This window comes from Maniola jurtina, chromosome Z (genome assembly GCF_905333055.1).
Source record: "Maniola jurtina chromosome Z, ilManJurt1.1, whole genome shotgun sequence".
Lineage (NCBI taxonomy): Eukaryota > Metazoa > Arthropoda > Insecta > Lepidoptera > Nymphalidae > Maniola > Maniola jurtina.
In genome coordinates this window covers 14,295,254-14,348,248 of record NC_060058.1, presented here as the reverse complement: position 1 = coordinate 14,348,248, position 52,995 = coordinate 14,295,254, and the positions used below count along the sequence as shown (strand labels likewise).

Below are 52,995 nucleotides of genomic sequence, written 5' to 3'. Positions count from 1 at the left end.
AATGAGAGCGAGCTGAGTAGATACCGGCCGGCGTAACCTAAAATTTGAGTTTTGCTATCGAATCTATCGATCTCTTTGCTGAGACCAAGGTAAGTAGTTAGGTACCTACCTAGTATTGTTCAGTTAACAAAACGAATTTGAAATTCCCGCGTAATTTTCTTCACTGCGTACCTACTTAGTGCGTTTTTTTTATTCTCTCGTCTGGCTTTACAAAGATTAGCCAATGTCAAGTTTGTAGATATTTTTAAGTTAGGGAAACTATATAAGTAAAGACATCGTCTGTGCCGGCGCTCGCCGACATACGCACGGCGCCCCTTTAGAGCGCTTCCCAGTTAGTTCCAGCATGGTTCTAGAACCAAAAACGCCAGTGAAACACAAAAACCAGCCACTTTTAACAAAAAAAAAAACGCTCCAAAAAGGCACCACACGCGCGCCGTCAAACGCTACACAGACAAAGTCCACCTAGTGCGTAGCCTCTCAAACTCAAACAGTCCTGTGTTGCCAGATCGCCCGATATAAGACGATTTTAATCTTTTTAACCCCCGATCCAAAAAGAGGGGTGTTATAAGTTTGACGTGTGTATCTGTGTATGGCATCGTAGCTCTCAAACTAATGAACCGATTTTAATTTAGTTTTTTTGTTTGAAAGGTGGCTTGATGGAGAGTGTTCTTAGCTATAATCGAAGAAAATCGGTTCAGCCGTTTGAAAGTTATCAGCTCTTTTCTAGTTAATGTAACCTTCACTTGTTGGGGTGATATAAATTTTTAATTTACACGTGTATTATAAATTGATTAACAAAATAAGTTATAGCTATTCAAAGACATTTCTAAATCCGTTGGTATATATTATTTTTCATATTGATTTGTTTTTCTTTTTCAGGATCAGCAGTCAATTTATTCAATCAACAATTATTATTACGATTCTTTTTAAGCTTAACTAATGGGACAAGAAAACTGTTTAAATTTTTGTATAATAAAGTGCCATATTAACCTGTGTACCTTATTACTTTTATTTTCCACGAAAAATAAGGAAATGTTACTTTTCTCGTGAAAATGTTACATTTTGAGATGTCTCGTGTTACAATTGACTATCTGCCACTGGCAACACTGCTCTTTTTGTCTTCTTCTAGTCTAGCTGCCTTTCACGTTTGCTCTTTTCATAATAGATAGATGGGCGTAGAATTTATAAGAATTTGAGCCTTAGAAATCATAGAAATAATAATAATTAAATAATTTTACAGTGAACTTCTACGGGCGGACATAAAATATCATAAAAATCGTGTTGAGTTGCATCCATTGACTTGATATATGAGGTTGGGCCACTGTCGTATAATATCATGGCGTGCCCCGAATGTAGTCGTGTCGTGTCGTGACTGGTGAGTAGTGACGCAAGCGCAACACAACGGGGTAATGTGTTATGTGACTTAAAGTACGGTGTGGTACAACCATTATTTAAGTATAAAACTATGGTCGCAAGGTACGCGCAGGGATTGATTTTAGTAATTTATATGAACAATTAGGTTGGTTGATTGTGAAACGAGTCACAAGTCACAACCTAGTTACTTATCACAACTATGGTAGTTAGTTATTTTAAGTCACAACATAAAGAGCTACTCATTTAATTACAGGTCAAAAGACTTAGAACCCAGAGCCGTAAAAATTATTGTCTTTGACTTTTTTGTGATATTGTCTGTTGTTTAACTTTTGGTTAGTACTCGGTGTTGTGTTTTGTTGTCTTTAGTCTGTGGTTATCTGTCACGGTGCGAGTCAGCCGCAATAATAATTTTACAAAAATTAAGATCCTTTCATCGTAGTATCCATGTTCCATAAAATTAATCTTTCTTTTCGTATTGATGCATAATCACAAAGTACTCATCTTGAATTTATAGTTTTAGTTACATCATCCATCGACTGACTACTAACATGCGAATCTAAATAGAAGTAATAGACTTGGTAATAGATTGATTAATTCTTCATGAGTTAATGTGTACATAGTCTTAATTTGATTAGTTTATATTTGAGTAGGTATATTTTGATTATTTAGTTAACAAAATATTATATCTATTATCCGTATAACTTTATCATCACAAAGAAGTCTAATATTTGTTTATAATTAGTTATTTAATCTAGTTGAATGACAGGATGGTTTAAATTGTTATTTATTATTATTTTATCAACATCCCCTTTTTCTTATCAATAATAATTACCATTAACAGGATATTTGCCTTACAGTTACACTAGTTATTAATACATGATGTGTGAAAAGTCATGTTATTGATTTGAATTCAGTGTGATTAAGTATGTGCCATAATAACTACAGACAGAAATGCCACGGGATATTTTGAGCGATAGTTTGGCTGTGCTTAGGATTGTTGAGGTATTTATAGATCTTATTATCAATCACCCCATAGCATTACTGTGTTTCACCTAAGAAGATTGATAGATAGTAAAGTACTTGTACTACTGACATGTTCAAGAAAACCTACAAAAATAATACAGTATAATAATAACAATATATGTAAACAACAATTATATGTTCCCAATTAGTGGTATAAATCCCAATTACAAGTGTGCCTAAAATTTTATTTAAAACACAGTTATTTAGCTCACAACATTTGTTTGTTAGAAGACACCAATTTAAAAAAGCACTGAATTGATTTACAGTCAAGTTCATATTAGCATTTAGAATCAGTGCTTTCAGATTAACTGCAACTGTGTAGATAGATTTTTAATGATTCAAAACAACTTCTTTGAACCTATTATAAAATCTGTTATCAAAACACATAACAAAATCCTGCATCATGAATCTTAGGTTTCTAGGCAAAGTAGTGTGTGTCACTTTCATCATCATGTCAGTCAATTTATCTATTTATTGATGCATTTAAAATTTGTTGATGAGTTAATTTGGCGGATCTCTAGATATAATGAATAATGTTCACAGCATGAAGATGAGGAAAACTGGCCATTAGAAGATAAAGCGCCCTGCAAACAGAACAATAAAAAAGTTACAAATTCCACCTCTACAGAAAATGGACAAAAGTATCCCAAAGATGATTGCGCTTGCTATTACAATTATGCGTAAGTATCAAGTAATTTAATGGTGCTAATTTGTTTGTACCTATAAGAATTAATCACACTATTACACTAATATTATAAAGGTGAAAGTTTGTGTGTATGTGTGTGTGTGTGTGTATGTATGTTTGTTACTCCTTCACGCAAAAACTACTGGACAGATTTGGCTGAAATTTGGCATGGAGTTAGATAATATCTTGGATTAGCACAAAGGCTACTTTTTATCCCAGAAAATCAAAGAGTTCCCACGGGATTTCTAAAAACCTAAATCCACGCGGGCGAAGCTGCGGGCATCAGCTAGTAATCTAAAAATAAAAAAAAGGACTAAAAATAAGCATATTTTTATTACATAACAACAAGAAGAAAACTATATCAAGTATCTTGATTTAGTTTTCTCTTTGTTTTGTGTGCAACCAAATCATACTGAAGATTTTATTATAAATCAATTTTACTTAACCATATTTGACCTTTGAGTCTTTAATTATGTCACCATCATCTCAGCCTACACGTTTCAACATAGGCTCTCCATATAGAACACCACCTCACTGTTCTGTTTTTTAACCCCCGACCCAAAAAGAGGGGTGTTATAAGTTTGACGTGTGTATCTGTGTGTCTGTGTATCTGTGTATCTGTGTATCTGTCTGTGGCATCGTAGCGCCTAAACGAATGAACCGATTTTAATTTACTTTTTTTTGTTTGAAAGGTGGCTTGATCGAGAGTGTTCTTAGCTATAATCCAAAAAAATTGGTTCAGACGTTTAAAAGTTATCAGCTATTTTCTAGTTTTCTTGTAGAAAAGAAGGTTAGATAACCCTTAGGTTCATAATATTCAAGTGTCAATTGACAAATGTCAAGCTGTCAAGATGGACGTTGCCTAGATATACATAATTATTTATTTGAAAATGATTTGTCGGGGGTGTTGAAAATTTTTAATTTACACTTGTTATTAAATTAAACTTTTACAAATACTTTTGAATTGTCAAGTGCATCTATCACCATCACTGCATGCACTCATCCTCTTGTTGCCACCCTCTTTCCACCACCATCTTTAAACCATCAGTTAATCATACCAAAAGGCGCCTCACGCTGACTTTTCGACTCCTTTCTGATAGTTTGGGCTAGATTGTCAGTAATTCTGTTTCTTTTGTGGATTTCGTCATTTTCAGAGTTTCGATTAAAGGGGCAAAATGAAGCCCTAATAATGTCACGCTGCTATCTATTTGTCAGCCTGTCCCTGCACCTGTATGTCACAGATATCTGGCTCATAGATAGAATGAGAGATTGAAAATTTTAATATAATTATGGTATAAGATGTTGATCATAAACAAATGTTAATATCGAAATCAATCAAATTATTTTTCTTGGGTATCAATAGTAAAATATCTGGTAAGTTTGAGTCAAGCTCGAACACAAAGGGTGAAAACAAACATACAACATTTTACTTGGTTTTAAATTTTCATGGAGGCCCTATTGAAATTTTTATTATTTGTTATAGTGCCAATAGAAATTCACATTCTGTGAAAATTTTAACTCTATGTACCTATTATGGCTAACGAGATACAGCCCGCTGACAGACGGATGGACAGAAGAGACTTAGTAATACGATTCCGTTCGCAGCCTTCGGTACAGAACGCTAAAAAATGATACAGAAAACAAACAAATAGTTAAATATATATTAATAGTTGAATATAAATTGTTAGTAAGCTTGTTTGTAGCCACTTCTAAGAAAAATATAATCTTGCTTCTATTTGATCTACCTCAAAAGTTCCCAAACTTTAAAAATCACAGCATCCTCAATCAAACTCATATTTTATACAACCACAAATCAATGATTTATAAGGATACCTACTGCAGTTTTATATGAGTAAATATTTCTACATTATATTATAAGTATAACTAGTAAAAATTATATTAAAAACGAACAGAACATATTGAATATGTAAAGAGACCTTAAACTGGAATAAAAGCACGAGCGAAGCGAAGCGAGCGTGAAATTTTACTTTACTATAAAAACGGCATATCCTAATAATCATCCTTAATCATTCCTCACTATCATCCTTTCCTTCCAATCCTTCCCTAGGTAATCATTTGCTTTTTCACTCAATTTTTAAATTTTTATCAGACTTCTCGTCCACATTGGCTCTTATTTACTGGACGTATTTGACATTCGTCCGCGTGGATTTAGGTTTCTAAAAACCTCGCATAAAAGTAATCTGTGTCACTCTCTAGGTTTTTAAGTACAGCAAGCAAAATATTGCGTCAATTCGTTGCTCGATTGCGACGTGATTGAAGGACAAACCAACAAACTGACAAACAAACACACTCTCGCATTTATAATATGAGTAATGATTTCACGGGACTCGCGGAACCCTTATAACCGTTCCACGGAACCCTTAAGTGCTGTGGAACCTACTTGGTCACTTGCGGTACTACTTCCATCAAATGTGCAAGGAAGCAGTTTTTGATATACATATACTAAGTTACAAGTGCTTCTTAAATTAAATGTTGTTGTTCACTACTTGAATCGCCTTTGTGACGCACGGTTGGGTGCAGTTACCTATTTCATAGAATAAATAGATCCCAGTAAACGGATTGACTTTAGTATCTATATTTCACTGGATATAACTCTGAAGAAGTATTAAGCTTTCATCAAAATAAGATGAATAATTTTTCGAAATTTCAACTGTAAGTATACCTAACTTTCTTAACATATTTTTCTATTACTTATAGTTATACTATGTGATGCCTGCGACTTCGTCCGCATGAGTTTCGGTTTTTTTTTTAAATCTCGTGGGAACTTTTTGAATTTCCGGGATAAAAATTTTCTGAGATGCATAGCAATCTCTGTACCACAAATAACAATAAAAAAGCTAGCAGACAGACAGATAGTGAAGTAAACAGACACTTTCGCATTTATAATATTACTAGATGATTTCCGCGTCTTTGTCCGCGTGGATATGGGGATTTCAACGGGAACTTCCATGGAAACTCTTTGGCTTTCTGGGATAAAAAGTAGCCTGTGTATTTATTCAGATTATAAGCTACCTCCATTTCAAATTTCAGCCAAATCGCTTGTCACTGTGGCGTAAAGGAGTAAAAATGTAAAATATTCAAAACGATTAGTACTGAAAATACATAAATACTTATATTAAGAAATTGTAAACTATTATGCTTGTATCCAACGTTTTCATCAAAACATTCCTTAACTGAATAAATGTAGTTTTTACTGCATTAATGAATCTGATCGCTTTCAACTGATATATGTACTAAGATACGAGTATGTCTATTCTGCAAGTTCTCAAATGAGTTATGCTCGTTATGCTTATGGTAAGGGAAATGAAATAAGATAGCGTTAAGAATTAATATGTTTATCGAATAATCAAAATAATGATGTGTATATGAGTTTATTTGTCTTTATACCTCAATAACTAGTCCGCGCCTTCGTCCGCGAACATTTAGATTTTTGAACATTCCGTGGGAATTCTTTGATTTTCCAGGAAAAATTGTAGTCTATGTTCATCACCGGAATGCGTGCTACGTTTGTACCAAATTCCGTCAAAATCCGTATAAACGGATGGACCTTTAACAATACTGTGGTAACTCGTTGATTTTCCGGAATAAAAAGTAGCATTTTTCAGAATGCAAAGTTTACTGTCTTTGTACCCCGTCAAAATCGGTTAAACGGATGGGCCGTGTAAAGTCGACAGACAGACAGACATATTTTTGCATTTATTGTATTCGTATGGATATGGATTTAAAGCAACTTTATGTATTTTGGTGTGGTATATGTATTTCAAATTGAAAGCGGGAACTTAAAATACATAATGAATACACGTAAATATATTCTCGTATGTATCTATAATCTATATACAATTCTTATTCACTGCCAATATACCATTTTGAAGTTGATCCAACATTTTTAGTAATGAATTTTAGCCAAGTCATTGATAAACTAAATTTTGTATCTTTCTCTTTAAAGCCGTATTCCTCATTACTGAGGGTCTTTACTCGTTGCCATTAAAAACTAATGATAGGAGTTCTCTTGGGATAGTAATGCGATGGATTTCCAGATGCTTATGCATACAACTCGACCAAGAGAACGATAGATTTCGACTTGTGGTTAAAGAATTTATTCGCAAAATCAGACTTGACCGATTGATATGCGTTGTCACCACTCACATCCTTCATTATTTATACGAGCTCATGCCTGCGACTTCGTACGCGTGGAATACACAAATTTAGAACCCCTATTTTACCCCCTTAGGGGTTGACGATTTAAGAATTCTTGCTTAGCGGATGTCTTCGTCTCAAAAGTTATCTACATGCCAAAATTCAGCCCGCTGCGTCATTTCGACTAGAGGATGCCCGCGACTTCGTCCGCGTGGATTTAGGTTTCTAAAGATCCCGTGGGAACTGTTTGATTTTCCGAGAAAAAGCCTATGCGTATAATCGTAAGCAGTTAATCGTTAACACGTAAGCATTAGGTACATCGTATTTTAAGCGAACGGACAGGTAGGTAATTCCTGAGAAGCTAAAAACATCCGGCGTCTAGTTTCATTTCGTTTGCAGTTTGTACTTTGTTTTACAATGTTAACTACGTAATGTAATGTACCTAACATTGAACGTTCAATCAGAACTTTGCTGATATGCGTCGCGATAATTGCACTATGTTGACACAATAAGTAAGAACGTCATTGTATCTTTTATATACCTAAATTCTTAAATAATCCCATAAAACTAGTTACTTGCTACTAACCCTTGTTAGTTGTTACCAAATTCCAAAATGAAAATACATATGTTGATAATCTCCAAAGAGATTAACCAACTGCGCGGGATATGATGCTCAAGTGTTTGCGCAATCTCTATTCCCTCCCTCTCATAGTGCGATGGGACGGAAATCCAACACGTGCTCTCCTAGACACGGAGGTTACACTGACAACTTCCTAACTCTGGGATAGTACTGCGCATTTCTTATAGAAAACCCACATTTTTTAGCCCGACCCGGGAATTGCACCCAGGCCCTCGTCATCTGCAATCAAATGTTGGTTGCCTGGAAGAGATCGCTAGGTAGCGATAAGGCCGCCAAATTGTACCTATATTTTGTTGAGCTTTGTATGTGTTTTTCTGTACTAATTTTGTGGTGTACAATAAAAGTATATTCATTCATTCATTCATTCATTCATTCAAATATGCTACCCAGTTAGATCAACGAGGCAGTTCGCCTGGTTTACTTAATATATACATCGTGTTGTTTCAGTCTCGGTGATGGCACCACAAACCGGCAAAACGATCCCATATATCAGTACAAAACAAGCAGTCTGCCCGCTGCGTCATCCATCATCCAATCCTGGGATGACATTGTTTGCTCGCCCTTGCGGATAACACCAGAAGATATTGCCAATCAGTTGTCGCTACTAGACTTGCCATGTTTCAAGTCCATTCGACCAGAGGAACTCTCGACTTGTGGATGGACGAAAGCTAACAAATTGACTGTCGCACCCAACGTGGTCGCCTTTACTAAAAGATTTAACAGGGTATGCTTCTTATAATTAAACACCATCTGTAGTTTATTGTAACTTAATTATAATTTTCTTATTCTTAAGGTTGCCTGGTAGAGATTGCTAATAAGCGGTGAGGCCATGGGCCACCCGTTTCTGTACTTTTGCTGTTATTTTTCTTCTTGTTTTGGTACAAATAAAGTGTCTAATAATAAATAATAGGAAGTACTATAGGACGCCGGGCGAGTTTCCATCCTTTTGTCGTCGAAATTCCAAATAGACGCACGAAACGTTTTCATACACTAAGGTTGGGAATACTCTTTCGCGATCTGTGTTTCCTACTAATTACAAAACGGGTATCTAATCCGGGAAGTTTTAATTGAAAAGTATAATAAGCATTTCTATGCCGTATTTAAAATTTGTATCTTTTTTTTAGGTGAGCTTTTGGACAGTACAAGAAATACTCAATGGCCAGTCGCCAAAAGCGAGAGCTGAAACTTTAGCCCACTTTATAAAAGTGGCTAAGAAGTTATATGACCTTAACAATCTCCACTCACTTTTCGCAGTTATCTCAGCTTTACACAGTGCCAGTATATATAGGTAAGTAATACATTACCGGCTCACTACTGAGCACGGATCTCTTCTCAGAATGAGAAGGCTTCGGCTATAGTACTACGCTGGCTAGGTTTGGATTAGCAGACTTCACACAAATTTGAGAACTATATCGAGAATTCTCAGTCATGCCGGTTTTTTCACGATGTTTTCCTTCACTATGAACGTATAATATTTAATTGTTTAAAACGCATGTAGCTCCGAAAAGTTAGAAGTGCGTGGATTGAACTTTCAATCCCCCGAATAAGATGCCTACAATCCCTGGGATGCAAGCGCCGATTTTGCCGAAATTTTGTACAGAGATATCTGTACAAAATTTCGGCAAAATCGGTTAAAGGACACATCCTTTTAGACATCCCTGAGAAGTATGGATTAGTATTCAGTATGAATATGAATATTTTTTTAAGTAGTATATTCAACAACTTAATGTCAACTTGTATGAAACAGGCTGTCAAAAACTTGGGCCTGCCTATCGAAGAAGGACAAGCAGCAATTCGATAAGCTGGCAGAATTGTTTGGTGAGAAGGACAACTGGACAGCTCTTCGCGAATACATGCGGTCTATCTCTCTTCCTTGTATACCTTACCTTGGTAAGTACTGTCACATCTTACGGGGCATGAGACGGGTCTGCCCGCGAAATTCAAATTTAATTTGGTTTTTCGCAATTTGTAAACTAATACGACAAAGTAGGCTTTGGCACTTTAATTGCGCCAATGGCAGTATCATCCTCACATGTTTATATAAAAATCTTTACTTGAAAGGGTCCAGTTTAATTAGCCCTAGTATCGACAAATTTGTGAGTTATAGTCGATACTAGAGCTAATTTCTTAACGTCATGTTAAAATAAAGCTTAATAATATGAGTTGTTATAATATCTGTAACATCAAAAATGCTGCGCTTCTGCACCACTCTGCCCTGCCGGTATGTGTTATGCCTAGGAATCGTTTAAACCTAAACCTGTGAAGTTAAAACCTAAGCCCTATTGGGGTTAGATTTAAACTTCGAAATTGTCTGATTACAGGTATATTCCTCACAGACTTAGTTTACATAGACATGGCGCACCCAGCCGGTTCTCCACACCGCGTATCCAAGATGGCTGTTGTACTGAAAACCTTAGAACGTTATCAGACCTCAGAGTACGAGATCGCGCCTGTTCCCCATGTGGCCAACTATCTCAACAGCGTGCGGTACATTGAAGAGCTCCAGAAGTTTCTGGAAGACGATCAGTACAAGTAAGTCAAACTATTTCAAACTACAGACATACATACATAGACTGCTAAAATCATAACCCTTCCTTTTGACTTTGCCGCAGTCGGGTAAAAGACCACGCGGATCCGTTGCTCTTTTGCGTTAAATAATATGTGCTATATTTATTTAAGGTTGTCACTAAAATTGGAGCCCCCATCACCGATAGGCAGCTGTGCAGGGTCCAAGGAGTCTGTCAAAGAGGTCGCAGTACCGGGCACTTGCACATCGTTCTCGCTGTCTCCATCGCACCGCTTGGGTTCGGGCTCCCTACGACTCCAAGGCACTTACACACAAACTAAATTCATACCCACCCACCGAAAATGTCGTTCACTTGGCTCCAAGTAAGTGTTCTAATCATAATTTCTAAAAAAAAACATTATTCGTATTTCTTTATTGATATTTCAGGCCGATTAACAAAATTTTTTGAGATGCTTTAGAAGCCACCAAATATTTGATTATAACTCTCCCGTAAGTGTGGAATTTGCCTTACGTTTTAAGTCGATCTTGTACGATTAAAGTAGGTACATCTACCGCCAGGTACAGGTATAACGCCAAAAAAGTTTAGGAATATAATTACTAAAAAAGTTTAGGAATATAATTAATACATAGTAAAATAGTATTCCATAAATATAGTACATAATAAATTATGTACTATATTTATGGAATACTATTTTACTATGTATATTTATGGAATATTATTTTGCACAATAAAACAAAACACCAAAAAATGGTTTCTTAAATATCATAAATACATATGTATAATGTTTTTTTCTCTAAAAACAATGCGGCTTAATATGAAAGCTCGTTTTCATGACATAAAAGAAATACATGTTCCCAATTTTAGTAGATATCGGTTCAAAACAACTTAATTATTATTTCTGGTATACAAATCACGAAATATCCGAAATTTGTAGAGTTCCGTACCTCAAAAGGAAAAAGGAACCCTTATAGGATTTCTTTGTTATCTGTCTGTCCGCCTGTCTCTCTGATTCGCACTTGACCTGTTTTTTTACTTTATAAATTCACTTTTTTAACATATGCGATTAGGAGAAAAATATTAATCGAACAATTTGAAATGTTTAAGGTCATTTACCTACGGAATAAATATATTTAGAGATAAAGTAGATTCAATTAGGTACTTGTTTAAATATTAATTGCTGACTCAAATGGCCTAGTTCTAGTTTTAACCGATATCTATAATATTCCATACAAAATGACTTCTCACGCGCCATTTTAACTCTATGGGTCAACTGTCATATCAAAAGTACGGCTCACCTTTAAAATAAGGACTAAAATCGTACTTTTGACATGATGTTTGACACAAAGTTAAAATAGCGCGTAAGAACTCATTTTTTACGCATTAAACTCGTGTTGTATGCTCAGTGACAAAAGTCAAAACATTTAATAAAACACCATTTTAACTCCCTTTTCAAAGCCAGCAAAATATATGCCATTTGTGATCATTTATAGGGTTCTGTACCGCAAAAGGAAAAACGGAACCCTTATAGGATCACTTTGTTGTCTGTCTATCCGTGTCTGTCAAGAAAACCTATGGGGTACTTCCCCTTGACCTAGAATCATGAAATTCGGCAGGTAGGTCTTATAGTACAAGTAAAGGAAACAATCTAAAAACTAATTGAAAAAAAAAATTAAAATGTGTACATTAACAAATAATTAGTATTTTCAAAGTAACATAACTATACCAAATGGGGTATCATATAAAAAAGCCTTTACCTGTATATTCTAAAACAGATTATTATTTATTTTTAAGCAAATTTTTGTTTCATTTTTCGTGCTAAATGTCAGAATAAATACGACTGTCGTACGGAACCCTTGATGCACGAGTCTGACTTGCACTTGGCTAATTTTTAATACACACTATCTTTTGTGCATACTCTTTTTAAGTAACTTTAATTAAATAAGTACTTTATATTATACTATGCTAATTGAAGTTTGACTTTTGACAGTGAAATTACCTATTATATCGTCAATGATCATTGGTGTTAGTCTTTCTTGATATCTTCATACAGTAGACTATTTAATGTTTCGTCATGTGATTGCGTACTATTTATTGTCAATATTCACCTAAATGTATAAAAATACCTTTGAATTCATCTTAACGTTTTAGATAATTTCGATAGATAAATTAAAAAAAAAATGGAAGTCTTTTAAAGGAAAACTGCGTAAATTAATACCACTTTTATAAGTCGCATCGGTAAAATTCGTTTGCGCAGAAAAGCGCACCTAATGCCGGTTAAAACCGAGTGTACGCCAATAAAATATCCCTCCTCCTCTCTTGTCTGGCTTTTACAATGATTAGCCAATGTCAAGTTTGTAATTATTTGTAACAAGTTAGCTAAACGATACAAGTATTGACCCCGTCTGTACCGGCGCTCGCCGACATACGCACGGCACCCCCTTAGAGCGCTTTCCAGTCAGTTTTAACAAAAAAAAAAAAACACTCCAAAAAGTCACAACACGCGCGCCAGCAAACGCCACCACAGACGAAGTCCCAATAAAATATAGACCTTATTGCTTGACGTTAAGATTTTAAACTCAAAAACAACAGAGTCTCGTGCTATCTCGCTCATAATTCGCGCTTACAAAACATGGCGCGTAAGCAACAACCAATAGCGGTCGAACGCGCGTTATGATTGGCTGAGATATTTTTGCGTCATCCAAAAGTAAGGTTTCTGCGCAGGTATATCGGCGTAACTTATAAAAGTGGTAGTATTGGACTAAATTGAATAACTAAATTGTTCATTAAGCGGTCTACTGCATTTAAACTCCACTTATTAAACTCTTTACCTCATTTCAAGTGTCTGTCTTCCATGGGTTCATTCGATGATGTTGTCGCCAGATTTTGCTTGATCTCCTTTCATTTTATGTCAACGCATGTACTGGTACTTACAATACCGTGGTCATTAAGACCGAGACATAATCATAACTAAGTTTTCGATAGCAGTGAGGGTGAATAATACTAACTTTTAATAACTAACAGTAACAGGCACATAGTGTAATTTATTGTTGAAACGTTTTAGCTTTAATAGTGTGTGCGTTTTTGAATATAATACACAAAGAATGTCCTTCTATCCATGTCTATAATATTACAATCAAAAATTAGTACTTGCAACACTTTTTTTGACATAAACTAAGTTTTGGATAGGCGAGCATGAAAACCTTAAGTACTATAAAATTATCAAAACTATTCAGATTGGTTTTGGTAATAGTATTCCCTGACTAGGTATCCCACAGTGATACAATGATGATAAAATACACAAGATGAGTTGAACTTTCTTATCAATACAAACCTGGCTTCTTCACTCTTGATTACGTTTTAGTAATAATCCATTTTCTTTCTAGGGTCTGTAACTAATTGCCTCATTACTAGAATATTCCGTTCTAAATAGGAACAGAATTGCAATTATTTTTCTGTCGTGTGACTCAGGACACATTATTACCAAGTATCAGACTTACTCGGATATCTTGAATCATTAACTTTGCATACATTGACAATGCCCCTTGCAGTGTCGGCTTATTAGCCTTTAGTGTTATGTAGAACAAGAAAATGATTTTTTAAGATACATCGGCATAACTTATAAAAGTGATAGTACAGTTCTAATCATCAACATTCATCCATTATTAAGTCTTATCACAGTCGCAATTCGTCAATAAACAAACTTGATCATATAGCCAAGTAATTAAAATACATAGAGATAACGCTTGAATGTAACCCAGTCGTTTATCCTGGACAAAATGCGTACTGGACGAAAAAAGACTTGAAATCAATTTATTATACATTGACCAACAGCTAATAAATCGAACTGTCAATGAGCATGGTCTATGGCGGCAATTACACCTGTAAGTTTTACTCATGTAAGTAGCTTACATGATTAACTTACGACAAATTTACTAATGTAAACGCTTTTAAGTATCGTTTGCCTTAGCAAATTTGCTGTCAATTAATTAGATAACTTACTTACGTGAGCAAAACTTACAGATGTAATCGCGGCCTATGTGAGAAAATGTCATATTTTTCTCACAAGTCCCTAAGGTTTTCATTTAACAGGGCTCTCTCCGTCACTCGCTTCATACAATCGTAGTTCCAATTTCATTTGAATATTACGCAACCAAAGTCCATCAAATTTTGCAGACATATTCTAGAAACTAATATCTGTGTCTGTGGTGTTTTAGATTTTTCTAAAACTAAAAATATGTAGTATTAAAATTACAGGGGCTCAAAGATTTATATGTAAATTTTTAAGACCGCCTAACTTTGAAACCGAATATTTTAACAGAAATCTGGAAAACCACAGACATAGATATTAGTTTCTAGAATATGTCTGCAAAATTTCATGGACTTTGGTTGTTTAATATTCAAATGAAATTGGAACTACGTTTGTATGAAGCGAGTGAGGGAGAGACCCCTCTTAATCTATAACGTAATGTAAATCCCTGATAGACTGGCATTCTTCTCATTAAAATCGCACACATATATATAGAGATTTTACACACTGGCAATCGGATCGTAGGTTTCGAAGCGCGAGCTTGCCAAGAAATTTTCACAAGGTCAATTTCGGTGTGGGGTGAGTGAACAAAATTAATAGCGGTTAATTGGATGAAGGCTTGCATTTTGGTGTATTGTAGATACAGAGTACTAAGTGAATGCATGCTTAAATCGCGTATCTTCAGGCCGTGATTACAGCAGTAATAGCTTACGTAATTTATTGTCAACAAATTTACTAAGGTAAATTGACACTTATAAAAGTTTATACTAATAAATTTTTTCGTAAGTTAATCATGTAAGTTACTTACGTGAGTAAAACTTACAGATGTAATTGCGGTCTTATTGGTAGGCATTTCTATAAAAGAAATTGTAGCTCTTGCATGGCAAATCCCTTTGAAATATGAAGAAAGAACCGGGTATTGCAATAAATTAAAAATTGAGTAAATATATAGTTTTAAAATTAAGTTTAAACAACATTTTTCTACTTTGTATTCTAGCAATTATTTTAAATTAAAAACACAACATTTTGCAAGCTTGGTTGCAAATACAATAAAAAAAACAACTGTAATATACTCGTATTCAGCTATATCCATATCCATACTAATATTATAAATGCGAAAGTGTCTGTCTGTCTGCTACCTTTTTATAGCCGATCCGTTTAACCTTATATGATGAAATTTGGTACAGAGATAGCTTGCATCCCATAGATATGGAGATAGTCCCGAAATTCAAAGAGTTCTCAAGGGATTTTTAAAAAAAAACAAAAATTCACTTAGAAGAAGATACGAGCATTATCAATTCGGTACAGAGACACCTTGCATTCCGGAGATGGATGTAGGCTTAGATACCGAGAAAAGGAAAATCAAAGAGTTCCCTCGGGATAAAAAAAAAACAAAATCTATGCAAACGAAGTCACGGGCATCATCTAGTTTAAAATAACTATTAAAATTACCTAGTGTTTTACTAACCCGGGTCTTTCTCATCGCTTATTTAATTGCATAAAAGCGTGTATCTCTTATTCCGATAAATGAAGTAATTAGATTTTTTTAATATATATGAAATAAAATAATACATTTATGTTCGTCTGTCTTTTATATTACTTATTGTGTAAATTGTCTCTTTAATTATATTATAAACAAGAAATATAAATATTTATTTATTTTTAAAATAAATTTTGTTTTAATATGTTTGCCCATAGAGCTCATAGTTTTCAGCATGTATCATGTAAATGTTTCCTCGTTCACTGTTACATATACGTACTCGATAAATTTTAATGTCACTTGAATTAATATTTCTTTATTTACCAATATGTGAATAAAGTATGTGATTATGTCTTGTGAAAAAGACCACCATAAAACACAAGTTTGCCTGCATGACATGGTTACTTACGGTATTACGTTATTGCATTTAAATATTACTTGATATTCATATACTTTTTAATCTCAATAAAGCGCTGAAAATAAAATGGTCATATATCGTCATATAATGGCAATACTCGTGCATAAAATGTCAATTTTAGTTTTGTATTTATGTAACGGACTTATATGATTTATTATAATATTTAAATTATACATCATTTGAGTTTACTTCTATACATATATTGATTTTTATGTAAACGTGCTTACCCATTGAAATGCTTAGTGTTCGAATAATATTGCACTTTTCACTGTTGTTTAATTATATTAGTTAGAATTTCTATTCACATAATAGTCTGTAGTAAATTGTTGTATGTGTAGTATTCTCATAAAATCTATACTTATGATAAAACTGTATCTGAAAAATTTCTGTACACTAAGCATTTTCAAAATTTTATTCGTATTGTTATCTATAATATGAGCCCAAAACAGTATTAGCCTGCGCAGCCGGGGCAGGTCAAATAGTGTGCGTTTCTTGCTGGTTCTTCTCGGTAGGAACGGCCTTCCGAACCAGTGGTAAATTATTTTGACGATTCAAAAGCACTTGTAAAAGTCTACTTGAATAAAAATCTATTCTATTCTATTGTAATTTGATTTCAATATTAAAAAGAATTAAAATATATTTTTTTCGTAGTTATTATTTCTGCAGCACAAATTATGCTTATTTCACTATTAATCGTACGCATGCCTTGAGTAGTTAATTCACTATTTAAAATACATAGCTAAAAGTTTACATGTAAGTGTGTTTTTCGTAACTTGGTAGATGTCGATAAGAAGGTTCCATCATATTCATTTTACAACAAGTGTAAATTAAAAATTTAAAACACCCCCGACAAGTGAAGGTTACAGTTACTAGAAAAGAGCTGATAACTTTCAAACGGCTGAACCGATTTTCTTGGATTATAGCTAAGAACACTCTCGATCAAGCCACCTTTCAAACAAAAAAAACTAAATTAAAATCGGTTCATTAGTTTAGGCGCTACGGTGCCACAGACAGATACACAGATACACAGACACACAGATACACAGATACACACGTCAAACTTATAACACCCCTCTTTTTGGGTCGGGGGTTAAAAAAAATGTCCAGCATTATGTGATCGTAACAGAAGTTAGATCTCGATCTATGGTTTAATATACTCGTAGATGTTTCAGTAAACAAAAAGATTACCATCAAATACTCCCATTAACGAAGTAAATGAAGATTTCAGTATTGGATCCTTACCCTTTCATTTTAACGAAACAATCCTTTAATTTCAAGTAGAAGGGAATAAGTTCTATGAGAAATGAATAAAATTGCAAACTATGCTTTGCATGCCATATTACTAGGTCAGTCGGAAAGCAAATTGTAACCCAAAAGCGGGTCTTCATAATATTATGAGCAATTCGTACTCAAACCTTAAAGTGCAAGAAAAAACCTGGTCAAACACTGCCGAGTGATATTGATGTTGTTGCATGGCCGTAATTACACCTGTAAGTTTACTCACGTAAGTAACTTACATGAGTATCTTACGACTTTAGTAATGTAAACACTCTTACGTTCCATTTACCTTAGTACTTACCTTAGTTTTGTTGTCAATTAAATATGTAAACTACTTATGTGACTAAAACTTACAGGTGTAATTATAGCTGGAACAGTTGATTTTATTTACGCAACTTAAGGGTTGGTCTCAGTAAAAATTGTTTATAACGAGTACAGTGACCTCTTTTGGGTTAGGATCTTCTTTCCGAGTGATCTTGTATAATATCACAAAAGCTATTCGGTGTGTCCAACAGTATATTTGGAAAATGTCACAGCGAGGATAAGGATGAAAGGACACCGGCTGGTTCGGTGAATTTGTTGGATGATACATTACTGGAGTCACCTATGTCGGTGGCGGGTGCTAAGATGTCTCAGACACTTCCTTACAGGTATTTTTTGGGACTAAAGTTCTTTTTTTGGGATCCGTACTCGAAGGGTGCCAACGAGACCCTATTACTAAGCCTCCACCGTCCGTTCATCTGTCTGTCAGCGGGCTGTACCACGTGATTTTGAAATTTTCGTGTGTTGAAATTTTGTTTGTAAATGTGTATTTGTATTTCTATTGCCGCTGTTAACACTGTTACAATAAATGATAAAAATTACAAAATGGCTTCTATGAAAATTGATAAAAAATAAAAAAGTATAATTTCTTGTATAACTAACTGTACGGCATTACTTGCTTTTGACCGATTTTTTTACACAAATAGCGCGCAAACGCTCTGAACTACATCGCCTGCATACACTTAGCCTCAATCTCTTTCAGTGACGTGTTATCAGTTTTGGATCCAGCCGAGTGCGATTTCCAAGGCTATGTGAGAAGGAAGACTATAATAAAAGACGGAAGAAAGATATCGCTTTCTTCTTGGCAGCGCTACTGGTTGCAGATGTCCGGGAATATCATTTTGTTCTACGGATCGAAGACTTTCAAAGGGTACGTCAATAATTTTTAAATAGATATCAAAAATTGTAGGACTGGCAGGATTCATACCTACGTTATCCTGGGAATCGTGCCCGAATTGCCTTAGGCCACGGTTCACTTGCTGCCAGTGCTGAAACTTGAGATATATGTATTTTCATTTAGTACTGATGCGACTGTATATGCCGATTTCGATGAATGAGGGGTCAATCGATTGTTATTATGGTCCGAGTGACATAGGCTACCATTTATACGAACAAAATCAGTATGACAGATGTTACATCCAAAAGAGTGGGGAAGTGGATTTTTTTTGCTATCGCATCGAGTGAGGTATCAAATGAAAGAGGGGAAAATTCTGAGTTCATAAATATACATGTAGTACGATATTAAAATACCCCGAGCGACAAAAAAAAGCTATTTTACGATATTCAATTAGCGCTATCTATTGACAGTTCTCGTGTAGTAGTCGGGTTTTAGTGTTGTTTAATTTTAAACTGTATATCCGGAGTAGTTAAGATTAATTTCCCATGACCAAAAATTGGCATGTCCATCATTCAATAAATAATTATTGATTTCATAATCATTCTATACTAGTTGATGCCCGCGACTTCGTTCGCGTGGATATAGGTTCTTAAAAATCCCGTGGAAACTTATTGATTTTCCGGGATAAAAAGTAGCCCATGTGTTAATCCAGTGTGTAATCTATCTCCATTCCAAATTTCAGCACAAATCTGTCCAGTAGTTTTTGCGTGAAAGAGTAACAAACGTACACACACATACACACACACAAAGTTTCGCCTTTATAATATTAGTGTGATTTGGTATAGGACGTGCCGAAGTGACTTCAGCAAGGAGCGCTGCAAGGTGCTGCGTCTGCACGACGGTTGGCGCGCCGTGTGGCTCGGGGCGGAGGCCCCCGACGCCTTCCAGATGATCGACCACAGCTGTGGGACCGTCTACAAGTTCAAGTGAGGATCCTCATACTTCCTTTGAAAATGAAATTAAAAACATATCTTGTAACGCAACAAAAAATTACAACTTGAAATGAATTATTCTATCGTCATCATGAACATCGTCATCGTCAACTTTGGGATCCCAAAGTCTATTGGTTTTTCGAACTGTGTGCCCTGCCCATTGCCACTTCAGCTTAGCAACCCATTGAGCTAAGGCTGAGATCTATAGAGGGCGCTTTGACTTTGCTCAGACTTAAGACACTGTTAAAACGAGACAGCGTTATACCGCTGGGATAAATCTGTCTCGTTTTAACTGAAACTTAAGTCTAAGCAAAGTCAAAGTGCGCTCTATAGATTTCAACCTTAGTCTCAGTGGACGTTAACCTTTTTGAGACACCAACCAATCACAAACAAAACTATGTTTTCCAATTGAATTTCGAATTTTTTTGGATAACGTTTTCGAATTGCATTCCGAATGTTTTTGTAAACATGTTTGTGATTGGTCGGTGACTTAAAATGGTTAACGCGCACTGAGATTATCGTCTTTACCGTATGTATGGGATTACGTAACCGAAGGAGCCATACACTAACTTTTTTCCGTGGTTAGAGTTTAATAGGTTCCTTTTCTTCCAGAACCGGATGTGAGGCCACAGCGAAGCAATGGGTTGAGATGATTAATGACGTCACAGATAAGATGATCAAACCTCTTCCCGCCAATCTCATGTCTTTCGAATAACTCGATGAATCTTATACACTATGTAGTATGTATGTACGTAATGAGTGGACTCCGATTCCTTTTCGCTTTGACTGAGGGTATGGGACAAGATGGCATATGCCATACAAGTTGGATTATATAGTATTTAGGAATACAATTTTTTTAAATTTAAATATCGGTCTTGCCCGTCGGTCTCACTTTCTACGACCCGTTATTTTTATATAGCTACCATACACTGTCGTATTACAACTATCTATATTTATATTGCACTAACTAAACAGTTTTCGAATTTACAGCTGTTTAAAGTTCACACAAATAGTAAATAACTTCAATACAGCTTAGCATCTAATCACAAACTCTCGATCAGATGTGAAACTGTACAGAAATGATCTATTATTTATGTGCTAGTCATATTATCTGAACTTGAAACGGATCTCTAGTGAAATCGATAATTGTGTACCTAGTTAGTCCATTTGTGAAGTAGCCATCGATATTGTACGATTTTTATATTCTAAAGTTTATCTTGTTATACAATATTCCTAAAGTTTATAAGTGTGCCATCTTATCCCTTGCCTACTCAATCAATATTGACGTATGTCAATGCGACTAGGTAAAGGAGTCTAGTAATGAGTGATCTGATTTATGTAAACTCCGTCGGAAATGTCAGTGCACTTGTGACGTCACGTGAGCGAACAAAGTATCGAAATACTATAGTTAAATTAACACGCAAAACTGCATATCGATTTTTTTCATTGATTTTGCGATATTTTGCGATTGCGTACACTAAATTGTTAGTAATAATCTTTCGATACAAAAAAGGTAGGGAATAACTATAATGACGTTGGGGATATCATTCCTATAATTTTTTGGTTAGAATTATGTGTTGGCGCTAAGAGTGCAAGAAGCACAGATATTTCCGACAGATTCTATGCGTATGGCAACTTTAGTAACTAAACTACATTTTAGTAGATTATCAAGTTACATTTATATAATTATTATATGCTTAATTTTTGCCGAAGAGGCTTTTGTGCTATTATATTTCTTTGGAAATGTGGATATTAAATGTGATCATTATTATTATTGTCAAATAAACGCCTTATTAATATAATGCTTGGACCACATTAAGGTTACCTAACGCTCATCACCGCTATAGTAAGGCGCATATAAAACGTCCATACTAACAAAGGGAAAACGTTTACGCCATGTTGTGATGTCTTAACTAGAAATATATTTTTACTCAATATATTTGTCAATGGATTTCGTAGGACTGAGCCTTATTATAGAATACATCAATAATAATAATTAAGCAAAATATTTTCCGTGATAACTGTAATTTCAGTAATTCTCAAATGAAAGTTGACAAAGACAGGACAATATGGTTTTCTCTTTGTTAGTTTGTACGTATTATAAATAATTCAAAATGTTGTAAACATTGCATTTGACTATACACTTCATTTAGTGTTAATTGCCAATAAATTACAAGACCGCTCGAAAAGGACTCGAAATACAGTCAAACCTGGATAAGTGAGAAAACTCTAGTGCGAGTAATAGCCAGGACCCGTCATTTTAAGCTCCCAAAACCTCTATTAATATATTAAATAACCTCGAAACTTCATCCGATTGGCAGAGAGCTGAAAAAAAATTCTAAATGGCGGATTTAAGATGGCGGCCATACCGATTTCGTCGGTGTCTATCTCGGAGGCTATAAAAGATGGAAGAATGGTTTCTTGGCAAAAGATGATCAGGATTCGAAGGTCTACTCGATGAATAGAAAAAAATTCAAAATGGCGGAATTTATATTTCCATAGAAAATGTATGGCGAATATTGAAGAGACTAAAGATTTGACGACCAAAAAGACAAGGTCCGCATTTTGAAAAACCAACTCTGCATGCTCGCGGACCACTTCAGTGGTCCGCGCACCCACGCGCCCTACTAGTTACAAAAATAGCGCGTCAAGACTAAACCAATGTTCATGTGTTCAATAAGGCGATAATAATTGAGGAGCTGATGAAAAACGGTGTAATTGCATGATATAAAATTTTTCAGGAGGAGGAAAAAGGTGAATGATGGTAGTTGAGACTTTCCTGCAATTGTACCGTATAAATGCAATGTTTAATTCGTCTGCTTCCAAATATTAACAGCGTCAAACCTTAGTGTGGTCCCACCATAAAAGTGACATGTACCAGACAGTTATGTTCAATTAAATAATTTGTTGTTTTGACTCGTGGGCGCTGTTCAATGTGACTATTCATTAACCCTTCCACTTATATCTTTTAAAAGTAAGCAACTTCCACTCCTATTTTTCTTGCCAACTAACGAAAACAGTAATACTCAGTTGATAAAATTAAAATAGTCCATGTACTTTGGATGATCTCGGTGTCTGTTTCAAATATAGCTAAGTCACTATAGTGTAATTAATTGTTTAAGCTTTCATATTCATGTTTTTTTTTATATGTGACTATATTAATATAGTCGTAACTCGAATGACCCTATTTCAATTGTTACTTTTGTTTGTTTTACGACTGAAATTATAATCAATTCTATCTATTATCAGCAGATTATCGACAGATAGGATTGATTTTATTAATTTCGACCATTATTAGCACTGTGGTTGCTATCATTCAAATACTTTAAATAAATACTTTAATTTGAAAGAAAAATGTTGATCCGTTTAGGTTTTTGACACCATGACGTGTCCGGGTTACTTTACTTTAATTTTGAATACGTATTCTTTAGTTCTAAGTTTAAAGCTCGAATCCACCGACAAACTAACAGGATTGATATAAATTTTTATATCGTTATAATTAAGCTCATTCTGTTGTATCCATGTACCTACGTATCTATAGGTTATTTTGTGGTAAAGAAGTCTGTTATTTTTATTATTAAGTGATACAAACTATACTCAATAAATATCTTTTGAACAATACTCGGGTGTTTTCTTTTACTGATGTTTAAAGAAAGGCCAAATTAGTGTTTTGAAAATAAACATAAAACATAGAAGTGTAAAATAATAAACAGGTAATGGTAAATGTAAAATTTTGGTCAGTCAAAAGATTTTGAACGAAAAAAAGAGAGATTATTTTCTCCATTGTCCATTGTTCCTGAAAGAAGAATTAATCTATATGCACACGCATCGTGCAAAAAGTTCCGAACTAAAATCTTATGGGATCCTTTTTTACCGGATCAGCAAAGAGCCTTAATTTTAGTTTTAGGGCCATGCCTCTAGTTTTTGTCAAAATAAAGTCTAAGCAATCGAAATAAGTATATGCTCTATAAATCTAAGTGTTAGTGCTAAGCAATTCATCATTTCGAGAAACGAGACCTAAGGAACCCCAAGCTTAATTGGTTAAATCCGTCGAAACACAAATCTCCACAATTATTGCAAAATCACTGCAATTATGCATTATGGAGTTTACATATCTGGAGGATGCTTTGATTTGTGTGGTGTTGTGTATTGCTTGCTTTTCCTGCTGCTTTAGTTCTAAAACCTTAGGCACAATGTGCAACAAGTGTAAATTAAAAATTTATAAAACCCCCGACAAGTGAAATTACAGTAACAAGAAAAAAGCTGATAACTTTCAAACGGCTGAACCGATTTTCTTGGATGATAGCTAAGAACACTCTAGATCAAGCCACCTTTCAAACAAAAAAAACTAAATTAAAATCGGTTCATTCGTTTAGGCGCTACGATGCCACAGACAGATACACAGATACACACGTCAAACTTATAACACCCCTATTTTTGGGTCGGGGGTTAAAAATACTTTTGACGCTTTATTAATTCAAGCATGGTTCAAACAAATTCCCAAAAAGATCGTCTTCGCGATAGAGTCCGGTTGCTAGCTTCATGCTCTTCCCTCTACCAACCTGGGCACAAAAATTCATCATTTCGAGAAACGAGACCTAAGGAACCCCAAACTTATTTGGTTGTCTGTATGTCTGTCTGTCTATCTGTCTGTCTATCTGTCTGTCTGTCTGTCTGTCTGTCCGTCCGTCCGTCCGTCCGTCCGTCCAGACAGACAGATAGACAGACAGACAGATAGACAGACATACAGACAACCAAATAAGTTTGGGGTTCCTTAGGTCTCGTTTCTCGAAATGATGAATTTTTGTGCCCAGGTTGGTAGAGGGAAGAGCATGAAGCTAGCAACCGGACTCTATCGCGAAGACGATCTTTCTGCGAGTGCGCGACTCTGACTCGAGTTTGGCCTTTTTTTTTAAATCTATAGAAATCGTCGAGTTACAGTTTTATTATAAGTACAGTTTGTTGTACCTACTCTCGCAATATCCTTAACAAGACTTTAATGCAATAGCTGTACGATATAAACTCGTTGTTGGATTTAGAAATGGCGTAGTAGGATTCGGAAATGGAAACTTTTAGTGCCGGAATTGGCAAAGTGGACTCGACACTTTCCAATCTTACTCTCTCCTACAAGTTGTAATCGGGACTTCAAACTTCATTCTTTAAACTCTATTCGGGCAAAGTCCGATTTGCAGGAAGGAATGCTCGTTTTTGCTAGATTGATTCTCTAGATAATTATTGGAATTCACCTTTCGATGGTTATAAAATGAAGCAAATTCTTTTAAAAAATTTATCACACTTCACACTAATATTATAAAGGCGAAAGTTTGTATGTGTGTGTGTGTGGGTGTGTGTGTGTGTGTGTGTGTATGTTTGTTACTCCTTCACGCAAAAACTACTGGACGGATTTGGCTGAAATTTGGAATGAAGATAGATAATATCCTGGATTAGCACATAGTTAGGCTACTTTTAATCCCGGAAAATCAAAGTGTTCCCACGGGATTTCAAAAAACCTTAATCCACGCGGGAGAAGTCGCGGGCATCGGCTAGTCTTTTTATAAATATGATAAAGAAGATAAATAAGTTAATTACCTTATAAATGTGCAGTAACGACGCGGTGCAAATGTTAAGTTTTTAGTTAGTCAGCCTATAATAGCCTATAATACGAAAATTTTATTATTTACGGTCTTTAAATTCATTTTCCTAATTTTGTAATCAACATAGTAGTAACTAGCCGTTGCCCGCGACTTCGCCCGCGTGGATTTAGATTTTTTTGAAATCCCGTGGGAACTCTTTGATTTCCCGGGATAAAAAGTAGCCTATGTGCTAATCCAGTATATTATCTATCTCCATTCTAAATTTCAGCCAAATCTGTCTAGTAGTTTTTGCGTGAAGGAGTAACAAACATACACACACACACACACACACACACACACACACATACAAACTTTCGCCTTTATAATATTAGTGTGATATTTCAGGGAATTCCACCTGTGTTATTGAAAATGTGAGATATACGGTTGAAAATAATTTAAAGCTCCGAGTAGGAGCTTAGAACACGTGGGAATATAAAAAAAGAAGCAGCAATAAGCTTGTTACAAGTGCAGAATTTCCACTTCGGTGAAATTCTTAACGTTCATTTTCAAACCAACATACAATAATTTATCTCTGTTAAAATAAAAGTCTTTTTATTTTTTTGCGGAAAATTGAAAATTCCATTTTATTTGTTTACGGCGGAGAATCCAGCCACTTTCATGTCAAGGCTTTGATGGTTGCATGGCTAACAGTTGACCCGATTTGTGAAATGGACAGTAGTTTAAGTCATAAGAAGCAGCTAAACGGTGAATCGATGGCGAGAGCAGTATAGGATGGTTGCGACGAACGCGGGGTGCGCGCGCTGCTGCCACTGCCTTCGCTCTCTGCAGTGAACCAGTAGTTACCGCCAGACCGATTGCGCGCTTGCTACCCCTCAGCAGGACACTGCGTCACGAGATCAAGTGCGTCACGCTACGGCGACCATAGGTAAGTCGCACTATTCTCTGAACTAAGTTGAAACTTTTTTTTTAAGTTTTCCTCAAGTTTAAAAACATTTTTTTTAATTTAAGGAAACCTTTAGCGAATTTTCTGTATATTTTATAAAGTAAAACAAACCTATATCTTCTTTACTTATATAAGTTATATGCTTACTCGCGATGATTAACAAGCTTAGTTTAAAAACCTTAGTTGGAAAACTTTAGAAAGCTGCATTTCAAAGTTTTCTTACATTTAATTAATATATAATAGTCAGTGTTGCATAAGTTTTTCTGTTGAGTGATTTTATTTAATACATAGTAATTTATGTATTGTGTGTTATTTTAGAACATCAAAGTTTTGTGTGCGTTTATGTTTTTAGTACTCACGTATTTATAGGAGAATTCAATAAAATAGTAGAAATTCCTATTTACTCGACTAAGCAAAGCCAAAAGGAAGGTTATTATTTTGGCAGTCTATGAATGTTTGTAATTTATTTTTGTTTACTGCTCCATTACGTAAAATGTTAACTACGCGGACTTCGATGAAATTTTCACAAAAACTCGTCAAGACTCAGATATCGTAGCCGCCATATTATGTCGTCCTAGCTAGAAATACGAGTAAATTTTGATTCAATATGTTTTAAATAAGCATTTTGAATTTAAAATATAATAACAAAAATATATTTGTTGTTAAGACGTCACCACATATCAAAAACGATTTTGCTTTCTTAGTTTGTACGCGTTATTCGTACGGTGTATTATGTATTGTTGCGTACTATGCGATAAAAATAAACACTACTTAATTTTTTTTTATATATTTATAATTTTATCTTTTTTTTTTTTTAATTGAAAATATTACAATAAAACTTAAAGCTAGCCTTATCTAATTACTATACAAATCATGCCCGCGTGGAATGGTGCCAAGAATACTGGCTGCATTTCCGCGTTGGACAGCCAGGCTGATCCGTTGCGCAAAAAATGAGATTTTATTTACCAAATTAACCAAATTACTTAAATTTACCAAACACGTTCAGTAAGAACACAATCAATTGAATAAATATTATTTAACGGACAATTTTTTTTATCACGATAAAATTCAACGAGGAACGGTAAAGAAAAAAGCAAGCGTCTATAACGCCATAGCTAACACCAGAATAACATTACGTCTTGATTTCTTCCGTTCCATATATGCGTTTCCTATATAGGTACATACTTTTTTATAAAATCACATTCAGTAGCTGCACGCCCGGTGTCTTTCTAAGCGGATAAAGAAAATTCACTTAAGAAAAAATTGCTTGCTAAAACCCCTGCAGGTTATTCAATTTTTCTTCGAAGTTAAGGCCGTGAAAATATCATTATGTTGTATAAAAACATAGGTACCAATGGTGATACTTACCTGGTGATATTTATTAAACTACAATTATACCTATATTATATGCAAACTTACAATTTATCTTGTAAAGTTTGACATCATGTGAAATCTCGAGTAGGTTAGTATTGGGTAACTATGACTTTATCAATACTTCGACATGAAATTTTATTAGCAAACTAGCTGATGCCCATTGCCCACACATCCACGTGTTTTTTAGGTTTTAAAATTGCATGGGAACTCTTTGATTTTCCGGGTTAAGAAGTAGTCTGTGTCACTCCATGCAAAAAATCAGGTCGATCGACGTGAAACTTTCCTTTCTTTCATTTGTCTTTACAACTTACTTTTCCATTCGCCATACACTTGACACTTTTTTATCGCAGTTCAAGTGAGTGGCTTGATCCCATTTGTCCGAGCTTGAGTAAAATATAATATATAGAATGCTACAATAGTATGTATAACTTTGGTTTAAGCTGAACGGATTACACCGAGGTTAAAGGGATTAATTATACAATAGTTATAGGTAGAGCTGTACCGTACCGTTTGTTGTAGCGCGTTCGACCTTTAGATTTTCAGTAATAAAGGATAAAAAATATTTTAAGTATATAACTTTCTCGACTATCTTAAACCACTTCAGTTTGAAGATAGACTGATTTCCACTTAAGCCTAAAAGCTACAAGTAAGTTTTCTCAGAAGAGCTGCTCATCCCCCTATCTATGAACTTACTATAGCGCTCTCTCTGTTTGGCTCTATCATTTGTATGGGATAACGTAACAGAGAGAGAGAGAGAGAGCAATACTAAGTTTATTCCGCGGATAGGGTATAAAGTATTCACTAAGTATTTTTCTTCTATACAACGGGACTGACCTTACAATCACGTGTTGTATGTAATGTGAAAATGCGATCATATTCTTTACGTGAACATTGGCTCCGCAGACATTCCTGTTTGTGGTTTTTCTGCTATAATTGTTCTTATTTATTATTAAATAATTATTTATTATTAAATTTTAATGACTTTTAACTGAACTATTAACATCTTAACGCATACCGTATAATGTAGCCTCCGCATACCGTATATCCATAGTTTTTTTATCAACTTGACGTTTAACTGGACGGGAAACCCGGAGCAACCCGTACAATCGTAGTTCCAATTTCATTTGAATATTAAGCAACCAAAGTCCATAAAATTTTGCAGACATATTCTAGAAACTAATATCTGTGTCTGTGGTGTTTTAGATTTTTCTAAAAATATGTAGTTTTAAAATTACAGGGGCTCAAAGATTTGTATGAAAATTTTTAAGACCGCGTAACTTTGAAACCGAATATTGCTTAATATTCAAATGAAATTGGAACTACATTTGTATGAAGCGAGTGACGGAGAGACCCCTATTAACTGGACGGGAAACCCGGAGCAACCCGTACAATCATTATTATTGAAATAAAATCAACTTTCTGCTCCTCAGTTTAAGTTAGTCATTATAGAAGTAATGATATCCGGTTTTCAACCAAGAATAAATAATATTCAGTACATTATTGGCAAACGTGTAATGCATTCCAATAGTGAACCTGAAATTGGGGGCACTAGGGAAAGATTGGATGGTCGACAAAAAAAGTATTCAGTAATATTTTAACATTTTAACTCGTGTTCATTGTCCATAATATTTTTTTAAATAAAATTTACAGTTATAAACCAATAATTTTAAGCTTATTTCGTGGTTTAGCGACATCCCGTCCCGTGCAGTCCCGTTGTGACCACGAATCATGCAACTGAGTTGAAATATCGGCAGTTAGACAATACAAATTAATCGTGGTACCCGTGATTTATAATAAAAAAGTACAGTATCTACCACACTTTGGCGCAGTTTAAAAGGAGGGTTATGTTTTAATACATAGGGAGGGATATGCCCTTTTCTACATTCTCTCCTACATACTTTATAAGCCAACTGATTTTAATAATTAATTAAAGGGATATATTATGAGGTGTGAAAATGATGACAAAGGTCAAAGGCTAATCAAGTAATTAATAAAACACAATAGCAAAATGAAGCCTCAATAGCTCAACCGGTAAAGGAGTGGACTGAAAACCGAAAGGTCGACGGATCAAACCCCGCCCGTTGCACTATTGTCGTACCTACTCCTAGCACAAGCCTGACGCTTAGTTGGAGAGGAAAGGGGAATATTAGACATTTAACATGGCTAATATTCTTTAAAAAAAATATATATATGTATAATTAAATATCCAAAACTCAAAATAACAACGGGAATAATAACAAAAATCAAGAGTTTTGTTATTATGAAAATCCTGACAACTTAATAATTTTTTTTGCATGCAGTACTCAGATACATGTGAGCATAAATAGCTATAGTGTGCAATTGAGAGAAAATGATTAGTGTCCCACTCTTCGTTTCTTTGATGGGACGCGTTAAACAGTTGTTAAGGACATTGCCCTTTAATTTTAAATGGTATCGATTTGTTTAGTACCGGTTAGAAAAGGGTGCAGCTCTGGACATTAACAGACAGGATGGTAGGGAGTGTGTGTTGGTAATGTGGTATCGATCGGGGTGCAGGGGCGCGGGGTCGACCTTGGAGCGCGCGGTCGCCATCGGAGGCGCTGAGGTCGACCTTGACTCCTGGACGTACGGCGCGCGCTTCCCCCCGCAGAATAACAACCTACCCTTACTAGAGGCCACCTCGCCTCTTTTACCCGCTTTCAAACGACGCGACGTGGTACGTCATTTTTCCAAGCGATCCTAAGCTTTCGCTATCTTACTGCGAGTGTTCGGTGTGTTGTACTCATAATGCTTTTTGCGTTAATTTATTAATTATCTTCTTAGGAATATGTGTGGTAATTGTAGAATATATTTAATTACTATGCCCATATTATAAAGGTAGAAGTGTGGTACTGTGTTGATTTGTCCTCCAATCACGCCGCACCAGAGCAAGTGATTTTTTGCATGGATATTTTAAAAGACCTGGAGAGTCACTCGCCAGGCTTTTATAGGTTACCTTCATTCCATAAAATGAAAAAGTTCCCAAGGAATTTTAAAAATCCGTGCATAAGTTAGTGCCTAGTTTAGAAGATTAGAAAATATTTAATAGGTACTTAACTAGTACTTAAATTTTGTCTATTACTAAGATTTATGGGTATTTTCGAGTAAACACTAAATAGGAAAGTTTTAGATGATAATTAGAACTAGGATAAGTCAAAATACACATACCTTTTTAGACCTCTACTATAAAAATTTAGTATAAACAACGCATTAAGTTTATTTGCAATGTTGAAACTTTCCTGTTCTCCCTCCGATAGAAGGTACAGGCGTAATAGGTATATTAAAGGCGTGAAATCATAATAGGTATCATTTCCTTAAGAAAGAGATCACGTACGCCTATTAAATTGTAAAACATTCTTAGAAATCACACTTAAAATCCCTCGTGGACGGAATAGCTACGTTGAACGTTTATCGCGTTCTTGAGAACAAAATGTGTCAGAGTTCAAATGTACTAGTAACCATGGTGCACTGAGTAAGGACATGATAGTACTGAATAGGTTACCTATAACGCCTGGCTCCAAATTTACGCTAGAAAAGTGGCATAAAAATATTTCGCTCGCTTTTTAGGTCATGTTTTTAAAACGGTGCGAGGTGAATTCTTGTTTAAAAATATAAAAACATTTTCACCTGCTCTTTTCGCAGGCGTGTGATTTTTTCCGCACATATTTTTTTTTTGTAAAAACGTATTTCCGAGCCTTTCTTTTGCACCATCATTATTGTTGGCTTGCCTTTCAATCATTCATCAGAGCAATAGAGCAACCTGATTTTTTCCATGGATGTAGTTAATTAAAGACTTGGAGAGTGGCATAGGCTACTTATTCTGGAACTTCAAAGAATTCTGACTGGATTTTAAAAAACCTAATCCACGTGGACAATTTCGCGGGCACCAGCTAGTAAACGATATGTATCATTATATAATATACTAGCGACCCGCCCCGGCTTCGTACGGGTGGACACTACCACGAAAAATCCTATTTTCCGGGATAAAATATAGTAAGTAATGGTTAAAGAAATTTTGAAATCGGTCCAGTAGTTTTTGAGCCTATTCAATACAAACATACAAAAATACAAAGGTTTCCTCTTTATAATATAAATATAGATTTGAGTTTTGAATTTTCTTTCGTCTTATATTGATTGAGTCACCTTACACATCCCTCCAGGTCCTGATGTGGCAAATTGTTAGTCAACCTTATAATACTGAAATTATTCTGGTTCATTACATAAAGAAATTAAAAATTTAAACACTATTTAATCAGGTAAAATAATTCCAAGTCATTTTAGTAACAAAAGGTACTTTTATTCACATCAACATAGGAGTTTTTTATAGGATAAACTTAGGTAGGTACATGTAAATAAAAATTAAAAAATTGTTGTAGATGGTCGATATTACTATGATACATTGTATTCATTTGGCCTTGGGTCACCGGTACTTGCGCAGATTTACCTCAAACCAAGCAAAATGGCGGCAGAACAGTGAGTGAGACATTTTCAGTCTCTTTTACGCCTGTGTAAAACAAGCAAAAACAAGAATTTGACCAGTATTTTCAAGGATGACCATTTTGCAGTCGGGGCTGGCAAGATATGAGCAAACACTTTAGAAACTTAGCTCAACTCTCGTAGATATATTATTTGTTAAAAATGTTTGATTTTACTGAAATCTAATTACCGATGAAGAAAAATCGGATTCCCATAGAATTTCGCAGTTCAAACTTGTCAATTTTTATGTTAGGTGAGATATTACTGAATAGAATTTTTAAAATCATATTTACATTTAAGAGGGCTCTCTCCGTCACTCGTTTGATACAATCGTAGTTCCAATTTCATTTGAATATTAAGCAACCAAAGTCCATGAAATTTCGCAGACATATTCTAGAAACTAATATCTATGTCTGTGGTTTTCCAGATTTCTGTTAAAATATTCGGTTTCAAAGTTACGCGGTCTTAAAAATTTTCATACAAATCTTTGAACCCCTGTAATTTTAAAACTACATATTTTTAGAAAAATCTAAAACACCACAGACACAGATATTAGTTTCTAGAATTTGTCTGCAAAATTTCATGGACTTTGGTTGCAGGCTATCGTTGTCAACGATCCCCCGTCGATTTCCTACGTATGATATTATTGTTCTTATCTCTATCTGCCCTGGTTCGTGCATTCTCGGTTCCTAGATCGGTACATTTGTGATGACCAATTCAAATTGCTGTGATTGGCTGAATTTACCATGTTCTTGCTGCGACAGTGAGTTTGAGCCACTAGCGGAACAATGTTAGCCGGTCAGAAGTGATTGCAATTAGTCAACCTGTTTGACGTCCGTGTTCTGTCTTCGATTACAAAAAAGAAAAAATTGTTGTTGCAATCATCAATTTTAGCAAATAGTGAAAGAGAGTCGGCCAATCAGAGGTCAAAACTACCGTCACACTTTCTGTCACACTATGGCAGTAGGCATACCGAGTAATGAAAACAATTTTTCATTCTGTCTAGGAAGTAGTAGGGTTGCCACCTGCCTCTTTTTGATTTACAGGCTACCACCATCAAAAATACGGGGTTTATATTTGAAGATATTTGAAAATTTGAAGTATTTGAAGAAATAGGCGGTGGTTCTCTCTGAAATGCATGGAAAGCCTATTTAGATATTTCAGTTTATTTGTAATTTGTTTGTTTTGTATTTTTTCTCTGTATGTTGCCGTGTCTTGATTGGTGAACCGTGTTTGCAATGTGGTTTTAAATAAAAGATTTATTTATTTAAATAGCTGTTAAAAATTCTTAGTTTTGTAAAGCAAAATGTTATACATTTCATGCATACAATCTTTTCAATTTAACTTAAAATTACATTTAATTTGTAATTCCACCTTCACAGTATCAATACTATGGCCGTAGCCAGGAATCGATTGCGGGAGAGGTTTTATCAGGGCCGGAAATGAATCCTGTCATGAGGAAAAAAACATTCGCTCAACTTTATGGGCTAATTACCTGGTTAGTGGAATTTCGCCTTTCAATTTGACAGTGAGATAAAATACAACAATAAAAAAGCGCGAGCGCAGTGAGCGTAAGTGTTTTTGGTTCAATACAGAAAAAATTAAAGTGAAAGGGAAACGAGTTTAGCCATAGCAAGATTTTATTTTTAAAGCTTCCTATCCATACTAATATTACGAATACGACAGTATATCTTTTTGCCTATCTATTTGTTACCCTTTCACGGCCCATCTTCTTTACAAAAATTTTGGTACTTACTATTCAGAGGTAACTTGCATTCCAGACATTTTTTTTTGGCGGCTTTTTAGCCCGGAAAATCCCCCACGGAATTTTTAAAAATCTAAATTCATGCAAACGAAATTGCGAGGTTTACACCAAGTAATAGAAATTCAAAGCGCGAGTGAAGTGAGCGCGAAATGTTTGATATATTTCCAAAAAAAAAAATTGGTAAGCAAATGCAAGAAATATAGTGTAAGTATTATTTTAGGCTTAGGTTTTTGACGGCTTCCCAGGCGCAGTCGCCATTTCTAAATTTCTGGTCTGGTGGGAGGCTTCGGTCATGGCTAGTTATATGGTTAGTATGGCCCTAACGGGCAAGAAATTAGACTGCATCATCACTTACCACTAGAAAAGATTAAAGTCACGGGCTAACTTGTATTAAAAAAAGCTTATATCCTCAAACCAAGCCCCGCCGCCTTGGCTACGACCATGATCAATATCGAGTGGGTTTCGGCTACGCATTGCCGCAAAAGGAAAATATTCTTTCTACTGGAAATAACGTCAGTGTTTGATTTCGCCAGCCAGCTCCTGCTGAATTTGTAAAAAACTGGCCAAGTTCGAGTCAGACCCACGCACCGAGGGTTCCGTATTCGGGTATTTTTTCCGACATTTTACTCAAGAAATCAAAAACTGTTATGCATTAAAAAAATATGTATAAAATAAATAAAAATCTGTTTTAGAATGAACAGGTAAAGCCCTTTCTTATGATAACCCACTTGATATATGTAGTTATCTTACTTTGAAAATTGAAAATACTAATATTTGTTCATGAACACATGACAGACGGATAGAAGGACAGATGGACAGACGGACAGACGGAAAGACTGACAGACTGACAGACAACGAAGTGATCCTATAAGAGTTCTTTTTTGCTTTTGAGTTACGGAACCCTAAAAATATTTAATTTTATTTGCCCCGTATTTTATTTTCATAATTACAGGTTTCTGTATCCTGAAATACGGGGTAACCAGTAAAATACGGGGCCTCTGGCAACCCTATTCGGAAAACACTGTCACATTCAAGTTAATGTCAAATATTTTGTTTTCAATTACAGAAAGCTGCATCAATCATTATTACAATATTTTCTTTGTTGTGATTGGCTGAATTTTTGAGTTTCAGCCAATAAACAGACTGTTTGCCAATTAAACGTCATAACAATATAAATGCCAGAAAGTTTAACCAAATAAAACAAACTTAATGAGAACCTAGTGAGAATGCAAACGGCACACAATTTATAATACATATTATGTTAGTCGTATATAATAGATATTATAGTAGTCGTTCACTTTGGTAATAGTCAGATTGTCATCAGTAAAATTGATATTGGTTGATGTATCGTAAATTATTGTTTCGGTGACAAATATTTTTATTATCTATTTATCTTTGAACAGAATGGAATAGAATGGAATGGAATGGAATGGAATACAATGATAAATTTTTATTCCTGTAAACTTTTAGATAAACTTCAAAGTGTTTTTGGATGGTCAGAAAAATTTACCACTGGTTCGGAATGCCGTTCCTACGTTTTCTAGGGTTCCGTACCTCAAAATGAAAAACGGAACTCTTATAGGATCACTTTGTTGTCTATCTGTCTGTCTGTCGTGTGTGTCAAGAAAACCTCTAGGGTACTTCCCGTTGACTCAAAACCATGAAATTTGGCAGGTAACCTAACTGCGTAATTTTAGGTAGTTTTTTAATCGATAAAGAAAGTTTGCGACATTGTTCAATAAAAAATTTGGATTCCAATTCCTCAATCCTGATGTTGCAGGGGACCTAACTACTAAAGCTAATGGGATTTAAAAAGTGTCGATTATTAATTGATATTGAAGGTATCTATACCAAGTAAACGTTCCATAGAAGCTTTGCATCTAACGTTATACCGAGAAACACGGGGTTCTCCTTTATTTTCAACATATGATTATTTATCAATGAATTTATGTCATTTAAGGTCCTGGTATTGCGCAGTGTGAATTCAACACACTTAGATTTCTTTGCATTTGGAATTGATTTGGAAGTAAATTGTTAGCAATAAATCAGAGAGTGACCTGTGATATGGCATTACATATAGTATACATTGTCAAAAATTATAATATTAAAGCTGTGCGTATTGCGTGAGGAATAGGTTGCAAGAGAGTTGCAACTTGCAGGGTTTGATGCATGCGCTATTGCCAGCAAACATGAGACATATTTTTATCTACAGGCAACGTCTGAGTAGGTAACGCATACGTCTAACGCAAGTTGAAATGTACCAGTGTATTTAGTTAGACCTATCGACAAGTTTGGAGTCGGGTGCAGTCTAAATGTGGCCCGTGTGTTTAGACTGTCAGTTTCTGTCAGTTTCACGTGTCGTCCCCCGCACTTCACCACCCCGCTTGCACAAATCGAGACAGCACAAAATTTTCAAGATTTCTGGGTGTAATTTCTGGTTTTCGTAGTTCCCACATAATTATAACAATATAAAATATATAACGATAATTTTTTTACTACATAATATTCATTAAATTTTCTAGGTCTGTGGTTTTTCCAAATTTCATTAAATTGCTTCGTTGTCTAGAAAAACGAGCACAAAGTTGGGCCTTTTTTTAACGAAAAATACAAATCTTTGAGCCCCTGTAATTTTAAAACTACATATTTTTAGAAAAATCTAAAACACCACAGACACAGATATTAGTTTCTAGACTATGTCTGCAAAATTTCATGGACTTTGGTTGCTTAATATTCAAATGAAATGGGAACTACGATTGTATGGAGTAAGTGACGGAGAGAGCCCTGTTAATATTCAAATGAAATTGGAACTACGATTGTATGAAACGAGTGACGGAGAGTGCCCTGTTAAAATCAACTTTCATTTTTAACATTATGATTATAAAGGTTCAAAGTCAGCTCCTCTCAATTTTTCCCTGTTTTTAATTATTGTAGCCAAAGTAGCTTTGGATTTAAAATCGCTTGTTGTACTTAATTAACTAATGGCGAAAATGAAATCGTATCCTATCCTATTATATCAGTGTGTTACAGTATCATTGTTGTTTGTCCAAAAAGATAATTTGATTACTTATAGAAATAAAAACATAGAGTAGGAAACTTAGCGAGAGATTACAGATAGGATTGGTTAATATTATTATTCACTTCGACCGTAAGTGTATATTTAGTTCCTAAAGCGAATGTATATGGATATTTTAGCTATGCGAATGTTCAGTTTTATATTTATTTGCACATTAATTTAATTTTGTGGTGCACATAACAAAAATACGACAATGCCAATAAGTGAGCGCTTTTCAAATAAATATCTGTCTATCTATCTGTATAATAAATATCGGCATTATCCGACTTGATTTCAAAAACAATAATAAGTAATAATTACTAATAAAATATTAATTATTGATTGATTATAAAGTTGGTCACAGATTGCTTGCGCTAGGCCTAACCTAAAAAGTGTAGTTTATTACTTGCTAGCATATCTATGCTTGCTAGATAATGACCACGAGTTAGGTTTAGGGTACGAAGTATAATAAGTAAGTTTAAATTTATATAATAATAATAGATTTTAATCGCTTGTATGTATGTTATGCATTAATTACTTAGCAAATTTAAGGTTTACCTATAGATTGTATGTAGTTTAACGATAAACAATAATAAAAAAATAATAGTAAAGTATTAAAAGAATACGTTGGATCGAGCCATTCTTCGGTTTATGGTACATCTTTCGGTTTATTCTTGTAAAAGTTTAATTGAATAAAAATAATTTGAATTTGAATTTGAATTTATGAGATTATCGCGTACATAGACAAAGTTGGAGGGACTTTGTTTTGTAACATTTTAACAAGAATGTAGCAAACATGTTACATAATCGACAAATTCGTAGCCCTTCTACGACGCGTAGCACACTGTAGAGCTCACACAGGCTTTTCAGTTTTTTCATTATTTGTAATCGCATGGTGGCATGGTTTTGCTGGTAGGGTGGTAACAAGCCACCGAAGCCGCTCATTAGACTAGACCAGAGACGATCTAAAATAACAGTGTAATTGCAGGAAATAAAATTTTAGAGGATGAGCCAAAAACTGAATGAAAGCTGTTGAAACTTTACTGTAATTGTACCATTATGATCAAAAACATAAATTTTAGACTCAGTCTCATGTGCGAAGTAAATTAAGTAGGCAATATATGTACACGTATCTATGTAGTACTGTGTACTGTGTTGAATAATGAAAACGTTCCAGGAGAGATACGATGTACTCCCAACCACAGCGCACTTTGAATAAAACGCTCTGGAGCTTTGCAGGCTCTCTTTATATTTTAATGCTAGCTCACCCGCCCCGATTTCTTTCAGTGAAATTTTAAAAATCCTTTCATATAGGATGGATATAATAATAATGTGAGTTACTTATTAATGTTACGATGATGTCAAATCTCATTTTTGTAAACCAAGCTTATTGAGCTGAACTGGAGCTATTAATCTTGATTAGATGATCAGTTTTTCTTTCTGTACAGACATTTTGATGTAGAAAACGAATATAAGTCTGTATTATACATAACATTTCTAGTAAAAACTGTAATATTACTTTTTCAAGCATAATACTTGTTAGCAATCTCTGTACTGTTAAGCGATTTGTGTACATTAAATAGGTATCGCACTTGGAAGGCATCAATTCAATGTTAACAATATATATACAATATACATATATAAATAAAGTATATGAATTTTGCAAATTTTGTCTCTTGTGATGATTGTAGTCCTTCAGAAAGAGTTATTAAATCCGGAAAATAATGCTAAAATTTATGGTTAAACTTTATAACAATCAGATCACTCGGTAAGAGCGAAGATGTTCTTCCACACAGGAAGATAAAATTAGGAATTTCAAAAGTTTAATTTTTTTTAAATTATATGCGTACGCCTACTTTGCTGTATGTGTAGGTAATACGAATAGGTACTCGTACTTTCTCTTTATTGGGAACTAGCTGACGCCCGCGACTTCGCCCGCGTGGATTTAGGTTTTTCGAAATCCCGTGGGAACTCTTTGATTTTCCGGGATAAAAAGTAGCCTATGTGCTAATCCAGGATATTATCTATCTCCATTCCGAATTTCAGCCAAATCCGTCAAGTGGTTTTTGCGTGAAGGAGTAACAAACATACACACACACACTCACACACACACACACACACATACAAACTTTCGCCTTTATAATAACTAAATGATTAAATGATTGACCGTGGCTTCGTGCATCAGGCTTATGAAAATAAAACCAAAGTACTACCTGTTCTTATGATGTTCTTTAAAAAATGTGAATGATTAATTTTTTAATACCTTAAAAAAATTGCTTAGTCATAATAATTCGTTACTTGATACATTAGTGTAGTTATCCCTAAATATAGCAATAATTGGCCAAAAAATCACGTTGACCCATTGCTCTGTTGTGACGTTATTGAAGGACAAACTAACAAACAAACAATTTCGCATTTATAAAAATATGCTGGATTCTTTAAATACTGTAAATCATGAAAAATAAAAAGTTTAGCAGCTATATTCATGAATATGTTTAAACAGAATACTGATTACGACTTTATTTTGTACAGTAATTTTTCTCTGCGAATAAGGGTTGAATTGAAATGTTTTCGAGTCACGAAATTTCCTTTCCCCGTGTTGGATCAATATCATTATGGGAGGGCCGCGACTACCGACGAAAATGTAGACTACGAATATAATGTACCTGTGCCCGCCCTGTAACATTCACTTACGAATATTTTCATTTAGTTTTCAATACCAATAATCCATCCATCAGCCTGTATGCGTCCACTGCTGGACATAGGCCTTTCCAAGAGCGCGCCACCAAACACGGTCCTCCGCCTTCCTCATCCACCCGCTCCCCGCCACCTTCTTCAGGTCATCGGTCCAGCGGGCAGGAGGTCGTCCCACACTGCGCTTACCGGTACGCGGTCTCCACTCCAGAACACGTCTGCCCCAACGGCCGTCGGTTCTGCGACAGACATGGCCTGCCCATTGCCACTTCAGCTTGCTAATCCTTTGAGCTATGTCGGTCGCTTTTGTTCTTCTGCGAATTTCCTCGTTCCGGATTTTATCCCTGAGTGTGATACCCAACATAGCTCGCTCCATAGCGCGCTGAGCGACCTTTAGTTTAATACCAATAATGTAGCTTCTAAATCTATACAAGTGTAAATAAAAAATTTATAACACAAAACAAGAAAAGGTTAATGTAACTAGAAAAGAGCTGGTAACTTTCAAACGGCTGAACCGATTTTCTTGTATTATAGCTCAGAACACTCTCGATCAAGCAAACTTTCAAACAAGAAAACTAAATTAAAATCGGTTCATTGGTTTAGGAGCTACGATGCCACAGACAGATACACACGTCTAACTTATAACTTCCCTCTTTTTGGGTCGGGGGTTAAAAACTTTATTTTAACTAAATATATAAAACGAAAATATAATAAAAGGACTAATTTCTCAACGCACAGGTAAAACTACTAGACGGATCGCGCTTAAATTTCACCTACATACAGCTATTATGACGTAGACATCAACCCCCTAGGGGGTTGAATTTTCAATTTGCAACCCCTAGGGGGGAAATTTGTGTAGTCCACGCAGACAAAGCCGCGGATATTAGCTAGTTCATTTCATAAATCAAGAAATGCTCTATCAAAGAATGCCAACTATTTCCCTATAATCTGATATACATCACGATTGTAGACCTGAAACTCGAAGTTTAATGATAAAAGCTATACTTGGTAAGACAATCAATATACCCTAAGCTCTCACATTTAAGTGGGCATCGGGAACTCTGCAGCATTATGCTTGAGTAATTGTAAACCCGTAATTCACATTCATGTAATACTAGGATGTAGGATACGCGTGGATGTAGGTTTTTAAAAAAGGTGGGAACTCTTTGATTTTCCGGTACTAATCCAGGGTATAAACTATCTCCATTCTAAATTTCAGGCCAATCCGTCCAGTAGTTTTTGCGTGAAGGAGTAACAAACATACACACACACACACACACACACACACACACACACACACACACACACACACACACACACACACACACATACAAACGTTCTCCTTTATAATATTATAGTGTGATAGTCATGGGAACAAAATTCGTGTGCAATAGATATAAGAAGCGACAGGTCGAGATGATGATGATGGTCGAGGGGACGCCCAGCACACCCGCACAGCCCCCGCGCTGGTGCGGGATAGCGCGGGTGACGTGCGGGTATGCGGAGCTCACACCTCGTCTCATACTCCGATTGCCATCTCAACCTAGTCGCGTACTACATCTATGTCTGTGGTTTCCCACATTTCCATTAAAATCAGCGTTCAGTTTTAAAATTACACGGTTTCAATAATTTACATACAAGTCCAATGTAACTACCAGTAGCTATTTTTACGGAAATCTAGCAAACCACAGATATTGATACGATATAGATTTAAGTTCTACTAGTAGCTTAGTTTCTGAAACATGTCTACAAATTACATCGAGTTTGATTGTTAACAGGGCTCTCTCCGTCACTCGTTTCATACAATCGTAGTTCCAATTTCATTTGAATATTAAGCAACCAAAGTCCATGAAATTTTGCAGACATATTCTAGAAACTAATATCTGTGTCTGTGGTGTTTTAGATTTTTCTAAAAATATGTAGTTTTAAAATTACAGGGGCTCAAAGATTTGTATGAAAATTTTTAAGACCGCGTAACTTTGAAACCGAATATTTTAACAGAAATCTGAAAAACCACAGACATAGATATTAGTTTCTAGAATATGTGTGCAAAATTTCATGGACTTTGGTTGCTTAATATTCAAATGAAATTGGAACTACGATTGTATGAAACGAGTGACGGAGAGAGCCCTCTTAATATGCAAATGAGAACCAAACAATGTTTGTTAGCAGCGAGTGTCGGAGCAGCTAATAGCTATGAAACGTTGAGTTAATTAGTTTGCTGCACGTACAGCGACGTCTAAAGTAGGCCAATTGAGGAAAAGCTGTCTTCTCTACACACATGACCTAGTTAAAAACTAAATATTCCCACTACGCTATGTAATGAGTTTTGCACAGAAGATTTAAAGAGCAGCGAAGTATTTGTGAAAATATAATGCAGTTTTCAAAAAAACCGGCCAAGTGCGAGTCAGACTCGCGCACTGAGGGTTCTGTACTAGGGTATTTTTTCCATTTTGCGCGATAAATCAAAAGCTTTTATACATAAAAATAAATGAAAATCCGTTTTCGGATGTACAGGTAAAGCTATTTCATATGATATCCCACTTGGTATAGTTATCTTATCACATAAACACATTTTAATTTTTTTAAAATGGTGTGACCACAAATTCGCGGTTTTTAGATATATTCCTGTACTTGTGCTATAAGACCTACCTACCTACCAAATTTCATGATTCTAGGTCGACGGGAAGTACCCGTTGACCTAGAATGTATAGTTTCCCTAACTTGTAAATAACTCAAACTTGACATTGGCTAATCAGTGTAAAGCCAGACGTGTAGCTCGGACAATATATTGAGCATTTTCATTATTTCGCAGGTACAGTATGGCGAAGCTGTTATGAGATGGACGAGCACAATTCCTTCGTAGCATTTTCCGAAAATTAACGGTAAGTAAATTTATATTCAAATTAAACAAGTGTAAATTAAAAATGTATAACACCCCCGACAAGTGAAGATTACAGTAACTAGAAAAGAGCTGATAACTCTCAAACGGCTGAACCGATTTTCTTGGATTATAGCTAAGAACACTCTCGATCAATCCACCTTTCAAACAAAAAAAACTAAATTAAAATCGGTTTATTAGTTTAGGAGCTACGATGCCACAGACAGATACACACGTCAAACTTATAACAGCCCTCTTTTTGGGTCGGGGGTTAAAAATAGCCTATATCAGTCTCCGTAATGAAAGCTATTTCTACCAAATTTCATAAAAAAACATTAGAGTTAAATAAACTTGTTTATAATTCAAAATTTTCATCCAAAATTTTCTTTTTCCCGAAATGCTCGAAGAACTAGTCTGTGCTTACATTAGCCATTGTTTGTGTTATTACAAATATCGGGAATTCTTTGTGAATATTAAGCAAATATTCGACAAATTACATAATTTCACGACGTTCTACCCATTGACCTAAATAGCTAAGAGGCCATAGGTCAAGTACACGTCTCTACTGAAATATAACGCTGCATTCTACGAAGGGGCGATGAGTAGGTACAGCTGAAGCATTAAACATAATATGTATTTGTAATATTTTGTATATATTTTTAAATATACTATGTGTTTATAATATTTTGTATTATTTTTGAATTTTTCTAAATTTTGTTAACTTTGAAATATAATAGCAAAGGTAAACTGTCTAATTTTCGACTAATCAGGTACAAGTTTTGTTTCGATTGCGCGTTTAAACTGCCATGCCATTTATTTAACAAGTTTGCCTGCTTTCATCTGCTCATTGCAATATCACTAATAAGTTTGATCGTAGTTAAGGGTTACCTAACATGTAATTAAAAATATGTACCGGGTATTTTTTTTGAACAGCGAACACGCATCTTCTAGGTAAACGTATCACCCCATATTGCGGAGTATTATTACTGCTGATTAGGTGTGATTGTTATCAAGCATGAGCTTGTGCATTTGATGATTAAAAAAATCAATGACTAATGTCAGTTTTCTGAAGGTTTAGAAGGCGATAATACAAGACTTAAGCCACCGGCCACACAGGCCGCGTATGCGTCGCGTAAGCGTAGACGTAGCGCGTAGCATTGCGTTGTTACGTATGGAACTGTATGAGACATGGCATTCCGCTTGCGTGGCGTGAACGTTCACGTAGACGTAATGCGTGCAGTTATGTCTACGGATTCACGCGCGTCACAAGCAAGTGTCACGTGTACGTGCGCGCGTGTGAATCGGCTTTTAAGCTCAATTTTGTTCTTTTTCAGCTCAGCAATGCCAGCCCGAATGCTCGGCTCGCGCGGCGCGGGTGGGGGTGAGGTGAGTGTGGCGGACAGCCCACTCGCCACCTTCGAGTCCCTGACACAGGCCGCGATCATCGCCGTCATGGGCATTGCCATCGTAGTCTCTAACCTCCTCATCATCGCGTCTTTTCTCAACTTCAAAGGTATTCTTAAGATTCGTAAGACAACCAGAGTAACCATCATAGTTCAACTTGTTGAGAAGCTGAAGTGGCAATGGACAGACCACTTAGTTCGAAAAGCTGATAGAAGTTGGGCCTCAAGGTACTAGAATGCCAACATAGAAGCAAGTCAAATCGCAGGGAGCCGCTGGTTTCAGACGGCACAAAACCGTGGCTGTGGAAGTCCTTATGTTCTTATGTCCTATGTCCAGGAGTGGACGTCTATCGGTGTACAACTTGATAATGATGAAAGTTATTCTTATTAGTTAAGGCGAGTTCTCACGAGGCTATTTTAGTTGGTCAACTTAAATCGGTTTACACACTCACGTGTTCCGCGTAACTACGGTAGTTGGTTACTGCGCTGCCGAAGCCACCGTGCGTGTATACTTTACTTAGTTGGGATCAAACGTTAAATCCGATTACCTGAACAACAAAGTATGCTCTTGATTATTTTGCACCGCCTGCAGTCTGTTTTCCTTGCGTTTTCCCAATCTTAAGACTGTCTGGAAAAAGCGCTACTTAAAAGGCCATTTTTTGTATCCTTTCTTTGTTTGTTTATTGCATTGTTATTTTACGTTAGAAGTAAAAAGTAGAGTAATAACAATAAAGAGATGAGCGAAATAGTGTAAACTAGGTTAATTATTTATTGAGAAAAATAACGGGAGAGAACCGCGCTTTCAGAAAATAATTGTATTCTCTTCGCTCATATTGTATTATCCGGTATTAGAAATATCTACCCTCATCTGTTATTTAATCGTGATAAAGAATATATATGCTAGATAATACACCGCTAGGTTGCCTATCAATTCCATGATTAGTTATTTATGAAAAAGTAGAGCATCAGCTGAGAGAATTAACGCCGAGTTGCTCGAATGAAATTCAAAAATGGCGGTTAAACTAATAATTTAACACGAGACTTCATAGAATTCTAGTTATTAAATTAGTTTTACCTCTACTTAAACTTTTGCATTTGTTTCGAACAACTCAGTAAATGCCATATGCAATTTAAAAAATATAATGGGTATATATTATAAGTTTTATTTAGATGGAGTTTGAGAAGCTCCTTTGTCTTAGGGATTGTTTTGTCTGTAGGCTTGTCCCACGAGGTGATCAACTACTACTTGCTGTCTCTGGCCGTGGCGGATTTGCTGTGCGGGCTGTTCGTCGTGCCCCTCTCCGTGTACCCCGCCATCACCGGCCGCTGGATGTTCGGAGATCTCATGTGCCGCCTGGCCGGCTACATAGAAGTGACTCTGTGGTCCGTCTCAGTATACACCTTCATGTGGATCTCGGTCGACCGGTACCTTGCCGTCCGGAAACCTCTCCGATATGAGACGGTCAGTGCGACGGTAGTTATCAATTTCTATATTATTCTTCCTCCTTCACAATCTGGATGCTCTGGTTCTACTGACTTCAGGAGCTTGTTCAGGGCGCTTAACATCAGGTCTCCATCAAAACCAGCTTTAAATAAATAATAAATATCAAACTTTTGGTAATCCAACATACTTATCTAAGTATTTCTCTTATTTAGTTTTTATTAATATTTCTTCTATTTAAATAGCTTGGAATCTTATCCATTTGAAGTGTTGTTAGTTTTGTTTTTCTTGTACAATAGTTTAGTTGCTAAAAGCTTTACATCCTTTTTGTGTACGTTTACAAAAGACATAACACAAAATTAAGTTACGCAACATATTTTTCCCATTTCATAATAAAAATATACCTACATTTTCATTATAAACTGTCGATAAATCGACAGTTAAGTATTTGTAAAATTGATTAAATTATCATAGTGGGATTATAATCACAAACATATTGGCTCAATTGATGGAGAAATCGGATGTAATTGTCATGAACACTGCATTTTCCTTTTGCATGTAATTATAATAATTCTAAATAGACTCATGATTTTATTAATTTTACTCTTACTAGCGTAGCATGAAGTGAATATTTAATATACTTTCTACTTATTAGAATTAGAGATGATTTTTAAGATTAAGGTCATTTAGAGCCAGAATGTCACAATAAGCACAACCAGCACAAAAATTTACTTTATTTTTAATCACGTTTTATTTTCAATTTTAACTTAGTTAAGCTCGATTTCCTTACGATAAAAGTATATCCGTAACAGCTAATTACACTTTCAGCAAATATGCGGCTGAATCGAATTTTGCGATACTTTTTGATAGGACGCATGAAATTGCCTACAGCGTATCCGTAGCATTGCATTTTGCTAACAACAGATCTTGAAGTAATGTTACGCCTCGCAGCTATATTGAATTGCGGTGTAGAATAATAAACGTATCCGTTGCTTCATACTATTACGATAAACGAAAAATAAAGTCATTAAATGATGAAGAGACAATTGGTAAAACACGTAATATGGAAAAATTATTCGAATTTAAGTGGCCCAGGTTATGAGGTTCATGATTCCTAAGGATGAGACTGACGCTAAGACGTTCGAAACAAATGTAAAAGTGGAGATTAAACTAATTCAAAAGTATTCTTAAAATTAGTTTAGTTTCCACTAAAATTAGATTTGTTTCGAACAATTCAGCGTAAAGTAATCGCTTTGATATGTCACTGGATAATTGTAAATATCGTTAGCCTATATATAACAAATCAAGCGGTATTATAAAGAGAAAAATTGGGAACGTTCTGTAAAATCTACGATACCTAATTATCATAGTTTTACTATTTAGAAGTTTTAGATTAAGCATGTTGAGTTAGCCTGTAAGTGAGTATACATTGATAGTCCTAAGTTTATATAAGTCGTCATAATTACTTTTCTTTGTATACCGTTGGCTTCCTATTAAATAAAATAAAATAAAATAAAATAAAATAAAATCATAGTCGTCAACCGATAGACGCCCACGGCTGGACATAACGCCACGGTCTGGCAGCGCCGCCAGAATCCAGCGGCTCAGATTATAATACTTGCACAGTTATCTGGTGACATAATTTATACAAAGCAGTTGAAAATTCTCGTTTGAATTACGTTGCTTTTTGAGCTCTTCATTATCATCTTTAGCGTGAGTAGATTACCTAAATTCAGTTAGCCCGTCACTTTATCGTTTCTATTAAGGAACAAATTATTAATACTCTATTACGATACCCATATTTAGACCTATTTACTGACTGTTCTTTGTTTCATGACCTGCTTTGGTTTGGTCTTATTAGGCATAGATTTGGTATTGACAAATTTAAATAATAATTGGTGAGCCTGCAATTTGAATCAGTCATTTGTTACTTTAAATGAAAATATTAAACCGACACCTCCCACGTAAGTTGTTGTAAGCCACAAAATTGCCATTTTGCGTTTTTTACATAACAATGTCTATTTTTATGTATTTTATATGTTCAATTAAAAAAAATCCTAAAAATGTTGTTTTTTAAAGTACTTATGAGGCGTATAATGTTGTATGTTTCAAACGAGGATGACGTAAAATATCATATTGACCTTTACAACGTTTTATGTGGGGTGAAGTCGCACGTTTGCGCCTCGTATGTAACAGATACAACAGATCACGCCGGACTTCAGATGAAATGTTTGTAACTCAAGACACTGATATGTCACGGTTGTGTTTACATTTTTTTATTTCATTATCGTATTTTAGTAATTTAATAGTGATGCCAAGCTAAACTATTGTATAGATTACATACAACAATTTACGTCGTTGAGGACACCCAAAAACAGTATTGTATGATGACATACAACCGTTTACGTTGCAGAATTATAATAAATTTTGTGTTAAGTGATACATACAACATTTTACTTCGGCATTTATTTCTCAAAATTTTGTTGTATGATTACATGCTATATTTTACGTTGCTATGACATTGTTTTCTTTCTTACATACGACATTGTATACAATAAAACTAAGTTAAAATTTAGTTTGATGGCGACGTAAACTCATGATAGTCAATAAAATAACTAATCGGCTCATCATACCACTAGGTTACTATATAATTAACAAAAAAATCACTACTACGATATATAATTTCAGAGCCTACCTTTCCAATAAATAGGTTGGTAGAACCTGCCAGGTGGTGGAGTCCAATTTCTTTACGGCCTATCGTCCAAAAATAACAAATATTTTTTATGATTTTAAAGCTCATGGCCAGAAAAAGGCCAGAAATGATACTGTAGTCTTCAGCAGATGCACCTTCCTACTGGCAGATCTCTATTGTACAAACACGTGATTTATGGATCTTTAATTTCGTTTTAAAGATACCATAGAGCGGAAGAGGAACTCAAAAGTATTCACGAAAGATCTGTCTGCTAAACAGGGCATGCTGATACGACAAAAAAATGACAACACCTCATTTCAGCTAAACTTGAGCTCTTGAAATAAGTGGAGAAGTTCTATGGACAGTTATACACAATACAACAGAATACAATACAAAGACTTGTTGAAGATTTGGCTAAAGATCCCAGAGCTAAATTGACGGGACACTATACCCAAGATATCCCAGATGCCAGTTTATACGAGATAAGTATGGCTCTCAAACAACTCAAGGATAAAAATTCGCTCGGTGATATCAGAATCACAGTAGAATTCCTGAAAGCGGGTGGCAAACCAGTACTTAAGGTCTTTCAGCGATTTTCCAATCTTTTTCCAAGGGATTTTCAATCCCGTCATGGCGATAATGCCGTAATAAATAATAAGTAATGGTTTATTTGTTGCAATGTGGGCACAAAAGGTTAGTGAATCTTATATTCAAATTAATCTAGTTGATTGCATAACGAAATTTCAAAGTTACAAACATTACTCAAGAAGAGTCATAGACTCATCTCGCTGCTAAGCCATGTCTATAAGCTGTTGTTATTGTAAGTCATTATGAATCGTCACAATAATAAGTTCGATGACTTTCAGGATCCCTAACAAGCTTGATTCTGAAAAAGCTTAAGCACTATTGGTCACATTCATAAGCTGCGACATGTTATGCATAATATAACTGAAGGCTATTATAATAATCTGCCACTTTGCTAAGCGTTTGTAAACTATGAGAAAGTTTTTGATTTGGTGGAAACTGGGGCTGTATTAAGGTCGCTATTGAGATGCTGAAACAACTGCCTGTTCATACAAATGCTGAAATAGAATCCTGTACGAAAACACCATGTCAGTCGACATATAGGACCAGACTAGGCCAGTCCAATTGCAGTGACAGGGTGCACATTGAGACGTAATTCTCTGAAACTCTTTACCACTGCTTTGGAAGACGTCCTTATGTTTAAGCTTGGATTGGAATGAACTTGACATTAACATCAAAAGAAATTCACCTTCGATTTGTCGATGACATAGTCACTATCGCAGAAACTCTGGGAAACCTCATTAAGTTTCCCAGTTTCTACATTTACAGCTCAATGACCTTTGCAAAGTTTCACAACAGATGGGCCTGAAAATGAACATGAGTAAGACGAAAATTGTGTCTATATCTTATGTCTCGGCCCACCCAGTAATCGTTGAGGGCTCTGCACTCGAAATTATAGAAAAGTGTGAGCCTGGAACAGGTACCTGGACCAGGTAGGTAAGTGCAATTTCAAGAAACAGGTCAGCCAACGAATCCGACTCGGCGGCAGCGTACGGAAACTAAATTAGTCTTCGAACAGTGCGTTTTACCAGTGATGACATATTATGGATCCGAGATAATATGGTCACATATTATAATGGAATTCATAAGAAAGTTCAGAGTCACTAAGTGGACAATTAGAGAGCTATATTTGAAGTTTCTCTGCGTGATCGAATCTGGAATGTGGATATCGGTAGGAAAATCAGAGTAACCGGCATAAATGGGTTGCGAAGCTGAAGTGTAAATGGCCGGGGCACATAATTCGAAGGACCCATAGACGTTGAGGTCCCAAGGTGCTGGAACCTCGCACTGTAAGGCGCAGCGTTGACAGACTCCCACTAGGTGCACAGACGACATCAAACGAGTCACAAGGAGCCACTGGATTCAGGTCGTGGCATATAGAAGTCCCTACAAGAGACCTATGTCCAGTAGTGGACTTCCATTGGTTGGAAATGATGAATCGGACTACACATACTACATTTTTTTTTAATTTTAAACGATGTACACTGTTGTATTTAACACATACGATGACACTCAACCCGTTTTTTCCAGCGTAATTTGTTGTAAGTATCTTATACAACATTTTACAAAGATGAAACACGCCGTAAAATGTTGTATGAACAAAATCTCAGAAATGTGAAGTATTTCTATGAATTATCTTTCAGAATATGTTAAAGTACTGTAAACTATAACTAAATACCGAATTTCACAAAAATATATTGAAAAATGGAGCTTTAATTTCAATTTATATCTTTAAAACGCTCTACTGAAAAGTTGTAGTTTTGGGGATACAACAACTTACGTGGGAGGTGTCGAAACTTAATCATGACTTAATTTCGTAGATCTGACTTGGAGCTTTACCAAAGTAAACAATGTACCTAATCATCAAGAAGGTACGTATCTTACGGTTTTCTTTAATTTTCGTATATACGTAAGTACAAAGATAAATTTAAGTGTACCTTATGGGTATGTTTAAAATAAAGTTACATTTTGAAAGATGTATTGACTTTCATCTAGGCAGCAACTGATACTTTTATTAGGTACCTACCTAGTTTGTTCCTTTGCGGCAATGTTTGGTGTGATCCCAATCCCTCATATGAAACCTGTCAGACCGAATACTTACTCATATAGGTACGTGTTAAACATACATCTGATACAAACGAATACGAATACACGGATAGAAAACCTATTAGCGCAATTTAACAACATAACATACAAAATGTTCTGAGGATTATACTTGAGCCGAAGCCTGCGGGGATTTTATACCGTAGCCTTTTTATATAAAAACGAACGTGAGTAAGTTATCAAGTTACTTACTTCACTAAATTAAAAGAATTATCACGACAAGATTTTTTTTAAACGTTTGCGAATTATGTTTGAATTTTAGTAACATTAGTTTATAGTTTATCATATCATTTCTTTTAATCGGTTAATTATATTGCATTAAAATACATAATTAGGTAAATTATTGTCGTGGTAGTCAATTTATTTTGCACTAGTCTGCAAAATTTGTATGATGAGCACTAACTACTTCATTACATTGATTTAGGTTCAAACGCGAACGCGAAGCCAATGTTGGATGGTGTTCACCTGGATTTCCGCTGCTATGCTCTGTTGTCCTCCGTTACTCGGCTACAAAAAAGAAGCCAACTTCGACAAGGAAACGCTCATTTGCATGTTGGATTGGGGTACGACATACGCTTATACGGCGACATTAGCTATCCTAGTACTAGGACCGAGCGTTATTTCTATAGTGTACAACTACTTCTATATATTCTCGATGAAGAGAAAACTGCATAGCGGAGCACCGATCCACGATAAGGAGTACGCGACAGCGCTGGCCGAGAACCTATCCAACCCTAGCCATTGGATGAGCTTCGTGCTCGTCACCGCGTTTTGGCTAAGCTGGGCCCCGTACGCCGGAGTTCGGTTTTATGAATATTTTACTGGTCAGGAGTTAAAAATTCCTATGTTGCATTTCGGTGTTGTTTGGCTGGGTATATTAAATTCGTTCTGGAAAATTGTCATTCTTTTATCTCTAAGTCCTCAGTTTAGACTCGCACTCAGAATACTCTGCCTCACCGCCTGCTGTCGCACGAAAGGACGATTGCAAGCTGAGTTGATCGGATTGGACAATGACGATTAACTCATAGGTACTTTCAGAGATAGAGTGTTGAAATTATAAATTATTGAAATATTGATTTACGTAATAAAAACAGAGTAAAATATTTTAATGTGTTTATCAAAATATTGATTGGGGATTTACAATTACATGCTCAATTTATTTTTAACAATGAGTTATATTACGAATATAATGTGGAGTAGGTTATCAGTCAAATGTGGACGCTACGACGGTAACAATAAACGTTAAAAGGGGTCTATCTATTATAGGCGTCAATGCAAACGTAGTAAGTAGCCTCATTTGAATGAATCAAATTCAACGGAATTTCGTAGATACGTTTTAGTAACTACTATCGATATCTATACTTTTCAAAATTTAAATTTAAATATTCAGTTCCAAAGTTACACGGTGTCAATAATTTACATACAAATCCTTAAACCCGTTTAACTTTAAAATTAGCAATTTTTACGGAAATCTGGCAAACTATAGAACGTGTCTACAAAATTACATCGAAATTGAGTGTTAATTTTCAAATGAAAACCAAACTACTTACGTTTCTAGAGCGAGTGACGGAAAGCCCCCTGTTAAATGCTCCATGAGTATGAACACAATTAATTAATTTATTAAAGAAACAAGAAACAACAACAATCACTACAAAAGTCATTCCTCTAATTAAGTAAGGCGTAGTTTATAGAAAATAGAGTCTATTTACACTCGTTCATTGTTTTTGCTTAAGGCGCCCACATTTATTTTACTTTAAGAAAGTAAGTACACTGTGTAAGTATGTTGAGTTGGTTAAAATTATATTACAGTTATTAACTAAATGTTCTGACAATAATATATGGTTATTGATTTCTAATATTATATTATATTTCAAATATTGATGATATGCAATAAAATTTTCCATATCATTTTTTTGGATCTGTAATCAAAATTAGCGTAAAGATTGTTTGAATGAAGTGTTGAAAGGTCGTATGTTTTATTTAGATTCACGGTGAATGTAATATGGGCAATGTAATGTATTTACATTAGGTTGCGTTCCACTTATGCATTGTAAAGAAAATAGATGTCGATCCAAAGAATAATGTATTACTTTGTAAAGGCACACACTCGTAATATGTCGCAATAATGCAATCACACTATCACACTAATATTATAAAGGCGAAAGTTTGTATGTGTGTGTGTGTGTGTGTGTGTATGTTTGTTACTCCTTCA

General features: G+C 35.3%; 2 protein-coding genes across 5 annotated transcripts; both read left to right on the top strand.

Annotated features, from left to right (window-relative positions):
* The first annotated feature begins 2,240 nt into the window (after positions 1 to 2,240).
* On the top strand, positions 2,241 to 23,383 carry LOC123880255 (ras-specific guanine nucleotide-releasing factor RalGPS1). Of its 3 annotated transcripts, XM_045928282.1 has the most exons (12): positions 2,241 to 2,376; positions 2,941 to 3,077; positions 8,328 to 8,604; positions 9,005 to 9,168; positions 9,628 to 9,770; positions 10,202 to 10,412; positions 10,560 to 10,769; positions 14,961 to 15,014; positions 18,127 to 18,261; positions 18,636 to 18,803; positions 19,616 to 19,756; positions 20,375 to 23,383. In XM_045928282.1, the coding sequence occupies exons 1-12, from the start codon at positions 2,326 to 2,328 to the stop codon at positions 20,475 to 20,477; spliced, it is 1,794 nt and encodes a 597-aa protein (XP_045784238.1). In that variant the 5' UTR covers positions 2,241 to 2,325; the 3' UTR covers positions 20,478 to 23,383. The 3 variants fall into 3 exon arrangements, with proteins under 3 accessions (XP_045784238.1, XP_045784239.1, XP_045784240.1); XM_045928283.1 differs by lacking the exon at positions 14,961 to 15,014; XM_045928284.1 differs by lacking the exons at positions 2,241 to 2,376; positions 2,941 to 3,077 and adding an exon at positions 5,600 to 5,755.
* Positions 23,384 to 26,196: 2,813 nt separating this feature from the next.
* On the top strand, positions 26,197 to 52,283 carry LOC123880273 (G-protein coupled receptor 52). Of its 2 annotated transcripts, none has more exons than XM_045928318.1 (5): positions 26,197 to 26,281; positions 42,494 to 42,563; positions 43,894 to 44,072; positions 45,180 to 45,436; positions 51,208 to 52,283. In XM_045928318.1, exons 3-5 carry the CDS (start codon positions 43,901 to 43,903, stop codon positions 51,802 to 51,804), a joined length of 1,026 nt encoding a protein of 341 aa, XP_045784274.1. In that variant the 5' UTR covers positions 26,197 to 26,281; positions 42,494 to 42,563; positions 43,894 to 43,900; the 3' UTR covers positions 51,805 to 52,283. The 2 variants fall into 2 exon arrangements, with proteins under 2 accessions (XP_045784274.1, XP_045784275.1); XM_045928319.1 differs by having other exon boundaries at positions 45,180 to 45,424; positions 51,208 to 52,282.
* Positions 52,284 to 52,995: the final 712 nt, after the last annotated feature.

What these genes read in the sequence shown, in the direction of transcription:
- LOC123880273 (XM_045928318.1), top strand. Translation starts at nt 43,901, where the DNA reads ATGCCAGCCCGAATGCTCGGCTCGCGCGGCGCGGGTGGGGGTGAGGTG. An exon ending in GTCTTTTCTCAACTTCAAAG is followed by an intron (nt 44,073 to 45,179) that starts GTATTCTTAAGA and finishes TTTTGTCTGTAG; the next exon opens with GCTTGTCCCACGAGGTGATC. An exon ending in ATGAGACGGTCAGTGCGACG is followed by an intron (nt 45,437 to 51,207) that starts GTAGTTATCAAT and finishes ACATTGATTTAG; the next exon opens with GTTCAAACGCGAACGCGAAG.
- LOC123880255 (XM_045928282.1), top strand. Translation starts at nt 2,326, where the DNA reads ATGCCACGGGATATTTTGAGCGATAGTTTGGCTGTGCTTAGGATTGTT. An exon ending in TCCTTGTATACCTTACCTTG is followed by an intron (nt 9,771 to 10,201) that starts GTAAGTACTGTC and finishes GTCTGATTACAG; the next exon opens with GTATATTCCTCACAGACTTA. An exon ending in GGATCGAAGACTTTCAAAGG is followed by an intron (nt 18,804 to 19,615) that starts GTACGTCAATAA and finishes GATTTGGTATAG; the next exon opens with GACGTGCCGAAGTGACTTCA.